Source organism: Nelusetta ayraudi, unplaced genomic scaffold (assembly GCF_046127955.1).
Source record: "Nelusetta ayraudi isolate G7.1 ecotype Tasmania unplaced genomic scaffold, CSIRO-AGI_Nayr_v1 ptg000135l, whole genome shotgun sequence".
NCBI classification, from domain to species: Eukaryota; Metazoa; Chordata; class Actinopteri; order Tetraodontiformes; family Monacanthidae; genus Nelusetta; species Nelusetta ayraudi.
The window spans coordinates 15,017,501-15,077,951 of record NW_027466185.1 but is presented as its reverse complement, the minus strand read 5'-3'; the positions used below and the strand labels follow the sequence as shown (position 1 = coordinate 15,077,951).

Genomic DNA, 60,451 nt, shown 5'->3' with positions numbered 1-60,451 from the left:
ACAGCTCTGAGGAAAATGAACAAGACTTTCAACTGGTTGATGCCCAGGAAGAAGGTCAGGAGCTCAGACCTCCTGTCTCCTGCTCCTCCAGAAGGTCAATAGTCTGAGTGACCAGTAAAGAGCCACGGAGACACTGGAGACACCAGTTGAGGGGCGTTAGAGGTTCCCTCAAGTCTGAAGACAGCAGCAAAATGAGTCGGCGTCACCTGCAGAACCTCAAGGTTCCAGAGGAGGTCCTCCAGAACCTCCATCAGGACCACTAGGAACTCTGGAACCTCCCCCGGAACCTCCAGGACCTCCTGCAGAACCTCAAGGACCTCCTCAAGCACCTGCAGAACCTCCCGGACCTCCTCCAGAACCTCCACCAGGACCTCCAGAACCCCTCCAGGACCTGCAGCTCCCCCGGCCGGCTGGCCTGGCCCCTGCTGGCCGATCAGAAGTTGGGCTTGTGCTTCTTGACCTCCACCATGAGGTGGTGCAGGTTGATGAGCTCCGAGCGGACAGCCAGGCTGCGGAAGGTGGGCTGGTTGAGGACCTTGTGGAAGCTGTGGTAGTACTGGATGAGCTGGGTGAGGGCGCCCTGCAGCAGGAAGTCAGCAGGTAGGTGTGGTGTTAGAGAGAGTCAACACCTCCAGCAAGGGGGCAGCAGAGGCACCAACTAGAGGCCGACTCACCTGGATGATGCTGGTGCCGTTCTTGAAGTTGGTGAAAGACCTCATGACGTCTTGACTCATGGCCTCAACCGACTGCTTCCAGCTGGAGGAGAAGCCTCGGACCAGCTGGGTGATGCGGGCTGTAGACAGACAGGAAGTTAGACAGACAGACAGACAGGAAGTGTGCGGAGCCTGGCTGAGAACCACGGTTGAGAGCGCTGAGGAACCATCTGTGGTTGCTTCAGAGGAACGTGGAACTCCGCCACCAATGAAACCGGCAGAGGCCACATCCTGAAGGGTCACCTTCAGCTCACCTTCCTCATTCTTCAGCCGCTCCAGCTGCCCTTTCTCCTGCAGAGCCTCCGCCTCCTTCACAAAGGCAATCATCCCACCAAACGGGGGCGACAAGATCTCCTCAATGAACTCCTGCAGGGGGCAGGGTGGGGGGAAAGGGTGTATTCACGGTGAGTCACAATACTGTCTTATTCAAATCCTCATTGCTTTTGAAAAATCTTCAAATCTTCAATTCTTCTTCTTGTTCACAGTAAAGACAACACCTCTAACAGATTTCCCAGAATGCCTCAGTGCTGACTGCTCACCTGCGTCCTGGCCAGAAGCAGCTGCTGGAAACCTTCCACCTCTTTACTGTCGTCTGCTGCCCTCTCCTGGACAAAACAAAGGACAGCTCATTCATTCAGCACCATGCAACAGGAAGTGGGGGACAGGAAGTGGGAACAGGGAGTGGGGGACAGGAAGTGGGAGACAGGAAGTGGGAGACAGGAAGTGGGGGACAGGAAGTGGCGGACGCACCATGAGGACGCTGAGCATCATGTCGTAGTTGTTGATGAGGAAGATGAGCTGATCCCTCCTGGAGGGGAACTCTGCTGCCATCTTCAGGACAAAGTTCTCCACCTCCACCTGCACACACACACACACACACACACACACAGTGTCCAGTCAGCTTATGTCACACATACACAAATGCGCGCACTGTGTGTGTGTGTGTGTGGTCAGTGGTCAGGTCAGTGACACACACTGACCTGAAGCTGTCCCAGCAGGGTGTTGGTCCTCTCGTTGGGGAAGGTCTGGTTGATGCTGACGATGGCCGAGGAGAACTCAGCATAGCGCCGTGTGATCTGGGAACACCCACACACACACACAGACAATTACTCGAACTCACACATATACTGTGTGTGTGTGTGTGTGTGTGTGTGTGTGTGTGTGTGTGTGTGTGTGTGTGTGTGTGTGTGAGTGTGTGTGAGTGTGTCCATTCCTACATAGTGTGGTCTGGTGTCCAGCAGGCCCAGCCTCTGAGGGTCAGAGCTCCTGATGCTGTGGATGTTCATCTCCAAGATGAGGTCAAAGCGAGGCCACAGCAGCTCCAGCACCGCCTCCCAGTACCTCATAGAGAGAGGGAGGGGAGACACATACACACACGGTCAGCAGTAGTAGTAGTACCAGTAGCAGTAGTAGTGACAGCAGTATTAGTAGTAGTAGTACTACTAGTAGTAGTGGTGGTGGTAGTAGTAGTAGTAGTAGTAGTAGTAGTAGTAGTAGTGACAGCAGTATTAGTAGTCGTAGTACTACTAGTAGTAGTGGTGGTGGTGGTAGTAGTAGTAGTAGTAGTAGTGACAGCAGTATTAGTAGTAGTAGTGTAGTACTAATTGTAGTAGTGGTGGTGGTAGTTGTAGTAGTAGCTGTATTAGTAGTAATAGTAGCAGTAGCAGTATTAGTAGATGGCAGTAGCAGTTGCAGTAACAGGAGCAGAAGCAGCTCCAGCTCCTCCACTCACTTGTTGAGGGCAGGGATGCTCCTCTTGGCAGTGATGGCTCTGAAGCGCAGGATGATGTGGATGCAGAGGAAGACGGCGATGCTGTCGTAGCAGTCAGACACATAGGTGGACATGCTCTTCTGCAACACACACACACACACACACACACACACACACACACACACACACACACACACACACACACAGTCTCAGCCACCTCCTGACCTCTGACCCCTACGCAGGTCAATAACCCACCACAGCATCCTCACTTGTCAAATGCAGATGTATGGACTGAGTAGGAGCCAGTTTGGATTGATTTTATTCATTTTTTTAGTTTCCAAATCATCACGTTTATGACCCCTGCTGGCAGTTTTTGGTATCACATATAAAAGGTTCCATAATAGTCAACTATAATAGTGTATATAGTTAATGTAAGACTTAAAAAAATGTAGATATTGTCTGAGGTGGCAATTATTTTTAGATGAATTATTTTTCCATTATATATAATATGATATACTGTATAACAAAACACTTACTACTATTCTTATTATTGCTACTATTAATATTATTATACACATTATCAAATAAGAAATGACATTGTGATTGTTGTGGACATCTAGCTGCTTGGGGTCGTATTACAGAGCTTCAGTAGAAGCAATGAGACCCATCTATCTGCTCACTTTCTGTTTGTAACAGTGTTGAGGAGTGGAGAGGAGGAGACAGGAACCCACCAGGAACATGCTGAGGGTCTTGCCCATGATGCTGTTGAAGAGGTCCAGACCAGAGTTCCCAGCCACCATGAAGAAGTCGCAGAGGAAGAGGAACTCCCTGCAGCCGTTGTCCAGCAGGGCGTAGTGCTGGCTGCGGAACAGGGTCTCGTATGGGTACTGGGGGGTGACAGGGGTCAAAGGTCAGTCAGACACAACCTCACTTCATCTCCACCAACCACCAGGCAGCGCTCTTACCCGGCTATCTCCTCGCTGGGCAGTGTGAGGGACCAGGATGGGCCCCTCCAGCTCGGCGGGGCTCAGGATCGCCCCTCGCTGGCCCAGCGTGAAGATGGTGTTCCTGCTCTTCAAGGAGGGTTTGGAGAAGAAGCCTGCAGGGCGTTGTGGTCAAGGAGCCAACAACATCTTCACCAACAACACTACTAATATCTCCACCATCATCTCCACCTCCTGCTGGTCCAGTTGGAAGGATACCCTTCTTGGCCGTGTCCTCCACCCCCATCAGGTCGTCTTTGTCCGCCACCTCCTCGTACTGAGAAGCAGATGCCATGTTAGTCTCCACTCAAACACCTGAGATCTGCACCAGGCTTCATTCACACTCACCTGGACTTTGAGCAGTCTGCTGCTGTACGACTTGAAGTAGCTGTAGTAGATCTTGCTCATGGTGTCCACGTATTCGTCCCGGATCTCCTTGGCCACGGTTCGCTCGTTGGCCAACAGGAACTGGTAGAAAAACCTGCAGCCAGACAGGATGAAGCGAGGGTGCAAAGTGTCTGGCAGGAGCGGACACCATCAGCAGCAGCAGCAGCAAGTGGAGAAACTCACCTATACTTGAGCAGAGTGTTTTGTGGGATCTGGTAGTTGGTCATGGGCTTCCTGAAGGAGTATATCTTCTGCAGGATGAACTCTCGGATCTTGGACACAGCCTGGAGAGAACCAGGAACACATCTTAACACCGTCACACCATTAGTCCTTCAGGCTGTCAGTCCTTCAGTCCTTCAAACCTTGAGTTCTTCAAACCTTGAGGCCTTCAGACATCCAGACCAAAATCTCTAGACCAACATCTGGTAGACAGGGAGAAGAAGCAGTGGCTGACCTTTAGCTTGAGGCGGTCCACGATGTCCTGGATGTCAGAGCAGGCCAGGGTCTCCCTGAAGCTCAGCTCCTTGGCAAAGTTGATCTTGTTGTTGAGCTCGTGCAGCTGCTCCAGGAAGTCCTGCTCTGTCACCGGCGTGTCCAGGATGGTCCTGAGCAGAGCGAGGCCACACTCAGTCATTCAGTCAGAGTCGCACCATCAGCTCCACCTCCATCCAGAAGGTCCACCTACGAGATCATGGCTCCAGGCACCACCAGTTCGTCCACCAGCTGGCTGAGGTGGCTGCGCACCGCCTGACGATTCTTCAGACGAACGTTCATGCTGACCGACTGCTGCTGCAGGGTCTGGATCTCACTGCTGATGGAGGACAAGTCGCTCTGGAAGCCACTCAGCATGCCCTCCATCCGCTGGAGGAGGAGCAGGAGAAGGAGAATGAGGAGGTGGAGAGGAAGAAGGAGGAGCAGGAGGAGCAGGAGGAGGAGGAGGAGGTGGAGGAGAAGAAGTATTGATCCCAGGTTTGAAAATGCTCTGCAGGAGAACTATGGATTGATGAAGATCGACTGGGGTTTGAACTGGATCCAGAACACAGATGAGAGCTCGTGTTCCTGCAGCTCCTGGAGCTCCTGCAGTGCAGTGTGGTGAGATGAAGAGTCTCACCTCCAGAATGGAGTCACAGGCAGTGATCTGGTTGTGCAGCAGGGCAATGTTCTGACTCTCCTTGATGTCTGAACACACGCAGCAGGTCAGGAAAAGCACCAAAGAGTCGTCTGGGGGACATCTGAACATCTCAACACCTTCTCTGGGCTACTAACATCTCCAACAGAAAGATGAGTTTGGAGGATACAGTCTTTGATGGAGACCTGCTCAATCCTCTGCAGCTCCGACTCCACCTGCTTGGAGTACTGACGGAGGTCCACGCCCGTCTTCAGAGCCTCCTTCACCAGGTCGTCCTCCAGGTTGGCTTGGATGTGAACTGCAGAGGAGGAGGAGGAGGAGGAGGAGGGAACAGAACAAACTTGCTGCATTCAACATATAAATAATCATGATGACATCTAACGAAAGCCTGTGGCCCTAGAAGGTCTTCACATGGTCTACAAGAAAAGTAAGACACTCCGTTTGCACCGTCACAAGGATTTATCTTAAGAAGAAGGAGAAGAAGGAGGAGGAGGAGAAGAAGAAGAATGAGAAGCAGGAGGTACTCAGAGGAGAGGAGAAGAAGGAGGTGGAGGAGGAGAAAGACGAGGAAGGAGGAGGAGCAGGAGGTGGAGAAGGAGGAGGAGGACGAGAAGGAGGAGAAGAAGGAAGGGGAGCAAGAGCAGGAGAAGAAGGAAGAGGGAGGATGAGGAGAAGAAGAAGAAGAAGAAGAAGAAGAAGAAGAAGAAGAAGAAGAAGAAGAAGAATGTCCTCACGGTCCACTTCATCCAGGATGAACTCATTGGTCGTGAGATCCAGCTCTCCCAGGTTCAGGTTGGAGATGCTGCCGTCAGTCTTGTGGAGGAAACAGACACTGTAAAAAACACCTGGCAAGTTTCTGCACAGAAAATATGACGACTTCCACTGGCTTCCAAAACTACAGTCGGGCCAAGTTGCATGTAATTTCTGCTGTTGTGGCCCAACTGGTTTCCGATTCAACCGCTTTCATTGCCGAACACCTGCAGATGTGCTGCGCCGTCGGCAGCAGATTCTACACAATTCACAAACGTGCACAACATAGTACCAGCGATTTTAAAGTAGCAGCCCACATCGACCACAGCGAATATGCTTCTGGGAGTGAGCGCTACGGACTAGTGACATTAAAAATTTTTAAATAAAGAAAATATGAAATTAAAAAAAATTGCGTCGAGTTGGACTCGACCTCAAACCAACGAAAATCACTGTCTACCTCTGTGAGCCACCGAGACTCACAGCAAGCACGGCTTTCCTCAGGTATTAGTAACCAGGTAACATTTGGATTTGGGCTGCCTGAGACAACTGGTTACCATCAGTTTGCCTCGAAAATACCCAAACGCATCTGTCGATGTTTCTTGTTCTTTTTCCTCGAGTCAACAAAACATTTTCAACGCTACATTACAGTCTACACAACACTGCACACAGCCTGTCACGTTTTAAAAGGGACGACGTTAACACGGAAAATTATGTTAAAATGCGCTAATAAGACGAAGAGGAAGACCTTTATTGATCCCACGGTGGGGAAATTTGAATAATTACAGCAGCAAAAACAAAAAGCTACCGTGCGAAAAGATCAAGAAATATATTAACTAAGGATATAGCCAAGCATGAAGCCACTGGATCATTACAGAGATGAACAGCCAGAACTTACATTTACTCGTGTCACTGTGGTTTGTGTGCTTGCAGTTTTAAGACTTGAGACTTTCCACATGACACGCACGTAAAATACCAAAACTGTTTTCATATTTTATTTCCATATTTGTCATATAGCGCTCACTTCCAGGTGCATCTTCGCTGTGGTCGATGTGGGCTGCGACTTTAAAATCGCCGGTAATACGTTGTGCACGTTTGTGAATTGTGTCGAATCTGCTGACGGCGGCGCAACTGTTCGGCAAGGAAACCATTAAATCAGAAACCAGTTGGGCCACAACACCGGTAAACCTGCACCAGAACAGAGCCGAGGAACTGTTCTACGGAGGAACTCAGACTCAATATTAGCATTTTTTTTTTTTTTTTTTTAACATAAATGCACCGTTTTACTGTCAACACATCAGCTGTTCGTTTCAGGTGTAAGCTAGCTGGCTAGCTAAACTAAGCTAAGCGCCAGTCAGCTGGAACCTACGGTTTGGATGCCACTAAAAACTGAACAACTAGATCACAGCGGTAATTAAAACTTAAGACATTTTACTGAGGAGCAGACAAGTAAAACATCTAACGCGTCGTCACCTCATCTTGGAGCTCCGCCATGGCTACGTCTCCTCCGGCGCTCCCGGCGATGTTTACACGGTCGTCAGCTGTGACTGCAGCCGCCGCCTCCTCCGCCAACACGGCCGACTGGACGAGCCTCCAACCGGCCCCGAAGTTCCGCCTCGCCGTCCGAAAAATACAACTTTTCCCAGAACAATTATTTAAAATTATTTTTAATATATTTCTATGAAAGACTGTGCTTTAAAATACTTTTTAAATAAATAAAACAAAACTGACAAATATATACGTTAAATGAGAAGAATGATTTTCCTATATCGGATTTCCTCGTCGGATGATTTATAGCGGAGGACTGACTTCCGTTCTCGCGTCTATCAAACGCTCGCGAGAACCTGACGGCTTCCTCTTCGCACGGAACCCGCTTCCAAGATGGTGAGTCTAATTCTGTACCAAGTCGGAAAATATCCAAATCAACCGTCATCCGACGTTATCGATCACTTTTTAAAGACAGTCAGACATTAATTCGACACACCACATCCTACTGTGTCGAAGCGGGGCAGGATTTTTTGCACATTTAGCCGCCGAAACGAACATATTGACGGTGTTTAGTCAGCGCTGACTGAAAGGTGTTGTGACCGGTCGAAGCTAACGAGCCTCGGTGGGTTTAGGATTTATTTGGGTTTTTTTTTTGGTCAGACTCGAGTTTATTCCAGAACCGGTACTGGTTCATGTTTATGGGGGTTTATAATCTATAGCAGCGTGTGGTGGAGTTCTGGTTCTGTTCCCGCACTGCTTAATGTCCAACACAAGAAAAGGCGGCTAGCTGCAAATGCTAACATCATGTTTTCATTGACTTTTAGTAGAGTAAGCTTAATAAATGGTTCCTAGTGTTTCTGCTTTTCTAACAGTAGATAGAATTGTTTAATATCGCTATAGCCATTCTGCAGGGAGTAGTACTTACAGTACAATACAGTTGGAAGTTCATCTCGTGTCAGCTGTACTCGGAGCGGGTTGCCAGGTTCGGACAGAATCCCCGCTTTAAAGGTCCTGCTTGTGGCTGATGTGTGTTGCAGTCTCTGGTCATCCCCGAGAAGTTCCAGCACATTCTTCGTGTTCTCAACACGAACATCGACGGCAGGAGGAAGATCGCCTTCGCCATCACTGCCATCAAGGTGAGATCTTCCGCTTCTTCTTCTTTGTCAGATTAGCCCGCAGGTTGTAGTGACGCTACTGCTACATTCGCAGACCGTATATCTGTAATTTCTGAATGTTGTGTGTTTGATGTCAGGGTGTTGGCAGACGTTACGCCCATGTGGTCCTGAGGAAGGCTGACATTGACCTCAGCAAGAGGGCTGGAGAGCTGACTGAGGAGGAGGTGAGGCGCTGCAGTTTGACACACTGCTGTCTGTCCGTCTGTCTGTTTAGACCAGGGCTGTGGGTCCAACCTTTGGATTGGTGGGGCCACAGTGGGCTCTAAAATGTGACAGAGGAGCCGGAGCAGCACCAGCAGATAAATTGAATGTTTTGTTGACCTACCTTATAGGAGGAAAAAATCTAGTTGGGTTGTTTTGAAATTTCCCCATGTCTGGCCAACATGTTGTGTTAATGTCAACTGAAAATGAAGTGAAGCAAAGTTGCAACCGAATCTCTTTGAAGCCCCACGGTGCACAGTGTTTAGTTCTTTATTGAAATGACTCTGAAAACACTGGAAACATGGAGGAAATGCAGCTATTGTATGACTGACTGACTTGAAGGTTCAATAGAATCTCTATTTGACGTCGGTTTTGTTGAAGATACATTTTTAACGTTAAAATTTAAATTAATGAATTGCAGCTTTTTTGTGTAGGACTAACAGTTACTGCTATTTAAAAGTAATTTAGAATTTAGATTATTCTTCAGGATATCATCACTGTGGCAGCAAATGTGAGAATGCATGGAAACTAAAACATTGATAAGGTTTATTAATACATATATTTATATTTCGAGTTTGGCTTAAGGGCCGGTTTATAAAGCTTTAACGGGCTGCATATGGGTCCCAGGCTGCAGTTTGCCCATGTCTGGCTTAGATGGATACTAAATTTGATTTCCAGGACAGTTGGATTGTAAATGAACCTTGTAGCTTAGTTAAAGTGTTCCCCTGTTTGACCACCAGGTGGAGCGTGTGGTTACCATCATGCAGAACCCTCGGCAATACAAGATCCCAGATTGGTTCCTCAACAGGCAGAAGGACGTGAAGGACGGCAAGTACAGCCAGGTGAGTGAGAGAGAGGGTGAACCAACCAGCTGATGGACACCAGTGAAGGTGTGAGGCTGGAGTCAGACTGAGGACACCCTGGATGAAGACTGCTGGGAGATGAAACAGAAGCCAGAGAAATGATCACCACTAACGGGTCCCACACTGAGATGGAGCGATCTGTGGTGACTTCACCTGCTGCTGAAGAACAGGCCTGAAGCCACCCGGCTGGTTTTATTTTAAAGAGTAAATGAGATGGCAACACTGTCAGATGGTATTAAAGAGGTGCGAGGTCCAGACAGTTGTGGTCCTCCATGCTTGGCAATGAAATTGTTAAAGATTTTTTTCTTTCAGATACACGATAGACGTGTGTGTGCGTGTGCGCGTGTGCGTGTGCGCGTGTGCGCGTGTGTGTGTGCTTTTTCTGATGTCTCGTGTGTGTTGCAGGTGCTGGCCAACGGTCTGGACAACAAGCTGAGAGAGGACCTGGAGAGGCTGAAGAAGATCAGAGCCCACCGGGGTCTCAGGCACTTCTGGGGGTAAGAGACCTGCAGTCGTCCACCACCATGGAGGTCCAACTCAACCATGATTAACCATCATGGATCATTGATTAATCATGTTGGTGTTGTGTCTTGCAGCCTGCGTGTGCGTGGCCAGCACACCAAGACTACGGGCCGCCGCGGCCGCACCGTTGGTGTGTCCAAGAAGAAGTAAAGAGTCTCTGCTGCCCCCTTTTGGTTTCAATAAAAACACACGGTCCACAAAGCTGCGTCTGCCTGGTGCATTTACTGTCAGGAGGGTTAGGGTGGGAATGTCTCAGAATCAGAGAGAATGTTGAGCTGTAATGTGGTGAGGCCACTCAGGACTTTCACACCAACACACTAGTCAAACAAGCTCACCTGACGCACAGGAACACACACTGGTGTAGGATCCCAATTTGGGATCAAGTAAGTACATCTATATATCCGTCACTCCCGTTCCAGAGGAGGAGGGAGGACGAGAGAGCAGTGTTGCCGTCTAGATTAATCTAGTGGCTTCACTCTGAGTCGCTCATCTGTCCAGCAGCAGCAGTTGCTTCAAAACAAGCAGCGCCACCATCAGGCTCAGTGATGCATTTAGTCTCCAGCATCCACATAAAAAGTGCGATCATGAAAGAAATGTATTGTAAAGCAAGATATAGAACATTTCATCTACATGTTGTACTTAATGAACTGACCAAAAACAACCACATGACAATTTTCTTTTTAAAGTAAAATTAATAAATAAGACATTTAGGTGTCATGGTGGTGCAAACACCAATCAATTCTCTGCAGCAGCACCTTTAGTCCTTTTTAAACGGGAAAGTTGAACATTGCCTGTGTCTCAATTCAGCGTCTGCATCGTTCGAGGCCTGCATTTAAAGGCTTCTCTCAATTCACTAAAATTCAAAGGATGGTCCAACGTCATGGTTGGATGGCGAACCGACAGTTAGCTTGATGCTATAAAACCGTCACTTCCGGGGTTGCCCAGCAGTAGGGAACGGCGGTAACACAACCAGGAAACACGCTGAAGGCTCGACCCGCCGACCAACGGAGGACCCAGCCAATAAAGGACTGACTCGTATCTTTGCACATTTTTAGTGGTTGTACGACATATAGCTGTGAATCATGCAGAGAGACGACACACCACTGCGTCAACACCATTCAGGTGCATGTGATAAACAGGTGGACCAGCAGTCTCACACTGTGAGGACACGCACCCTAAACCAGCATAGAGCAGCAGCGGAGCAGCGGCAGCCATCACACCTGTCGGCCAAACGACTAAGGACCCGGAAGTGACACACCTGTGATGACGAGGGCGCGAAAAGGGTGGTGGTAGAGGGAGGGATGGTGCTTATATAAAGGTCCGCCCACCAGTTATGAACACCAGTAACGTTACACGTGCTCGCACATCCCATTCGTCCGACATGCGGAGTAGTAGTAGTTAGCATAAGTCAAAAAACTCTCCATTTACAAATTATGTAAATACATCTGTAATACAAACAGTTTAAAATAATTTAAAATAACAAAATTAATTTGATCCCCCGCCCAGCGGCAGTGGATCCCTTCGCAGGACCTCACCGGCCGGGCGCATTTCCTCCGCGTCGCAACTGGCTCCGGGTCAGATTGAAAGGGTTCAGGGGCGAATGTGGCTCGAGGCTCCGGCTGCAAGCTTTTCAGCGCCCCTCCACCCACGCCCGTCGCCGCTCACTCGAGCCATACATTTCAGTTATTAATGATATGTTCCCAAATGGAGAGACATATCAATGAAAACCCCAACGTCGTATATTTATTTATATAATTTTTCAAATAGGCTTCACCTGTCAAAAATATACACGTGAAAGAAGAGGTACAGTTAATTGTGTTTCACTAGCAAAATTAACGCACTGCTGCGAGTTAGAAACGTTTCTGAGCGCTTGTCAGAAAGTAGCAATGACAGTTCGAACTAATGGGACGTCTCATTGCTCCGACATCCTATTGGTCCGACATGGGGGCGACTTTGTTGGACTAATGGGATGTTGAACTAATAGGACGTCGGACTCATGGGAAGTTCCCGTGTGAACCGAGGTTGTGTGTTTTTTTAGTTGTTAATTTTAGATGGAAACTTCCTGATTGGAACGAGTTGTTGTTGTTTCTATTTTTAAAACTAGTCTCTCGACTTCCTTCTCAGGTTGTGTTGTTTAGTTTTCGGGAAGAAAGTTCTGGATCACCGAAAGGCTCCTTCTTATCAGTTCATCAGGAAAAGTCTAAAAATAGTCTATGAAAACAACGCTGCCAGTCAGATACACACAACAAACACAGCTGACATACAACTGACACACAATAGTGATTAAACTGAGACAGTTAGCTGGTCAATTTTGTAGCCCTTTATCCTGCCAGTTGTAGCCAGGGGAACTTCCCATTAGCCCGACAAAATCGACCACAAGTCGGACCAATAGGATGTCAGACTAATGGGACGTCCTCGCTTCGAACTGTCATCGCTTTCTGACAAGCGCTGACAACAGCCTTGGACAGTTGGACAGCCATTTCTCGCACCTTCTCTGAGATCTTGTGATATGTCTCGCCATTCGGGAACATATCATGCATAATAGAGATGTATGGCTCGAGTGAGTGGCGACTGGTGCGGGCGGAGGGTCGCTGATAAGGTTGCAGCCGCGGAGGAAATGCGCCCAGCTGAGTAGGTCCCGCAAAGGGATCCGCCGCCGCCGGGCTATTGGGACCAATGCCATGCTCCCATTGTACCCAGTTAGTTGACCAGTTTGTGTAGCCAGTTAGCCGTTCAGTTGTAGCTAGTCAGCTGCTCAGTTGTAGCCAGTTAGCTGGTTTAGCTGGAGCCGTGTTTTGACGTTGTTTGGTTTGAATTGTAATGTGCAGAATTTCCACACATTAAAAAACGTGTTGATAGTTTTACAGTTTTATGCTGTTAAACCAGTGCAACCAATCAGCCTCAGTCACCTAGGAAATATCTGGTCCAATCACGGTCCAGGATGTGTTTTTGTTTTTTTCCGGTTTACCTCAAACAAAATTAGCTTTGTTTTTTTTCCCCATGCAAATCAGAGATTTTATAGAGCAGCAGAAACAAACAGAGTGAAACTGGACATTCAGGATACAGTACAAAGACTGAGTGAGTCAGTGATCTGACTCACCCGGGGGTGTGTGTGTGTGTGCATCTGCATATGTATGTTGTTGATGTGCGACCTGCTGCGTTCAGGACGTTCTCCTGCTGCTGCTGCGTCATTCAAACACAGAGTGTCTTTATCAGCAGCAGCAGCTAAACAGCGTGTGTGTGTGTGTGTGTGTGTGTGTGTGTGTGTGTGTGTGTGTGTGTGTGTGTGCGTGTGTGTGTGTGTGTGTGTGTGTGTGTGTGTGTGTGAATGTGTGTGTGTCCGGGACGGCGTAACACACTGTGAATCCCCCCGACCCCCATTTTGAACTGGTCTTCCAAAAAAATAAGAAATACATATTAATTATGATTATGATTAAATATTTATTATAATAGCTATATGATTATTATAACAAAAATAATTAGAAATGAAATAAATATGATGTAAAACAGCAAGTCTGTCAAACATCATCTGACAAACACTTGACAGCTGAATATTAAATATTAAACAAATATTAAAAGGACAGACTATGAATAAATAATGATAATATAATGTAAACATTTATACATATATTTTATTGATAGTATTATTTATTGATACAATAAATTAGAGAACAACACAACAAGAGGAGAAAATAAATTAGAGCAAAGTTCATCCTTCACTGTTTCACACTTATCACTTCATCTTCATTACTTCGTCATCATCCCATCATCTGCATCATCACCACCAGGTTCATCTGAGCAGCTCGGCCAGCAGAATTACGGCTACAGTCAGCAGGCTGGTCCAGGTGGCTGCAGCGGCTGTTGCTGCTGCTGCTACTGTGGTGGTTGCGGCTGTAGTGGCTGCAGTGGCTGTAGCGGCTGTAGTGGCTACAGTGGCTGCAGTGGCTGTAGGGTTGGTTGTGGCTATTGTTGCAGGGGTGGTTGATACGGCTGCTGTGGTTGCGGCTGTGGTGGTAGCTGCTGCTGTTGCAGGGGTGGTTGCTGTGGCTGCTGTGGTTGCGGATGCTGCTGCTGTTGCAGGGGTGGTTGCTGCTGCTGCTGCAGGGGTGGTTGCGGCTGCTGTGGCGTTCTGAGCATCGCTGGCAGCTGTTTGAAACAGGAAGTGGTCAGCGGGACAGGAAGTTTTGTTGTTTCTTCACAGGTTGAAATGATACAAATGGGAGTTAGTTAGTTTAGTAGGTAGTTTGTTTCTCACCAACAAGCAGCAAAAGAAGAACGATGAAGGCCTTCACAACCATCCTGGCGAAGCTCGTAGTTGATGGTCTCAAAATAGTAGTTGGTAGTTTGTCTCTCTGAAGGGTCCTGATGGTCCCAAAAGGTGAAAAAGTCGAGATATATGTAATAACAAACAATCTTCCTATCTTTGGAGGCTGCAGGTGGATCTGATGGTGGCTGAAGGTGTCAAGGTGTCGTTCTGCTACTTTATACTGCAGCCGCCACCCATCTTTGACGTCATCATCACCATAGTGGGAGACGTGAGTCTGAATCAAAGACAATCAGGTGATGAATCACATGCACACCTCAAATGTCTGACGTCTGCTGCTGCTGGTTTGTTTGTTTTTTTGTTTAGCCTTTTGATTTGACGTCAGTGGCATTGTTTCCTCCTGGACCAGTTGCAACAGACTTTTGTTTTCGTGGTTTCTTACGTGCTGCATGACACATATGAACAACCATCACAGCAAAAAAACACTATTTTAAACGTCAGATTTTCCACGATTGGAAATCGCAGACGGATTTTGCCGCCCTCACGATATTCCCAGAGAGATAGCAAGACGATCGGGGGCTCCTTGGTGGTGATAACAGGAGGTGGAGACTGGTGTTGCAGTACTGGAGATTGGTCTTGGTCTCCAGACCACTTTTTAAGGGTCTCGGTCTCGTCTTGGACTGGGAGACATGTTTACTGGGTCTGGTCTCTGTGTGGGACGGGGCCAAATGACTCTGGGTTTTTTAACCAGACCAGTGGAGACTCAGCCAACACTGCAATGACACGATAACAGGAAAGAATCCAGCTGATCCCCTGTTCCACTGCTCATGACACCCAGACTGACAGCCTGCCCCCCTATTTCCAGTTGATTTGTTTTTTAATTTTATGAAGCAAAGTTGTTGTTGTTGGTTTTTTTTTAATGGTTCAAAAGCAGCAAAGATGCTTTTGAACCATCTTTGCTGCTGTTTCGGCCTTTAAACACTGTACACCCTCCCCAGAGGCGGCCAGCGATTCGCAGGCAATGAATGAATGGCAGTCCGAAGAGATGAGACACATGTCATAGCGCGTCCAGCAAGTTTTGATTTGTTTTTTATTTATTTATTTTTAAAAGAAAGATACTATTGTGAAGATGTTTCAAACACAGCTAACAGCTACACGGTATGAATTACTGGCAACGTTTGTTATCATAAAAATCCTAAAGGCAACGGAGAACAGCAACCGCCTCTTTTTTGTTCAGAGACAAAATATTGGCAGGCAGTATAAAACCAAATATAAATAAAATATAAAACAAAAAGAAAATCGAAAATAAGTTTGGCCAATATTAAATTCTTCACAGTCTTTTACTTGTGTCATCGAGACAATTACTTCAGTTTGTTTTGTTTTTTTTACTTTGTTTTTTTCGTGTGATGGCGCCTTTATGGCAATGTCTATGCAGTCGATAGCTCCGATTACGTTTGGAAATCAGCCTCTCGCTGCAAGTTGTGCTTTAATGTCCTGATTAACTGCCGGGAATTTGATCTTCCTGGTTGACACAACAAGGATGATTCCGTGCCACACAGCTGGCTGGTTGGACTGAGGGTCGACTGGTACCGGTGTGTCTCTCTTTGGAAGAAACCCCAGCGTGGTCAGCAGCTGTTGGCACCGCGGCTCCTTGTCGCACGGTGTTCTGAATGGCTGCGGCTCGGAGCAGAGTTCGAAAAGAACTCCCCTTCAGAACCTGTCACGGCTCATGAAGTCCGGATGGTCTCTTAAAATTCTTTGGTGGCGAACTGCTTTATTCACCTCGTCCTCCATAGTGCCCATGCTGCCGTTGTTAGCTTTATTTTCCACACCTCTGTGCGCGCATGCTTTGGTACTGATCGATATAAATGAATGTGTTGTTCGTCAAAGCCTATCGGAAACCGCTTCAGGAATCATTACCCGACATAACCAGTAAGTGTCGCCAACGGACCAACAAGGGTAGGAATGTACGTACGCAAGTTAAAGACTTGACGTGAAGCACCGCACATTTCCACGGTCAAAAAATGTTTTGTACATCTGAACGTGGGCGTGGAATCGTGCGTACGTCGGGTTTTCGTGCGTAAGTATCTTTTGTACATGAGGCCATTGGTCTCCTCACACAAGGACCTGCGGGAGGAACCTCAGAGAAAGCAGAGGACCGGTAGAACACATGAACTGAACATTTATAGCTGCATGTTGTTTTTGTTTTTTGTTTGTTTTGCAAGTTTTTATTTTCATCTTGTTGATGTTTCATTGACATTCTTTCACTTGTACATAGTTGTACTGTGGTGGGTTGTTTTGGTATTTTATATATAACTTATATTTTCTATATTTTTTATTCAATGTTAAATGTATAAATAAAACACATTTAATAGTTTTTATATCTTGAACATTCGTCATTCATTTTAGCACATAATTTAGGAATAAAATAATATAAGCAACAAAAAAATCTCAGGAGCCGCTTGGGAGCCAAAAGGGCCACCGGCTCTTTTTATAGCTTTTTAGTAAGCCCAGCCAAAATAACCGGTTCTCTGAAAAGACCAGTGGACCAGTGTATCGCACGACCAGTATACCACGGTTCTGGTCTCGCCGGTGGTCCATTAGACCAGTGGAACAGTTGAACTAGTCAGAAAGAGTTCTGGTCTCCTCACACCAGGACCTGAGGGAGGAACCTCAGAGAAAGCAGAGGACTGGTAGACCAGTGGACCAGTTGACTCATACACCAGTAGACCACTGATATAAATTATAACAACACTATAATATACAGGTTTATTGGTAGTAGGATTTATTGCTACAATAAATAAGAGAACATCAACATAACAAGAACAGAAAATAAATTAGAGTAAAGTTCATCCTTTACTGTTTCACACTCATTACTTCATCACTTCATCTGCACTATCAAGTTCATCTGAGCAGCTCAGCCAATAGAATCACAGCTACACTCAGCAGGCTGCTCCAGGTGGCTGCAGTGGCTGCTGCTCCTGCAGCTGTGGTTGTGGCTGCTGTGGCTGCTGCTCCTGTGTTTGCAGCTTCTGCGGCTCCTGCTCCTGTGGTTCGAACTGCTGCTCCTGCTGCTGTGGTTGCAGCTGCTGTGGCTCCTGCTCCTGTGTTTCCAGCTTCTGCGGCTCCTGCTCCTGTGTTTCCAGCTGTTGCGGCTCCTGCTCAGTCACCCAGGAAATATCTGGTCCAGTCACGGTCCAGAATGTGTTTTTGTTTTTTTCCAGTTGATCTCAAACAAAATCTGCTTTGTTTTTTTTCATGCAAATCAGAGATTTTATAGAGCAGCAGAAACAAACAGAGTGAAACTGGACATTCAGGATACAGTACAAAGACTGAGTGAGTCAGTGATCTGACTCACCCGGGTGTGTGTGTGTGTGCATCTGCATATGTATGTTGTTGACGTGCGACCTGCTGCGTTCAGGACGTTCTCCTGCTGCTGCTGCGTCATTCAAACACAGAGTGTCTTTATCAGCAGCAGCTAAACAGTGTGTGTGTGTGTGTGTGTGTGTGTGTGTCCGGGACGGCGTAACACACTGTGAATCCCCCCGACCCCCATTTTGAACTGGTCTTCCAAAAAAAATAAGAATTACATATTAATTATGATTATGATTAAATATTTATTATAATATATATATATATGATTATTATAACAAAAATAATTAGAAATGAAATAAATATGATGTAAAACAGCAAGTCTGTCAAACATCATCTGACAAACACTTGACAGCTGAATATTAAATATTAAACAAATATTAAAAGGACAGACTATGAATAAATAATGATAATATAATGTAAACATTTATACATACATTTTATTGATAGTATTATTTATTGATACAATAAATTAGAGAACAACACAACAAGAGGAGAAAATAAATTAGAGCAAAGTTCATCCTTCACTGTTTCACACTTATCACTTCATCTTCATTACTTCGTCATCATCCCATCATCTGCATCATCACCACCAGGTTCATCTGAGCAGCTCGGCCAGCAGAATTACGGCTACAGTCAGCAGGCTGGTCCAGGTGGCTGCAGCGGCTGTTGCTGCTGCTGCTACTGTGGTGGTTGCGGCTGTAGTGGCTGCAGTGGCTGTAGCGGCTGTAGTGGCTACAGTGGCTGCAGTGGCTGTAGGGTTGGTTGTGGCTATTGTTGCAGGGGTGGTTGATACGGCTGCTGTGGTTGCGGCTGTGGTGGTAGCCGCTGCTGTTGCAGGGGTGGTTGCTGCAGATGTTGCTGTTGTGGTCACTGCGGCTGTTGCAGGGCTGGTCACTGCAGACGTTGCTGGTGTGGTCACTGCAGCTGTTGCAGGGCTGGTTGCAGCAGATGCTGCTGGTGTGGTCGCAGATGTTGCTGCAGTGCTGGTTGCAGCAGATGCTGTGGTGCTCTGAGCGTCCCTGGCGGCTGTTTGGACAGGAACAGGAAGTGGTCAGCGGGACAGGAAGTTTTGTTGTTTCTTCACAGGTTAAAATTATCAAAATTGGAGTTGGTTAGTTTAGTAGGTAGTTTGTTTCTCACCAACAAGCAGCAAAAGAAGAACGATGTAGGCCTTCACAACCATCCTGGCGAAGCTCGTAGTTGATGGTCTCAAAATATTAGCTGGTAGTTTGTCTCTCTGAAGGGTCCTGATGGTCCCAAAACGTGAAAAAGTCGAGATATATGTAATAAAAACAATATTTTCTTTCCAGGCTGCAGATCTGATGCTCCTGATGCTCTCACTGAGGTGGAGGTGTCAAGGAGTCGGTGTTGCTGCTGCTGCTTTATACTGCAGCCGCCACCTGATTGTGACTTCATCATCACCATCGTGAGAAACGTGAGTCAAAGACAATCAGGTGATGAATCACATGCACACCTCAAATGTCTGAGAAATGACAGGTCTCAGACGTCTGACGTCTGCTGCTGCTGGTTTGTTTGTTTTTTTGTTTAGCCTTTTGATTTGACGTCAGTGGCATTGTTTTCTCTTGGACCAGTTGCAACAAACTTTTGTTTTCATGGTTTCTTACGTGCTGCACGACACATATGAAAAACCATCACAGCAAAAACCCCCACTATTTTAAACGTCTATAGAGGCTAAGCCTACCGCTTGAAGCCCCTGAGATGCTTGCGTGATGGGCACCTGTTCGACGCGCTTGCTACAAGTCGCATCGTTTATGTCCACAAAGATGACGAGACTTACTTGTTTGCAAAGACGAGTTTATTGCAAATCACCCTGGCTGGCCCAACATGCAACAAACAATTCCTTGGCCACAGCTCGATGATGCAGACACAACGCCTTACGTAGCAACGTGGTCGGAAACTGTTTATGCTCCACCCATCAGGCAACCTCCTGTATTGTTGCTCCAACTTAAATGGGTGTGACACCAATTAAACTGGAGTGCCACCTAGTGGACAAACACATAATGGCAGAGAGTAGCAAAGTTGGGGTATTTTAAATGGTTCAAAAGCAGCAAAGATGCTTTTGAACAATCTTTGCTGCTGTTTCGGCCGTTAAACACTGTATACCCTCCCCAGTGGCGGCCAGCTACAGGATGATCAAACCTGTGCTTGTGTCCCATGCCCAATTAGTAGTTGCTTGTCAGCTGGGGGCCCAACTGGGGCTGTTCCTCTTCAGCCAGAGCCACCGACTGCTCTTCTCTGCCGCCTCTGATGCAGTTTGGATGGCTGCGCAAAGGCACTGGCCTCTGACTCCCATGTCCCTCAGCAGTTTGGTGGTGGATGTTGCCACAAACCCTCTGCATCCGACATCCACTGGACGTACTTCTGTGTTCCAGCCGCGATATTTCGCCTCAGCAGCGATTTCAGTATAGCGCAGGTGTTTTTGCTCATGTATATATATACAGTGGCTTGCAAAAGTATTCATACCCTTTGAATGTTTCCACATTTTGTCACGTTATGACCACAAACATGAATTTATTTTATTGGATTTTGATTGTGAAAGACCAACACAATGTGGTATACAATTGTGAAGTTGAAAGAAAATTATACATGATTTTTTTTTTTTTTTTACAAATAAAAAACTGAAAAGTGTGGTGTGCAAAAGTTTTCAGCCCCTTTTCTCTGAGTGCATCCAATTGCCTTCAGAAGTTGCCTGATGAATGCTGAATGATTGAATGTTGACCTAATGACTAAATAGAGTCTACCTGTGTGTAAATTAATCTCAGGACAAATACAGCTGTTCCGTGATGGCCTCAGTGGTTTGTTAAGAGAATATTGGGGAGCAAACAGCATCATGAAGTCCAAGGAACACACCAGACAGGTCAGGGATAAAGTTGTGGAGAAATTTAAAGCAGGCTTAGGCTATAAAAAGATTTCTCAAGCTTTGAACATCTCACACAGCGCTGTTCAGTCCATCATCCGGAAATGGACAGAGTATGGCACAACTGAAAACCTACCAAGATACGGTCGTCCACCTAAACTTACAGGCCGAACAAGGAGAGCACTGATCAGAGATGCAGCCAAGAGGCCCATGGTGATTCTGGATGAACTGCAGAGATCCCCAGCTCAAGCTGGGGAATCTGTCCATAGGACAACTATTAGTCGTGCACGGCACAAATCTAGCCTTTATGGAAGAGTGGCAAGAAGAAAGCCATTGTTAAAAGAAAACCATAAAAAGTCCTGTTTGCAGTTTGCCAGAAGCCATGTGAGGGACACAGCAAACATGTGGAAGAAGGTGCTCTGGTCAGATGAGACCAAAATTGAACTTTTTGGCCTAAATGCAAAACGCAATGTGTGGCGGGAAACTAACACTGCCCATCACTCTGAACACACCATCCCCACTGTCAAACATGGTGGTGGCAGCATCATGCTCTGGGGTGCTTCTCCTCAGCAGGGACAGGGAAGATGGTCAGAGTTGATGGGAAGATGGATGGAGCCAATTACAGGGCAATCTTGGAAGTAAACCTGTTGGAGTCTGCAAAAGACTTGAGATTCGGAGATTCGCCTTCCAGCAGGACAACGACTCTAAACATAAAGCCAGGGCTACAATGGAATGGTTTAAAACAAAACATATTCATGTATTAGAATGGCCCAGTCAAAGTCCAGACCTAAAATAAATCGAAAATCTGTGGCAAGATCTGAAAACTGCCGTTCACAAACGCTCTCCATCCAATCTGACTGAGCTTAAGCTGTTTTGCAAAGAAGAATGGGAAAAAATCTTAGTCTCCAGATGCATAAAGCTGGTAGAGACGTACCCCGAAAGACTTGCAGCTGTAATTGCAGCAAAAGGTGGTTCCACAAAGTATTAACTTAGGGGGCTGAATACTTTTGCACACCACGCTTTTCAGTTTTTTATTTGTAAAAAAAAAATTAAAATCATGTATAATTTTCTTTCCACTTCACAATTGTATGTCAGTTTGTGTTGGTCTTTCACATAAAATTCCAATAAAATATATTTATGTTTGTGGTCGTAACGTGGAAAAATGTGGAAAAGTTCAAGGGGTATGAATACTTTTGCAAGCCACTGTATATATATACATATGTATGTATATATATGTGTATATATATATATATATATATATAAATATATATATATATATATATATATAAATATATATATATATATATATATATATATATATATATATATATATATACACACTATATTACCAAAAGTATTTGCTCACCCATCCAAATGATCAGAATCAGGTGTCCTAATCACTTGGCCTGGCCACATGTGTATAAAATCAAGCACCTCGGCATGCAGACTGTTTTGACAAACATTTGTGAAAGAATGGGTCGCTCTCAGTAGCTCAGTGAATTCCAGCGTGGAACTGTCATAGGATGCCACCCATGCAACAAATCCAGTCGTGAAATTTCCTCGCTCCTAAATATTCCACAGTCAACTGACAGCTTTACCATAAGAAAATGGAAGAGTTTGGGAACAACAGCAACTCAGCCACGAAGTGGTAGGCCACATAAACTGAGGGAGAGGGGTCAGCGGATGCTCAGGCGCATAGTGCAAAGAGGTCGCCCACTTTCTGCACAGTCAATTGCTGCAGAGCTCCAAACTTCATGTGGCCTTCAGATCAGCCCAAGTACAGTACGCAGAGAGCTTCACGGAATGGGTTTCCATGGCAGAGCAGCTGCATCCAAGCCATACATCACCAAGTGCAATGCGAAGCGCCGGATGCAGTGGTGTAAAGCACGCCGCCACTGGACTATAGAGCAGTGGAGACGCGTTCTCTGGAGTGATGAAGCACGCTTTTCCATCTGGCAATCTGATGGACGAGTCTGGGTTTGGAGATTGCCAGGAGAACGGTACATTTCGGACTGCATTGTGCAAAGTCTGAAATTTGGTGGAGGAGGAATTATGGTGTGGGGTTGTTTTTCAGGAGTCGGGCTTGGCCCCTTAGTTCCAGTGAAAGGAACTTTGAATGCTTCAGGATACCAAAACATTTTGGACAATTCCATGCTCCCAACCTTGTGGGAACAGTTTGGAGCGGGCCTCTTCCTCTTCCAACATGACTGTGCACCAGTGCACAAAGCAAGGTCCATAAAGACATGGATGGCCTGCACAGAGTCCTGACCTGAACCAGATAGAACACCTTTGGGATGAATTAGAGCGGAGACTGAGAGCCAGGCCTTCTCCACCAACATCAGCGTGTGACCTCACCAATGCGCTTTTGAAAGAATGGTCAAACATTCCCATAAACACACTCCTCAACCTTGTGGACAGCCTTCCCAGAAGAGTTGAAGCTGTAATAGCTGCAAAAGGTGGACCGACATCATATTGAACCCTACAGGTTAGGAATGGGATGGCACTTAAGTTCATATGTGAGTCAAGGCAGGTGAGCAAATACTTTTGGTAATATAGCGTATACATATATTTATATATATATATATCTATATATATATATATATACATGTATATATATATATGTAACAGGATAATTTATGTATTAATAACATTTGTGGAAGAAGCCAGATATTATTTTGTGTAATTTTACAAAATTGATTTATTAGTGTTAACACCTGACAATTAAGCCTCCTTCGTTTAACGTGGAACGTTTGTCTCCAAGCTTCAGTCCCCTATGGACACCCCCTATAAAAAAGTTTTCCCGCCTCACCTCTTCCCTTTTGTTCCTGTACTCCATGGGAGAGGTGAGCCTCAGTGAAGTCTACTTTTCATTTCACAATTTGGTTGTATACGTTAATGTCAATTAATTTGTGTAGGGGGCTCCAGATATATTTGTGCAGTTGACGGAGGATTTTGTGTTCCACGTTCTGTTGTCAGAATAAACGGAGACAGCCTTCAGAGTTGAACACGGTGTGGGTCACTCAAACTCAACACAAAGCAAACGACACTATTCAACCGGTTACATATATGTATATATATATATATATGTATATATATATACATATATATGTATATATATATATGTATATACATATATATATATATATATATATATATATATATACATATATATATGTATATGTATATGTACATATATATATATATATATATATATATATATATATATATATATATATACATATATATATATATACATACATATGCATACATATATATATATATGTATGTATGTATACATATATACATATATGTAACCGGTTGAATATGTACATATATATGTGTGTGTGTGTGTGTGTGTGTGTGTGTGTGTGTTAGAAACGGGATAAAAAATAAAAAGAATAATAAATAAATAAATAAATACCTTAATATAACACACACACACACACAAGAACTAAACATTTATTGCTGAATGTTGTTTTTGTTTTTTTGTTTGTTTTGCAAGTTTTTATTTTTATCTTGTTGATGTTTCATTGATATTCTTTCACTTGTACATAGTTGTACTGCGGTGGGTGGTTGTTTTGCTATTTTATATATAATTTGTATTTTTTTATTCATTATTAACTGTATAAATAATACACATTTAATCGTGTTTATATCATGAACATTAGTCATTAATTTTAGCACATAATTTAGAAATAAAATAATATAAGCAAGAAAAAATATCTCAGGAGCCAAGGGCCACAGGCTCTTTTTAGTGAGCCGAGCCAAAATAACCATCCATCCATCCATTTTCCATACCAGCTTAGTCCCGAGTTCAGGGTCACGGGGGTCTGCTGGAGCCTATCCCAGCTGTCTTAGGGCGAAGGCAGGGGACACCCTGGACAAGTCGCCAGTTCATCGCAGGGCCACATAGAAACAAACAACCATTCACACTCACATGCATACCTACGGACAATTTAGAGTGTTCAATTGACCTCACATGCATGTTTTTGGACTGTGGGAGAAAGCCGGAGCCAACTCCACACAGAAAGGTCTCAGGTCCGGGCCACGGAATCGAACCCACACCATTCTTGCTGTGAGGCGGCAGCGCTAACCACTGCGCCACCGTGTCGCCGCAAAAATAACCGTTTCTCTGAAAAGACCAGTGGACCAGTGTATCGCAGGAACAGTACACCACGGTTCTGGTCTCACCGGTGGTCCATTAGACCAGTGGAACAGTTGAACTAGTCAGAAAGAGTTCTGGGGCCTCATGTACAAACACGAACGTGGATTTCATCCTAAAACCTGACGAACGTTCAAATCCAGAAAACTACATTTGACCAAAAAAATCTGGATGTTCAAAATGTTGCGAACGCACAAATCCGCGCATGTTTCCTTTGAACATCCCAATCATCGTGGAACTGTTCGCACATGAGCTCGAGCCCCGCTCCTCCCTCGGAACGCCTCCATATAGATATGCATATTGATCGAAATTAACTTTGTGGATTGGAATTTAATTCATTCTGCAATCGATCTCAGCATGAAAAAGAAACACTTCATTGACTATAAGCCGGAAACACTTGGAAACGAAGTAGAAACTCGGAAAAATATGTAAATATCTCCGCAGACAGAGTAATTAATGGGTTTCTTCATCATATCTCTGTTCTCCGCAGCGCTCCGTCAGTCCGCAGCGTCATCAGCCGCGTCTTCCAAAGGAAACCACAGTCACCCAGGTCGATTAAACAAAAGCATATTAGAATCGACATGATGTGCAAAATGCAAAATGTAGTATTGGTTTCCGTTTCAAATAGGTTTATTCCGTACCACACAGCTGGCTGGTTGGACTGTCGCACGGTGTTCTGAATGGCTGCAGCTCGGAGCAGATGTGGCAAGGCGCAGAGGGCCCGGGCGGGTTTCGAACCCCAGACTCCTGGGTAATAGTCATGCGCGCTTAACCATTCGGCCAAAGGGATATCCCCTTGGCCAAGTGGCCAGGGCGCATGATCAAGACTTGATGTGAAGCACCGCACATTTCCACGGTCAAAAAATGTTTTGTACATCTGAACGTGGGCGTGGAATCGTGCGTACGTCGGGTTTTCGTGCGTAAGTATCTTTTGTACATGAGGCCATTGGTCTCCTCACACCAGGACCTGCGGGAGGAACCTCAGAGAAAGCAGAGGACCGGTAGAACACATGAACTGAACATTTATAGCTGCATGTTGTTTTTGTTTTTTGTTTGTTTTGCAAGTTTTTATTTTCATCTTGTTGATGTTTCATTGACATTCTTTAACTTGTACATAGTTGTACTGTGGTGGGTTGTTTTGGTATTTTATATATAACTTATATTTTCTATATTTTTTATTCAATGTTAAATGTATAAATAAAACACATTTAATAGTTTTTATATCTTGAACATTCGTCATTCATTTTAGCACATAATTTAGGAATAAAATAATATAAGCAACAAAAAAATCTCAGGAGCCGCTTGGGAGCCAAAAGGGCCACCGGCTCTTTTTATAGCTTTTTAGTAAGCCCAGCCAAAATAACCGGTTCTCTGAAAAGACCAGTGGACTAGTGTATCGTCGACCAGTATACCACGGTTCTGGTCTCGCCGGTGGTCCATTAGACCAGTGGAACAGTTGAACTAGTCAGAAAGAGTTCTGGTCTCCTCACACCAGGACCTGAGGGAGGAACCTCAGAGAAAGCAGAGGACTGGTAGACCAGTGGACCAGTTGACTCATACACCAGTAGACCACTGATATAAATTATAACAACACTATAATATACAGGTTTATTGGTAGTAGGATTTATTGCTACAATAAATAAGAGAACATCAACATAACAAGAACAGAAAATAAATTAGAGTAAAGTTCATCCTTTACTGTTTCACACTCATTACTTCATCTTCATCACTTCATCTTCACTATCAAGTTCATCTGAGCAGCTCGGCCAATAGAATCACAGCTACACTCAGCAGGCTGCTCCAGGTGGCTGCAGTGGCTGCTGCTCCTGCAGCTGTGGTTGTGGCTGCTGTGGCTGCTGCTCCTGTGTTTGCAGCTTCTGCGGCTCCTGCTCCTGTGTTTGCAGCTGCTGCGGCTCCTGCTCCTGTGTTTGCAGCTTCTGCGGCTCCTGCTCCTGTGTTTCCAGCTGCTGCGGCTCCTGCTCAGTCACCCAGGAAATATCTGGTCCAGTCACGGTCCAGGATGTGTTTTTGTTTTTTTCCAGTTGATCTCAAACAAAATTAGCTTTGTTTTTTTTTTTCATGCAAATCAGAGATTTTATACAGCAGCAGAAACAAACAGAGTGAAACTGGACATTCAGGATACAGTACAAAGACTGAGTGAGTCAGTGATCTGACTCACCCGGGTGTGTGTGTGTGTGCGTCTGCATATGTATGTTGTTGACGTGCGACCTGCTGCGTTCAGGACGTTCTCCTGCTGCTGCTGCGTCATTCAAACACAGAGTGTCTTTATCAGCAGCAGCTAAACAGTGTGTGTGTGTGTGTGTGTGTGTGTGTGTGTGTGTGTGAATGTGTGTGTGTCCAGGACGGCGTAACACACTGTGAATCCCCCCGACCCCCATTTTGAACTGGTCTTCCAAAAAAATAAGAAATACATATTAATTATGATTATGATTAAATATTTATTATAATAGCTATATGATTATTATAACAAAAATAATTAGAAATGAAATAAATATGATGTAAAACAGCAAGTCTGTCAAACATCATCTGACAAACACTTGACAGCTGAATATTAAATATTAAACAAATATTAAAAGGACAGACTATGAATAAATAATGATAATATAATGTAAACATTTATACATACATTTTATTGATAGTATTATTTATTGATACAATAAATTAGAGAACAACACAACAAGAGGAGAAAATAAATTAGAGCAAAGTTCATCCTTCACTGTTTCACACTTATCACTTCATCTTCATTACTTCGTCATCATCCCATCATCTGCATCATCACCACCAGGTTCATCTGAGCAGCTCGGCCAGCAGAATTACGGCTACAGTCAGCAGGCTGGTCCAGGTGGCTGCAGCGGCTGTTGCTGCTGCTGCTACAGTGGTGGTTGCGGCTGTAGTGGCTGCAGTGGCTGTAGCGGCTGTAGTGGCTACAGTGGCTGCAGTGGCTGTAGCGGCTGCAGTGGCTGTAGTGGCTGCAGTGGCTGCAGTGGCTGTAGCGGCTGTAGTGGCTGTAGCGGCTGTAGCGCCTGCAGTGGCTGTAGCGGCTGTAGTGGCTGCAGCGGCTGTAGCGGGTACAGCCACTGCAGTGGCTATAGTGGCTACAGTGGCTGGAGTGGCTGGAGTGGCTGCAGTGGCTGCAGTGGCTGGAGTGGCTGTAGTGGCTGTAGTGGCTACAGTGGCTGCAGTGGCTATAGTGGCTACAGTGGCTGTAGTGGCTGCAGTGGCTGCAGTGGCTACAGTGGCTACAGTGGCTACAGTGGCTGCAGTGGCTACAGTGGCTGGAGTGGCTATAGTGGCTACAGTGGCTACAGTGGCTGCAGTGGCTGCAGTGGCTACAGTGGCTGGAGTGGCTGGAGTGGCTGCAGTGGCTGCAGTGGCTGTAGTGGCTGCAGTGGCTACAGTGGCTGGAGTGGCTGTAGCGGCTGTAGCGGCTGCAGTGGCTGTAGTGGCTACAGTGGCTACAGTGGCTACAGTGGCTGGAGTGGCTGGAGTGGCTGCAGTGGCTGCAGTGGCTACAGTGGCTGGAGTGGCTATAGTGGCTACAGTGGCTGCAGTGGCTGCAGTGGCTACAGTGGCTGGAGTGGCTGGAGTGGCTGCAGTGGCTACAGTGGCTGGAGTGGCTGCAGTGGCTGCAGTGGCTGTAGTGGCTACAGTGGCTGCAGTGGCTGGAGTGGCTGTAGTGGCTGTAGCGGCTGGAGCGGCTGGAGTGGCTGCAGTGGCTGTAGTGGCTGCAGTGGCTGGAGTGGCTGGAGTGGCTGCAGTGGCTGTAGTGGCTACAGTGGCTGCAGTGGCTGGAGTGGCTGGAGTGGCTACAGTGGCTGCAGTGGCTGGAGTGGCTGGAGTGGCTGGAGTGGCTGGAGTGGCTGGAGTGGCTGCAGTGGCTGGAGTGGCTGGAGTGGCTGTAGTGGCTACAGTGGCTGGAGTGGCTGGAGTGGCTGTAGTGGCTGCAGTGGCTGGAGTGGCTGCAGTGGCTGTAGCGGCTATAGGGGCTACAGTGGCTGCAGTGGCTGCAGTGGCTGGAGTGGCTGGAGTGGCTGTAGTGGCTGCAGTGGCTGCAGTGGCTGTAGCGGCTGGAGCGGCTGTAGCGGCTGGAGTGGCTACAGTGGCTGCAGTGGCTGCGGTGGCTGCGGTGGCTGGAGTGGCTGCAGTGGCTGTAGTGGCTGGAGTGGCTGGAGTGGCTGGAGTGGCTGCAGTGCCTGCAGTGGCTGGAGTGGCTGCAGTGGCTACAGTGGCTACAGTGGCTGGAGTGGCTGCAGTGGCTATAGTGGCTACAGTGGCTGTAGTGACTGTAGTGGCTGGAGTGGCTACAGTGGCTGGAGTGGCTGGAGTGGCTGCAGCGGCTGTAGCGGCTGTAGCGGCTGCAGTGCCTGCAGTGGCTGGATTGGCTGCAGTGGCTGGAGTGGCTGCAGTGGCTGGAGTGGCTGCAGTGGCTGCAGTGCCTGCAGTGGCTGGAGTGGCTGCAGTGGCTGCAGTGGCTGTAGCGGCTGTAGTGGCTATAGTGGCTACAGTGGCTGCAGTGGCTGTAGTGGCTGCAGTGGCTGCAGTGGCTGGAGTGGCTGTAGTGACTGTAGCGGCTGCAGTGGCTGCAGTGGCTGCAGTGGCTGTAGCGGCTGTAGTGGCTGCAGTGGCTGCAGTGCCTGCAGTGGCTGGAGTGGCTGCAGTGGCTGTAGCGGCTGTAGTGGCTGCAGTGGCTATAGTGGCTACAGTGGCTGTAGTGGCTGCAGTGGCTGGAGTGGCTGGAGTGGCTGTAGTGGCTGCAGTGGCTGGAGTGACTGTAGTGGCTGTAGTGGCTGGAGTGTCTGTAGTGGCTGCAGTGGCTGGAGTGGCTGGAGTGGCTATAGTGGCTACAGTGGCTGTAGTGACTGTAGTGGCTGTAGTGGCTGTAGTGGCTGCAGTGGCTATAGTGGCTACAGTGGCTGTAGTGACTGTAGTGGCTGCAGTGGCTGGAGTGGCTGGAGTGGCTGTAGTGGCTGCAGTGGCTGGAGTGGCTGCAGTGGCTGCAGTGGCTGTAGTGGCTGTAGTGGCTGCAGTGGCTGTAGTGGCTGTAGTGGCTGCAGTGGCTGCAGTGGCTGCAGGGTTGGTTGTGGCTATTGTTGCAGGGGTAGTGCTAGCTGCTGCTGTTGCGGGGGTGGTTGCTGTGGCTGCTGTGGTGCTCTGAGCATCGCTGACGGCTGTTTGGAACAGGAAGTGGTCAGCGGGACAGGAAGTTTTGTTGTTTCTTCACAGGTTGAAATGATACAAATGGGAGTTAGTTAGTTTAGTAGGTAGTTTGTTTCTCACCAACAAGCAGCAAAAGAAGAACGATGTAGGCCTTCACAACCATCCTGACGAAGCTCGTAGTTGATGGTCTCAAAATAGTAGTTGGTAGTTTGTCTCTCTGAAGGGTCCTGATGGTCCCGAAAGGTGGAAAAGTTGAGATATATGTAATAACAAACAATCTTTTTCTTGGAGGCTGCAGGTGGATCTGATGGTGGCTGAAGGTGTCAAGGTGTCGTGCTGCTACTTTATACTGCAGCCGCCACCCATCTTTGACATCGTCATTACCATTGTGAGAGACGTGAGTCTCAGTCAAAGACAATCAAATGGTGAATCACATGCAAACCTGAATCCAGGTTACATGACAGTTTGTTTGTTTAGCCTTTTGAATTGACGTCAGTGGCATCGCCTACTCCTGGACCAGCTGGACCAGTGATACCAGGGTTGTTGTCGCATCAGTAGTCCAGTAAACCATCAGACCACTAGACCACTAGACCAGTGGACCACTGGACCAGTTGAACCAGTCAGACCAGGGTTCGGGTCCCACCGCCTGGCAGCAGGAGAAACCGCAGAGGAATCTCAGAAGAACCCTAGCGGAACCAGAGAACCAGTGGAACAGTAGACCAGTGGACCAGTAGAACAGTGGTCCAGAGGACCAGGAGACCTTGGGAAACAGTAGACCACTGGGGCCAGAACATGTAGATCAGAATCAGTACTCCGTTGCTGTGTGTGCGTGCATGCGTGTGTGCGTGTGTGTTTGTGTGTGTGTATTTAAACTTCTGAACTCGCCCCAGGTGTTTTGGGCAGTTATTATTTATCATTATTAATTTTGAATCTTGTATCTTTATTGGAAACTGACGGTCCAACGGTCCAGTCCAACAGAATTAAAGGTCATAATTCAACATAAAATGTCCTTCTATGTGTTTTTCTCCTTGTTCGAGTCCTTGTGGTGAGCACTGGTTAGGATCAAACTTCCTCCTCCTGAAGAGTGTGTGCACCAATCAGACGTCTGGAAATCCTCAGCTGTTCTAAACCTGAACTTGGTCAAATGGGAGTTGAAGCTGCGCTCACGTCCTGGATCATTGACTATCTGACCAGTAGACTAAAATATGTCAGGTTGGGGAGCTGTGTTTCTGGGACCATCAAGTGCAGCACTGGGGCTCCTCAGGGGACTGTGCTGGCACCATACCGGTTCACCCTGTACACATTGGACTTCAGATACAACTCGCAGACCTGTCACATTCGGAAATATTCTGATGACACAGTTATTGTGGCATGTGTGAGGAGGGGGCAGGAGGCGGAGTACAGGGACCTTGTTGGAGCCTTCAGCAGCTAGTGTGTGAGGAATGGCCTTATTTTAAACACCAAGAAGACCAAAGAGATGGGTATTGACTTTGGCAGATCTAAGCCACCACTGCAGCAGGTCAACATCAGAGACAAGGACGTCGACGTAGTGCAGTCCTACAGGTACTTGGGGATGCACCTGGACAGCAAGCTCGACTGGTCTGTGAACACTGATGCAGTTTACAGGAAGGGACAGAGCAGGCTCGTCTTCTTGAGGAGGCTCAGGTCCTTCGATGTCTTTGGGGAGATGCTGCACATGTTCTACTAGTCGGTGGTGGCGAGTGCTATCTTTTATGCAGCTGTTTGTTGGAGAGGCAGTGCGACAGAGAGGAACACCAGAAGATAAGCTCATTCGGAAAGCTGGCTCAATGCTGGGAAGGTGCCTGGACTCACTGAGGGTCCATGGTAGAGAGGCGGATGTTCGCAAAAGCTCACTGGCATTGGTAAAAATCTGTCTTGGTTGATTCTGAGTTGAAAGATCTTAAATATCTCTCATAATATAATAAAATATTAAAATAAAATATAAAATTAAATACTCAAAATCTCTCTCTCTCTCTCTCTCTCTCTCTCTCTCTCTCTCTCTCTCTACACACACACATATATATATATATATATATATATATATATATATATATATATATATATATATATATATATATATATATATATATATATATATATATATATATATATATACATATATATGTATATATATATATATATATATATATATATATACATATATAATCGAGTAACTCTTATTATATGTGTGTATATATATATATACACACATATAATAAGAGTTACTCGATTAGCAGTTTTGGACTGTTTTTAAAGGGAAACCAAACTACGTAAGAATTTAATTTCCAACATTCAAGAGCTTTGTTGCCTGGTGAGTCCACGTCTGTCTGACTGTTTTCTAAAAGCTTCTTTGTGTATCAAAAGATTTTTTGTTTTGTGTTACACAACATTGTGCTTTTGTGCAGGAGCATAAAAGATTGTGGACGTCATTCAATAAAATTCAATAAAGTTGCAGGTCGACAAACAGTCGTCTTTTTGAGAGCGAGCTGAACTGGATCCACTGGTTTACTGCCGTCACTTGCCTGCCTTCTCTCTTTCTCTCTCTCTCTATTTGTCCCTCTCTCCTTATGATGCCATCAGAGCAGCAGAACAACATGTTCACGTTCTCGTCCCCTCAAATTGATTTCATATTATTTGGATTTGTTGTCACACCTGCAAACAGGACACACCTGGGCACTCCCCCATCTGGCTGGGAGGGACTCAAACTACTGGAGCTCATCTGAAAAGTGCTGACCAGATAGATTGTAACAAAAGCAAACAACAACAAACTACAAGAAATTGCACTAACACCCACAACATGGAGGTTTGGGCCAGGCCAGACCAGTTCAGTCCAGTTCAGTTCAGTTCAGTCCAATCCAATCCAAACCAGTTTAGTCCAGTCCAGGAATCTAATGGACTGGACTGGACTTAACTGGACTGTAATAGTTTGGTTTGGGCTCAACTGGTCTGGACTGGACTGGACTGGACTGAGCTGGTCTGGGTTGGTTTGGTTTGGTTTTGGACTCAACTGGTCTGGACTGGACTAGACTGGACTATGCTGGTCTGGTCTGGTCTGCACTAGTCTGGACTGGACTCATTGAGTCCAGACTGATCTGGTCTGGTCTGGTCTGGTCTGGACGGGACTTGACTGGGCTGGTCTGGACTGGACTGTACTCTTCCTGATCTAGTCTGGACTGATCTGAACTGGACTGGTTTGGTCTCACCAATCCAGTCCAGTCTAGTCCAGTCCAGACCAGACTAGTCAGGACCAGCAGGAACCCAGTCTAAGACCTTTGAGAGGAACCCCCTGAAGGCACACACACACAGTACTGTCCTGCCCTGTGCAGCAGTACTTTCTGTGTTGACACCTCAGCCTATCAGCATTCAGATAGTGGCGGCTGACAGAACATCCAGATCTCCACGCGTCACGCCAAGTCACATGACCTCAGGGTCACATTACAGCAGACGGATGATGTCATCCAGCGTCCGTCCATTGTGGTGAAGGCTTCTTCTTCTTCTGCCGCTTATCCGTGGTGAAGGCTGAGAGAAGGAAAAAAACTCAACTTCCTGTCTGCTTGTGGGCCACGCCTCCCACCCCCACACCACACCTCTGTCATCCAATCAGGGAGGAGGCTGATTTGCCACCTAAAGCCTCGGCCTCTGGCCGATGCTGGACTCCCAGGGGCCCCGAGGACACGGAGGAGCATCAGCCGCACTACCAGCAGGACCCCGGAGACACGGAGGAGCATCAGTTAGTAAGTCAGTCAGCTGCTGTTGCTGCTGCTTTATCTTCCCACTGGCAGAAACACTATCACTGTTTGTCTGTTTGCTTTGGTTTCCACAGAACTGCCTGCTGGGAAAAAGAACAAAAAATAAAAAACAAAATTCAATTCTCACTTGTTAGATTAAATAAAGAGAAAGAGAGAGAAATAACAGAGCAAAAGTATTCAAACAATTCTGCAACACCTAATACTAAAAATCTACAATGCTTTGGTTGAAGTAAAAGTACTGATTCAATTTGTTTCTAAAGTAAAATTAACAAAGTTCAGGTTCTGAAATTTACTAAAGTAAAAAGTAATTAATTAGTAACTTTTTTTTTTCATTATTGATTGATTGACAAATTAAATAATGATGAATTATTTATTTCAAATATAAGACATTCATTAAATAATATATTAGTTGATAATTTTGATTGGTTGATAACAGTAAAAAAGATTGGCCTGAAGTAAAACTCTGGACTGACGTGACCAGAGGTCAGAGGTTAAAGGTCTTGTTCTTGAGCATCTGAATCATTTTGAACAGCTTCTCAACCAAATTGTCAATCACTAATAGTTCTGACCAGTGAGACGTTATTATTGTATGTTGACACTGTTAATAACAATAACCACTGTTCTTTTCAACATGTTTCATTGAAACATCAAACATTCAAACTGAACTGTAACCCCTAAAAGCCGAGGTAGCGCTTCTAAAATAATCTGCAGTCTCTGAAATATCATCCACTTTCATATACAAGACTTTCAATGGAACAAAAGTTTTTTTTTTCAACGTAAGCAGTAGAAAGTACACAATATTTCAGTACAAATGTAGGTAGTCAAAGTAAAACATGGTCAGGAAAAAAAAGAAAAACTCAAATAAAATGTATATGGTAAGTACCATACATATGTGTGTGTGTGTGTGTGACACACACACACACACACACATATATATATATATATATATATATATATATACATATATATATATATATATATATATACATATATATATATATATATATATATATGTATATATATATATATATATACATATATATATATATATATATGTATATATATATGTATATGCATTTGTGTGTGTTGTGTGTGTGTGTGTGTGTGTGGCAGACACACACACATATACATATATACATATATATATATATATACATATATATATATATATATATATACACAATATAATTTATTACATTTGTACCGTATAGTATAGTATTTTTACTTGATTACTTCCCACCTTCCCACTTCTGAAGGAGACAAAAAGAAGACAGCAAAGAGAGAGAGGAATAAACGAGTGATGATACGATGTGAGGTGGTTGGAAGTTGAATCTTCTCTGCTGTTGTGTTTCCAGAAGCTGAGTGAAGGTGGCGCCGATGATGGAGGTGGTCGTCAGTGTGCTGCTGCTGGCCGGTGAGTGAAAACAAACTACAACTACAACAATAACACAAAAAAATTGTGAGAATATCATGAAGTATAGTGAAACAGCCGACTCATCGCTTTGACACCAAACAGCTTCCTGCAGACAAACTACAGCAGCAACTACTGAGGCAGCAACAAGCCCATTAGAAGAAACTACAGGTGTTACAACCACTGGAGCTGAAACAACAACCACAGCGACCACAGCAGAAGAAACTACAGGTGTCCAAACTACAGCAGCAACAACTGAGGGAACAACTACCACAACAGGAGCAACTTTCAGTTTCACAACCACTGGACCTGTAACAACCACCAAGCTTGAAGAAACTACCAGTGTCCAAAATACAGTAACAACTTCTGAGACAACAACAACCACACCAGAAGAAACTACCGGTTTCACAAACACTGGAGGAACTACTACAACTACCACAGCAACCACACCAGAAGAAACTCCAGGTGTCCAAACTATAGTAGGAACTACTGAAGCCAGATCCCCCACGACAGGAGCAACCACCAGTGTTGCAACCGATGGAGCTGCAACAACTACAACAACAACGATGAACAAAGCAACTACCACTGTCACAAACACTAGAGCTGAAACAACTACTACATCAGGAGAAACTACCGGTGTCACAACCACTGGAGCTACGACAACAACCACAGCAACCACACCAGAAAAAACTACTCTTGTCCAAAATACAGTAGCAATTACTGAGGGATCAACAACCACGACAGGAGCAACTACTAGTGCCACAACCACTGGAGCTGCAACGACTACCAGAGCAGAAGAAACTACCATCGTCACTACCACTGGAGGTGCTACAACTACCACAGCAACCACACCAGAAGAAACAAATGGTGTCACAACCAAAAGAGGAACAACAACTACTTCAGAAAACACACCAGAAGAAACTGCTGCTGTCCAAAGAACAGCAAGAACTACTGAGGCAACAACAACCTCAATAGGAGCAACTATCAGTGTCACAACCACTGGGGCTGAAACAACTACCACAGCAACCACACCAGAAGAAACTGCTGGTGTCACAACCACTGAAGGAGGAACAACAACTACCACAGAAAACACACTAGAAGAAACTACTGGTGTAACAACAACTGGAGCTGCAACAATTACCACATCAGAAAAAACTAAAAGTATCACAACCACTGGAGGAGTTACAACTACCACAGCAACCACACTAGGAGAAACTACTAGTGGCACAACCACAAGAGGAACGGCAACTACTACAGTAAACACACCAGAAGAAACTACTGGTGTCCAAACTACAGCAACAACTGCTAAGGCAACAACAACCACGACAGGAACAAGTACATGTGTCACAACCACTGGGTCTGAAACAACTACCACAGTAAACACATCGAAAGAAACTGCTGGTGTAACAACCACTGGAGCTGCAACAACTGCCACAGCAACCACACCAGAAGAAACTACTGGTGTTAAAACTACAGCAGCTACTACTGGAGCCACAACAACCACAACGGAGGCTACTACTGGTGTAACAATCACTGGAGCTGCAACAACGACCACAGAAACCAAACTAGAAGAAACTACAGGTGTCCAAACTACAATAGCAAATACTGAGGCAACAACGCCCACGATAGTACTAACTACAGGTGTTGCAACTACTGAAACTGAAACAGAAACCACACACGAAGAAACTATCAGTGTCACAACTGGTGGAGGAGCTACAACAATTACCACACCAACCACACGAGAGGAAATTACTGTTGACCAAACTACAGCAGCAACTACTGAGGATAGAACAACAATGACAGGAGCAACTAACAGTGTCACAACCACTGGAGGAGCTGCAAAAACTACCAATGCAACCACACCAGAAGAAACTACTGGTGTCCAAACTACAACAGAAATTAATGAGGCAACAACAACCCTGACAGGAACAACCACTGGAGGAGCTACAACAATTATCACAGCAACCACACCAGAAGAAACTACCAGTGTCACAACCCCTGGAGCTGCAACAACTACAATAGCAACCACACCAGAACAAATTACCATTGTCCAAACAACAGCAGCAAATAGTGAGGAAAAAACAACCACACCAGAAGAAAATACCAGTGTTCAAACTGCAGGAGCTGCAACAACTGCAGCAACCACACCAGAAGAAACTACCAGTGCCACAACCACTGGAGGAGCTACAACAATTATCACAGCAACTACCAGTGTCAAAACCTCAGGAGCTGCAACAAGCACCACAACAACAACACCAGAAGAAACTACCAGTGTCACAACCCCTGGAGCTGCAACAACTACAATAGCAACCACACCAGAACAAATTACCATTGTCCAAACAATAGCAGCAAATAGTGAGGAAAAAACAACCACACCAGAAGAAAATACCAGTGTTCAAACTGCAGGAGCTGCAACAACTGCAGCAACCACACCAGAAGAAACTACCAGTGCCACAACCACTGGAGGAGCTACAACAATTATCACAGCAACTACCAGTGTCAAAACCTCAGGAGCTGCAACAAGCACCACAACAACAACACCAGAAGAAACTACCAGTGTCACAACCACTGGAGCTGCAACAACTACAATAGCCACCACACCAGAACAAATTACCATTGTCCAAACAACAGCAGCAAATAGTGAGGCAACAACAACCACACTAGAAGAAAATACCAGTGTTCAAACCGCAGGAGTTTTAACAACAACTGCAGCAACCGCACCAGAAGAAACTATCAGTGTTACAACCACTGGAGGAGCTACAACATTTACCACAACAACCATACCAGAAGAAAATACCAGTGTCACAACCACTGGAGCAGTAACAACTACGATAGTCACCACACCAGAACAAGCAACTACACTGGCCGGAGCAACCACGACTAGTACAGTAACTACTGGAGCAACAATTACTAGTACAACAACTATTGGTGCAACAACTACAGAGGTATCCCCTGAAGCACCAGTGACTGAAGCAACTAACGACGCAACCACATCTGAAGCAACAACCGCAGAGCCGTCAACTACTGATGCAATCGCAACCGGAGCCACGACCACAGATGAACTGAATGCAACTGAGGAAACAACTACCGAGCCAACTACACTTGGAATGAGCTCACCGGGACTAGAAGTAACTACAGAAACATCATTGAGAGATACAGGTTTAACTACCACTGGGGAAAGTGCCACTACTGGAACATCAACCACAAATGAGCTAAACACAACTGGGAAAACATCTACCTGGGCAAATACACCTGGAACGAGCTCACCTGGACCAGTAGCAACTACAGAAACCACACTGGCAGAAACTATTAGTGTAACTACCACTGGGGAAAGTGCCACTACTGGAACAACAACCACAAAAGAAGAAACAGCTACTTTTAAAAAAGGAGCAAGAGTCACAACCACAGCCACAACTACCAAACCTGAAGCCGGGGTAGCTGCAACGACCATCACAGCAACCAGCAGCCGGACGCCAACAACTACAACTACAACAACAAGAACTTCAACATCTGCAGCTCCCTCAACCAGCACTGCAGCTGCAACTGCAAGTGATGCAACAACAAAAGCTGCACCAGGAGATCAAGGTGCAACAGCATCAGGAGGACCAGGTGCAACAACATCAAGAGGACCAGGCGCAACAACGACAGATGCAACAGGAGGCCCAGGTGCAACAACGTCAAGAGGTCCAGGTGAAAAGACATTAGGGGGACCAGGTGCAATGACAATAGGTGCACCAGGCGCAACAATATCAGGAGGTCCAGGTGCAACAACATCAGCTGCACCAGGAGGATCAGCTGCAACAACATCAGCTGCATCAAGAGGACCAGGCGCAACAACATCAGGAGGTCCAGGTGAAAAAACATCAGCTGCACCAGGAGGATCAGGTGCAACAACATTAGGAGGTCCAGGTGAAACAACATCAGCTGCACCAGGAGGATCAGCTGCAACAACATCAGCTGCATCAAGAGGACCAGGCGCAACAACATCGGGAGGTCCAGGTGAAACAACATCAGCTGCACCAGGAGGATCAGGTGCAACAACATCAACTGCACCAGGAGGCCCAGGTACAACAACATCAGGAGAACCAGGTGCAACAACATCAGCTGCATCAGGAGGACAAGGTGCAACAACATCGGCTGCATCAGGAGGACCAGGTGCAACAACATCAATAGGGCCAGGTGCAACAACATCAGCTGCACCAGGAGGACCAGGTGCAACAACATTAGATGCATCAGGAGGACCAGGTGCAGCAACAACAGCTGCATCAGGAGGACCAGGTGCAACAACATCAGCTGCATCAAGAGGACCAGGTGCAACAACATTAGATGCATCAGGAGGACCAGGTGCAACAACATTAGATGCATCAGGAGGACCAGGTGCAGCAACGACAGCTGCATCAGGAGGACCAGGTGCAACAACGTCAGCTGCATCAGGAGGTCCAAGTGCAAAAACATCAGCTGCATCAGGAGGAACAGGTGCAACAACATCAGCTGCAACAGGAGGTCCAAGTGCAACGACATCAATAGCACCAGGAGGCCCAGGTGCAACAACATCAGCTGCATCAGGAGTCCCAACTGCAACAACGTCAGCTGCAACAGGAGATCCAAGTGCAAAACCATCAGCTGCATCAGGAGGACCAGGTGCAACAACACCAGGTGCAAAGACATTAGGGGGACCAGGTGCAATGACATCAGGTGCACCAGTTTCAACAATATCAGGAGGTCCAGGTAAAATAACATCAGCTGCACCAGGAGGACCAGGTGCAACAACCTCAGCTGCATCAAGAGGACCTGGTGCAACAACATCAGCTGCACCAGGCGCAACAACATCAGGAGGATCAGATGCAACAACATCAGCTGCACCAGGTGGATCAGATGCAACAACATCAGCTGCATCAGGAGGTCCAGTTGCAACAACGGCCTCGTCTGCTTCTCCATCAACCACAGCTCCTCTAACGACCACTGGAGCTGCAGCATCAGCCATGCTGGTTACTGCAGCAGCAGCAGGCACGTTGTTAACTGCAGCAGGAGCAGCAGCCACAGTTGAACTCTGGAGCAGCAGCGCTGCAGCAACAGAGGCAGTTACAAACACCACTGCAGCTGCAACAGGAGCAGCAACAGGAGCTGCAGCAGGAGTAGCAACAGTTGCGACCTGGAGCAGCAGCGCTGCTGGAACAAACACAACAAATATAGTTGCAGCAAATGCATCTTCTCCTCCAACATCCTTCCCCTCCTCCTTCTCCTTTTCCAATTCCTCTTCCCTCTCCTCCTCCTTCTCCTCCTCTTCCAATTCGTCCTTTTCCTCCTCCTCTTCCAATTCCTCCTTCTCCTCTTCCAATTCCTCCTTCTCCTCATCCTCTTCTCCTTTTTCCTCCTCTTCCAATTCCTCCGCCTTCACCCCCTCTTCCACCTCTCCCTCCCCTTTCTCCTCCTCCTCCTGCACCTCCTTTACCTCTCTCTCTCTACTGGTGACTGCTCTCACTGGTCTGCTCCTCAAGTGAACTTCAGATAGCCTGGCTAGTTCTGCTAGCTCAATTAGTTCTGTTAGCTCAGCTAGCGTAGGTCATTGGTTGTTTAAAGGTCACATGACTGATCCATTTCAGAAAATAAACAATTTTGATCATCTGACACTGAAAGAAATGAAGAAATTAAGCCACAGCTGGAGAAAGAAAATGTGACATCAAAGTGAAAAGTGACATCATGACATTTCATATTTATATTGTTACATTTATTATTTATAGTATTTATATTTAGAGAATTATTCTGTTCTTATTTCATTATGATAATAAATATTTGACAATGACAAATGGGTTGAATTTATTTGACGTGACTGACTTTTTGTTCTTCAGAAAATGTCCCTTTAAAGGGGAACTATTATACTAATTATTGGGCTTTTATATTTGATTTATGGCCCCTCCAGAGCAGCGACGCACGACAACCCGCACTGAAAGCTTTGTAGATCTGCGTCTCTCGCTGCGCCGCTTCCTCGTATTTCCCGCATCCCGCGAAAACGCTCTGTTTTACTTCACTCCACCCCCGGCCTCCTACGTGTACGCCTCCCGCCCAGCCCACTCCGCTGTGATTGGTAACACTCTTGGTCGCTGCTGGTCGCAGTGTTGGTCAAGTTATTTGGAAGTTGTAATTAGTTCCTAATTACTGATTACTTGTCTAAGAAAGCAATCCAGATACTTTTCTGATTACTTATTTTCAAAAGGAATTTATTACTTTACTGATTACTTTACTTCGTTACTTTCCAAAAACATGGTGCAAGCACTACACACCATAAAGCCTAAATACATTCTCTCTGTATATTCATAGAAAATTGAATCAAAAACTTTTTTTATTGGTTTTCAATCTATTAACTTTATGTACATTGCATCAAGCAAAAGTTATATGAATAAATAGATTAAGTGCAACAGTCTGACTTGAAGAAAATTGTAACCTATTTTCTGCACATTCCACCATATTTTGACAACATAAATCAAGGTATGCTGCAAATGACTTTCTCTGCGGCAGCTTGACACCACCACACCACAGTCTACAAAAGAAATGGGCAACATGTCCTCAACAACATAGCCAGCGCCGAGCTTTCCTCAGTTCAGTGGCACGTCGGAGGATGTGGTAGCTGCAGTGGTCATGTCAGTGGGGGGAGCCATGGGTTTATCGGTGAGTTTCACATTCCTGTGCCGGTTTGCCAGGTGTTTGCTCAGATTTGAGGTGGAATTCTTTGTTGTAGATGAAAGTTTTACAGAGTCAAAATTTTATTACAGACTAGCGGTGGTGGCTAATAACAGCTTATCAACATGATTCAGCGGTTGTACTTTGCAAATAGTCTTAAAACTAAAGCTGCTTTATGTCACAATACACTCACAGCCCTCATATATGTTTTCAAATATTGCCGTGGCTGACGATTCTCTCGTTGTTCACCGGCCGAGTCGAGCCCGTCTCCCTCCAGTTGCCCACTGGGCCGGTGTTCGTTCCACTCCGACGGTTGTGGTCCTTGGTGCTTCGGGAGTCGCTTGGTTTTTTGGGTTTTTAAATTTCCCTCACATCGAAAAAACATTTTCTTGGAGCAGCGCACAGTGATATAACTTCCGGGGCAGAGCGGGGGAGGGCGGAACCAGTCCGAGAGTATTCCTTAGCATGGCCATGTAGGAAATCCGGCACGCATTGACGTCAATGCGAACCAAAGGTTAAAAGAAAAAAAAAAATCAGTGAAACAGAGCGTTCAGAACCATGCCCAACAGTTGCAGGGCTCACGTCCAAACGCATGAACCTCATTATTTGATACTTTGGCATCGTTTGACACTAATATTCAACATTGTAACATTGTGTGTGTGTGCGTGTATTTGGCGTCACACAGGTTCCACAGCGTCGTTGTTGCTTTTGTGTGTCTGTGTTCTTTGTGTCGACAACATCGCAAAGCAAACGGCGAGGGACGCAAAACAGGTGAGTGACTCACGAGTCAGGCATCAGGAGGGAGTGGCGCACTTACCTGGGCCTTGAGCGTGAGGGAGGCGCCCCCTGGTGGTGGTGGTGGTTACCTGTATGCATGCCTCAGGTGCGTCCACAGTAAATGTCACGTGACCACAGCACAGCGGAAACAATGATCAAACATCCGGAGGACCAGGAGCTGCTGCAGCAGCATGAGGCATTAAAAAAAAAGATTTTAACATCATTATTATTATTATTATTATTATTATTAGTAGTAGTAGTAGTAGTAGTAGTAGTAGTAGTAGTAGTATTATCAGCAGCAGTTCCTCTCATCTTTATAGAAATGTCTCCTTCTACTGGCCGCTAAGGAAACTACCTGCAGCTCAATTCACTTCCTTCTTACTGGAAACGGGAGGCAGCGTTCCAGTCAGTCACGTGACTCGGAGCGAGTGAGAGAGAGGGAGGAGGAGGGGGTGGGGGGGTCACGTGAGCTCACTCTCTCTCAACCAGACACGTGTCCCCGTCGGTGGTCACATGTCCTCCCAGAAGCTCCGCCTACACCTGCTCCTCCACCACCTGTAGCAGGTGGAGGTGGAGGCTCAACTTATCCCTGATCCGATTGCACTGAATAAAAAGTGTCCAAGAGGGAGGTGGGATATTATGGGATGTTGTGGTCGCAATTACCATGAAGATGTGTTGTGTGCAGTGGAGTTTGACTTCTGACCAGGATCAGTTCTGGATCAGTTTTGTTTCTCTCTCAGTCAACAGTCTCCACCAGTGGAGTAAATAAATTAAATATGAATACCGAAGACATCAATTCCTCTGCCATTGTAGGACTTCCATCCATCGTCCTGCTCTCAGGGTGTGGGGAGGGATCTCCAGCTGCCACTGGATGAAGGCAGGGTGACACACTGAACCATTGGCCACTTTATCAGGGCCACATAGATACACACAACCATTCACACACATTCTCACACACACACACACACACACACACACACACACCTTTGGTCAATGTGAACTGAGGGCGTCCAACTGAACCACTCAGTGGAGTCAAAATGTCATACTGGAACAAAGCCAAGCTTCATATTAGACAATCAATAACTTCATATTGAACAAATGCAAAATCAAATTTCACATTTTTAAAAAAAACTCATCAGAATAAATAAAATGTAAAATGAAAACCATTTGGCTCTTAAACCTTTTTCAAGTTTACAAGTTGATAATACATTTCAAAAATAAAATAACTACATTAAACCAATGAAGTCATAATATTAATATCCTTCAATCGAAGTCCTGTCCTGATTGAGCAGAGAATCCTGGGAGTATTAGCAGCTACATGTTCTGTCTATGACCAGCTGGAAAGCAGCTCCGTTAGTGATAGTGTATTGGCCTTGCGGGCTAAGTATAATGACGGTGCGGGTCACTTTAGGGCCACGGGCCAGAGTTTGACACCTCTTGATTTAGAGTTTCCAATTCACCTTACTGGAATCGAACCCACAACCTTCTTCTAACTGCACTTTAACTTGAAATCAGTGGGTGTTGCCTTGAATGCTATGTTTGCTTTCTAAACCAGCCGACTGCTGACTGACATCATCAGGGGAGACAGCAGGATCGTCCCTGTGTGTGTGCGTGTGTGTGTGTGTGTGTGAGAGAGAGAGAGAGAGAGAGTGAGAGAGACACAGTTTTACTCACATCCACAATCAATTTACCCTATAATTTCAACTCATTTATAATGCGAGTGCGACCACATTTTTCTGATTAACTCATTCATTACAATCCAAGTGATTCATGAATGAATGAATCAACTACGGTAGTTTGAGTGGAGCAGTGAGTGTGTATTGGTGCGCTACTCACTCATTCAGGCGGCAGTGTGAACAAAGTTTGAGTTTGATTGCGGGGGTCTGTTGGAAGGAAGCCGCGCTGGTCCAGCATCAGTTCCACTGCTGTGCTTGTCCTTCTGCTTCCTGGATCCATTAAAGCCTGGATTGGTTGAACTCAACTCACTTATTGATCTCTAAAGTCCGACTGGATGATCCAGTGAAGCCCCACCCCCTTCCATCCTGAGGAGAACTGCAGGGGTTGTCTCCACTCCCGTCAATCAATCACTATCTCAGACGAGAGGAAGGTTCATGTTATAGATAGATAGATAGATAGATAGATAGATAGATAGATAGATGAGATAGATAAGATAGATAGATAGATAGATAGATAGATAGATAGATAGATAGATAGGTAGGTATACAATTAAAAACAGACATATAAAATAACATTAAAAAAAACATTGATTGGGTGAAACTACAAACTAGTCCCGCCTCCACTGACCTGCTGGGAGGAAGTGAGCACTCCCTACAGCCCAGTGATGAGAAGCTGAAACAGCAGCAGCAGCAGTTTGAACCCCAGTGGTGAGAACGAGTGGCCATGTTTGTAGGGTGCAGTGGACCCTTGACATCACTGCCACCTCCAGACAAGAGAAAACAAATAGAAACAGGCTCACAAAATCAGGTCAGAGGGAAGGACTGTGATTGGCTGTAATTAGTCGTGATTAATCGTGATTACTTAGGATTAGTCGTGATTGGTTTTAATTGGTTGTGATTGATGACTGTGACGTCTCCACATTCCAACAACATCATTGCTGAGCCCCTCCCCCCCAGTCAGTGAGGAGGTCAGAGGTCAGAGAACCTAAGCAACCTGCGTTGCTGCGCCGCCATGGAAACGCAGCCTGTTTGTGTGTTTGCGTGTTTGTGTGTTGCTGACTCACGGTGGGGGAGTTGGAGAGGGCGAGGGGAGGGGGGGGGTCACATGACCTTCACTGAATAGAAATAAAATAGAATAGAATGACTGTATTCTCCACACATTAAGGTAAATCTGCATTATTACAGAAACAATACAGTGCAAAGGGAAAAAAAGAAACATGAATTAAAAAGAAATAAAGACATAAAATAAAAATAATTTTGTAAGTATTAAAATATTATATTAAATGTTATATTTTTTAAGTAAGAAAGGAAAAAGAAAGATATTTAATCTATGTGGACAGCTGCATTATTTCCAAATTATTTACATAAAATGGAATATAATTGAAACTGAGGACAATAAACATCAACAGCAGCAACAACCATTGAGAAACTACGGCAAAGTTTCAGTATCCATGGCCTGCCCCAGATGTTGGTGAGTGACAATGCAACGTACTTTACAAGTGCAGATTTTGCAGTTTTCTTGAAGAAAAATGGAATTAAACATGTAACCTCTGCCCCTTTTCATCCATCATCCAACGGATTGGCTGAGCGGGCAGTCCAGACCTTTAAGGAAGGGATGAAAAGAATGCAAGGAGGAAAGGAAAGTTTGAACACCAAAGTATCTCGATTTCTGTTTAGTTATAGAATTACTCCACACTCCACCACAGGTTTGTCTCCAACAGAGATGCTGATGGCCCGGAGTCTGAGATCTACTTTTGACCTGCTCTTTCCAGACCTGAGAGCAAAGGTGGAGCAGAAGCAGTGGACACAGAAAAAAAATCCATAACACACAACAAAAGCTCTGTAGTTTTGTACCAGGAGATACCGTGTTCACAAGAAACTATGGCTACGGACTGAAATAGAAAGAAAGATATTTAATCTATGTGGACAGCTGCATTATTTCCAAATTATTTACATAAAATTGAATATAATTGAAACTGAGGACAATAAACATCAACAGCAGCATCATTAGTTATTATTGGATGCAGCTGCTGTTGCTTCTCATCATCATCATCATCATCATCATCATCATCATCATCATCATCATCATCTTCATCCTCCTCTTTCATCCATGAACCAGCAAGTTAATCTCAGGCTAATTAGGCTAACTGAGATTAACCATTAGTCTAATCCAGCCCCCCAATCAAGTGCATTCCTGCAGGGAGGGGTAACAGTCACAATTTAAGTTTTTAGTGTGACTCAGGGGCCACGCCCACCTCCAATTTTGGAGGGGAAAACAGCAGCAGCCGCAGGCCACGCCCACTCTGAGTCCGCTCTTGTTCCTTGCATTTTTTTCCTCCTCTGTTTTCCTTCCCGTCACACCTTTCCGACCTGCTCCTGCTGCTCGGCTGTCAGGTCACACGTGAGCCTGACAGCTGCCGCTGGTGGTGGCGACCAAGCAGGAAGTGGGTGTCAGGAAAAACGTGCTGCCTGCAGGTGGCATCAGCCAGGTTTGGTGGGGGGGTGGGCAGTGGAGGGATAACAAAGCAGCTGAAGGAGAAAGTAAAGAATAAATCAACAGTTTGAACAGAATCTAAAGTTTCCTCTTGTTGCTAAGAAACATTTTCACTTTCATTTCTTCTCATCTGAGGTGTTAAAAGTACTCAAAGTATTCTGTCCTGAGGTTAAAGTAAAAGTACGGATACTTAATGCGCCATACTGGGTCGCCTTATTTATTCATGAGTACATTATTATTATTATTATTATTATTATCAATATTATTATCATTATATGTACACGCTGGTATGTTTGCATATGGGTATATATGCATTTATATGTACTGTATATATGTATGAGTGTATAGACATGTGTATATGTATGTATATATATATATATATCTATATCTATATATATATATATATATATATATATTTATATATATATATATATATATATGTAGATATAGATATATATATATACTCTTTCTTTTTCTTTCTTCAGATCAATCAGTTTATTATTTGAATAAGCCTGAATTAGCTGTGCAAATTTACTATCTGTTTTTGTTCTCTTTTTTTTTTTTTTTTTTTCCACACAATAGTTGTATATTGTTGCCAGTTGCCTCCTCTATTCCTCCCTCTCCCCCCCTCACTCATTTCCCCCCTTCTACTTTCTTCTAACCCCCCTATCCCTCTCTCAGTCCGGTCATGGCCAGAATGTCACCTTTCCACAAGAATTTAATAAAACCACTCAAGAGGTGGCTCCTGAAACAACCCATGTGGCTCACACTCTCAAGATCTACCTCTGAGAATAAAATCTGTCAGCCATCATAGACATTCAGAGACACTTCTGCCTGTCATTATGGCCAGACAGGACAAGGGTAAAAAAATAAATAAATAAATGAATAAATTACAGATTTCTGAAAAATCTACTTGAAATGCAGTAAACAAAGTATTCCTACTTGCAGTTGCAGTTTTCCATTCAACCGTGACGTCGCACCTCCATCTTCTTAACCCCATTGTGTTGCTGTGTCATTATGTTATTGTGAAATTGTGTTACTGTGTTGTGTTACCTGTTCGTGCAGCCGTAATTGCGACGGATTAAAGTTAAATCTGCAGCTGCAATCAGAGACTTTACTGCACTTGGTGGCAGGATCAGTTTGGGCTCCCGCTGATAGAGAGAGAGAGAGAGAGAGATAGAGGAGGGAGGGAGGGGCCGCCTCCATCATCATCATCATCATTATTATTAATTATCATTGGGGCCGTGACGTCCGGTGGCAACCAGCCACAGGGATATAAGGCAGAGGGTGGCGTCACAGAGCAGAAGGCAGCGAAGCAGCAGCAGCAGAAGAACCTGACGACCCTCATCTCCCTCAACAGGACCCTCAACTCAACCCTGATTTCACCTCGTCTACTTTGGCTGTGACCTTTGACCTGTGACCGGTGAGTGAAGGAGTCTGAGCTCCAAGACATTTTGTCTTTTCTGACAGCTGCTCCTGACCTTTGACCCCCTCATACAGACCATAATAATAATAATAATACTTCTACTCCTACTACTACTACTGTTATTATTACTATGACTACTACTACTATTAAGAATAATAATAATATTAATAATCACAATAATAATAATAATAATGATAATAATCAGCCAGGAAACTCAACTTGTCCAGAATCAAAGTGACTTTATATAGGAAAGAAGTAGAGAGGCAGACTGAAGTTTTCGGACGCCTGCTGCAATTGCTGCAGCTGCTGCTGTTGGTGCTGCTCTAGTCTCAACTGGAGGTTTCAGCAACACATCCAGAGTAGAAGAACTACACAAACTACCAGAGTGTCTGATTGACAACAAAACAACAAAATAGTTTGAAAATTAGTTTGTTTTTGTGGTTGTGTGTCTCTGATTATGACTGATTAGGTTGCTACAGTGTGTTAAATATACAAGGACACAACAAGAGTGTGTGGTGTGTGTGTGTGAGAGAGAGAGAGAGAGAGACGCACGTGTGTGTATGTGTGAGTGTGTAAGGCACGTGTGTGTGTGTGTGTGTGTGTGTGGCTGAGTTCCATGTGTTGCTTGTGGTTAATGTGGTTGATGGCAGCAGCAGCAATAACAGCTGGTCATGTGAACGGAATCGTTGGGTTAATTCCAGGAAGTTCTTCTTCTTCCTGCTGACGACCTGCTGCTCTTCCCTCAGGAGACCATGACGTCCAGCTGGAGGTCGACCTGGAGGTCAACCCCACCCCTCCTGCTGCTCCTACTCAGCCTGGCTGTGACTGGTAAGCGGCCCAATCCTGTGGCAGAGGGGAGGTCATGTTACCATCATCAGCTGACACTCTCTCTCTCTCTCTCTCTCTCTCTCTCTCTCTCTCTCTCTCTCTCTCCTGCAGCTCCAGGGGGCGAGGGAAGCCTGAGGATGAGATGTCCACGGCTCCCCACCAACAGCTCCACCTCCCTGACCACAGTGGCAGCTGCCACGGCGCTGGCCTCGGCGCTGGCGGCCTCCTCCTCGGCTGCCGCCGCTGCTGGCGGCGCCCTGCTGGAGGCCCCGGCCTCCTTGGCAACTGCCGCTGCTGCTGCCGCCCAGCAGGCGGCGCTGGCAGCTGATGGGCTGTTGAGTGGGGCTGCCACACCCACTCAGGCGGCTGCCGCAGCCAGGCAGGCAGCAGATGGAGCGGCAGCTGCTGCCCAGCACAGCAGCAGCACTGCTGCTGCAGCTTCGTCTCCCGTCGGTCAGCTGATCTCTGAGGCATCACGAGTGGCGGCAGTGGCCGCCAGAAGAGCAGCAGACGCTGCAGCAGCAGCAGCAGCAGGAGATTCCGTGGCCGCCGCCGTCCTGGAGGTCCAGGCAGCAGCAGATGCCGTCAGAGCTCTGACTCAACTGCAGGGGATGCTGAGAGCAGTGCAGCAGCCGCTGCCAGGGCAGCACGTAGCCCAGGAGCTGCTGCAGCTGGCCATGGACGCTGCGCAAGGCGCCACCGCCACCACTGCCGAGGCCACCAAGGCGGCCACACGGCAGGCCATTGCTGCCATCGCGGGAGATGCAGCAGGAGCAGCAGATGCCAGCAGGGAAGCGGTGCAGGCAGCATTGAGAGCCGGCACCCAGGGACAGGCAGCAGCGTCAGCCGGCGCCGCTGTGGCACTGTTAGTCTCCAACAAATCATCTCCCATCATCACCACAGCAGCAGCAGCAGCAACCACAGCACCGACACTGGCAAGGACTACAGCAAGCGCCACCACCGCAGCTGCCACTGCGGCTGCAGCAGCTGCCACTGCTGTGGCAGCCACAGGAGCAACAGTCACTTCTGCCATCGCCGCGCAGCCATCAATTTCCACAAGAGAAGCAGCACTAGCCGCTAGTGTAGCTGCGGAGGCCACCAGAGCCGCAGCAGAGGACAGACTTTCTCCATCGGAGGCGGCGCAGGAGGCGGCAGGTGCCGCTCAGGCGGCGACCGACGTGGCTAGAGCCGCATTCCAGGCAGCGGGGGCTGCAGAAGGTCAAAGGTCAGCACTGGCACGCCGGGCCCTGGAAGCAACAGTCAGAGCGGCGACTGCCGCCAACGCCGCAGCAACTGCTGCTAAAGGCGCAGCCACAGCGACCCCGGAGGACACCACGGCTGCCATCAGAGCAGCGGAGGCGGCGGCTCAGCAGGTGGTGCAGGCATCCGAGGAGCTGCAGGCGGTGCTGAGAGACATGCCGGCAGAGCTGCAACAGTTGAGTGCCACCGCCACTACCACCGTCGACCGGGCCAAGGAGGCGGCGGACAGAGCTGCAGCAGCAACGCTGGCGGCGCAGCTCGCCGCCTCAGCAGGAGGTGGGGCCCAGATAGTGGCGCTGTCCAAGCAGACGGCACTGGAGGCGGCGCAGGCAGCTCAGGAGGCAGCGGCCGCCGCCCTCGCCATCGGCAGCCAGCAGCAAATCAGCAGCACGCTACAACCCGAGGTCACTCCCACCACCACCACCAGAGAAGCAGCAGCAGCAGACACCGTCCTGGCAGCGTCAGCCGCCACGGCAGCAGCAGCAGCCGCAGCCGGAGCAGCAGCAGCCACCTCCACGGGACTCGGAGCACTCTCGTCCCCGCTGGCAGAGAGCGCCATGGACGCCGCCGACCATGTGAGTGCCATTGCCGCCGAAGTACTGCGGGGCGACGCTGCTCCGTCACTCCTGGCAGCCGCCGCCACAGACGCTGCCAGGCAGGCCAAAGTAGCAGCGCAGGCTGTGGCAACCCAGGTGGACGGAGCTCCAGCAGAGGCCCAATCGGCTGCAGTGGAGCAGCTTCCCAGAGCGGCGCTGGAGGCAGCGGAGGCAGCAGAGGCAGCAGCAGCAGCAGCAGCAGCAGCAGCAGCAGCAGCGGCCAATCAGACAGCAGCGGCCAATCAGACAGCAGCTGTCAGGGACTTGGCACAGGACGTGGCAGAAAGGTGCCGAGTCACTGCAACCATCGTCCAATCACAGTTGTCCGGAGCCGCAGCACCAGCACCAGCCACTTCAGCGGCTCTGTTGGTGATCTTGAGGGCTGAGATCACGGCGTTGAACGCCGCTGCAGCTGCAGCTCCGCCCACCAACGCCACACTGTCCACAGCTGTCAGATCTGCTGCAGTCGCGGTGGCAGCTGCCCGGTCCTGCTTGCCTCCGCCGCCAGTTGGACAAGCCACACCCACAACTGAAGCACCCGCACGTGCCAATCCGAAAACCATCGCCACCGTCGCCTCCAACACGGCCGCAACAGCCGCAGCAGCAGCACTGGCCGCTTCGGCAGCTGCCACAGCAGGCGCCTCATCCTCGCCAGCCGTGGCAGCAGCAACGCGAGTGGCTCAAGACGCGGCCAGAACAGCAGCAGCAGCAGCAGCAGCAGCAGCAGAGGGGGACCCGTCACCGGCGCTGATCGCGCAGGCCGCAACAGCCGCGGCACATGCAGCAGATGCAGCGGAAGCAGTGGCAGAGGCGGCGGAAGAGGCAGCAGCGGGCGCACCAGTGGAGACGTCAGCTACCGCAGGACGGTTGGCACAAGAAGCCAGAGCAGCTGCGCAGGCGGCAAGAGCAGCGGCAGCAGCAGCCACCCAGCTAGCAGCTGGAGGCTCAACGCCAGAGGGCCTGGCGGCAAGCACGGGGGCCGCCAGGGCAGTCGGAGCAGCAGCAGCCAACGTGCTGGCGTCACTGGAGAACATCCCGGAGGCGCAGCTGCCACCAGCTGGCAGATCTGCAGTCAATGCTACGCTAACAGTGGCGCGCGAGGCTGGCTCCGCCGCCTTGACCGCCGAGAGGGTCCCACAGGCTAACAGCAGCGATGCCGCGTCCAGGGCGGCACAGGCCGCCACGAGAGCAGCAGCCGCCGCAGCCAGAGCGGCGTTGTGGGTGGTGCCCAGTGAGGCTGCGCCCACATCAGTGAGCAGCCAGCATCCCAGAGCAGCAGCAGCTCAAAGGTCGGCTGTGGTCGGCTCAGTGTCATCAGCTGCTGCGGCAGCAGCTGCGGCAGCTGCTGCCGCGGCAGCAGCTGGACCAGAATCCTTTGCGGTGGTGCAGAATGTCTCCAGGGCCGCCAGGGAGGCTGTCACCGCCGCCAGGCAGGTCTCAGAGGGGACGGAGCAGCTGCAAACGGCGGTGACAGCGGCCAAAACAGCAGCCGAGGCGGCAGATGCAGCAGCAGCAGCAGCAGCAGAAGTGGCACAGGCGACAAACACAGAGGGTGCCGCCAGGCTAGCGGTGGCCGCCATGAAGTCGGCTGCGGCCGCCAACAGGGCGGCCGACGCGGCACAGGCAGCAGCAGCAGCCGCTCCAGTGACGCCTGCCGCCATGGCGCTGGCAGCTACCGCCGCCAGGCAGGTAGCAGCTGAGGCTGCAGGTGCCTCGCAGGAAATCCAGCAGCTTCTGTCCAGCACCGCGGCGCCAGAGTTGGCAGTGCAGCATACGGCAGCGGTCACTCAGGCGCAGCAGGTTGCCGATTTAGCCCAGGTGGCAGCGCTGGCGGGCGCAGCAACCGCCGACGCCGCAGCCGAGGCTGTAGCGCCTGCAGCAGGTGGCAGCAGCATCGACCTGCAGGCAGTAATGTCATCCACTGTGCAGGCCGCCGTAGCCGCCGCAGAGGCAGCGGTCGCAACAGCAGAGACAGTGACGAGGAATCCAAGCGGAGGCGCAGCAGCCGATGCAACAACAAGCAGCAGCGCAGCCACCACGATGGGAGCAGGAGCAGGTTCTGGTTCTGGAAGCAGTTCAACAGTTGCAGCTGCAGCTCCAGGCTTTGGCAGCAGCTGCCAATTGGCAGTGGCGGCTGCCACTCTCCTCGCCGTTGTGCTGCTGTAAGTGAGACTAGGACTTCTGCTGCAGCTCCAGCTCCAGCTGCAGTCTGAATTGATTGTCACTGGTCAGCAACACTGTAACCACTGATTCGGATATTTATTTCTCTATTTATTGTGAGTCCGCAGCAGAAAAAGTGTGCGGTCGTAACCAAACTGATCTTGTTGTAACTTGTGATGATTGTGGTGATTAAAGTGGTGATTGAAGCTGATTGGCTGCAGCCACCGGCTGAACGAGTTCCTTTGTTTGCAGAAACCTGAGAGTCGCTGAGCATAAAGACGACAAAGAGCAAAAAAAACTGGCCGCCAAACGCCTACGCGACACTGGATTTATTTTGATGAGCACAATGAGACTAAAACACCTGAGCTCATCGTAATAGTCATCAAAATAATGATAATCATAAAATGTAATAATAATAATAATTATTATTATTATTATTATTATTATTATTATTATTATTATTATTATTAATAATAATAATAATAATAATAATAATAATAATAATAATAATAATAATAATAATAATCACAGTTATTATTTCTTTCTAATAGTTTTTCAAAGATGAAGAGACTCATCAGACTTTTTCCACCAAAAACACTTCAAGCTGTGTACTCGTGTGTGTCTATATACACATATATTCATTCATTCATTCATTTTCTAGACCACGGGGCTCTGCTGGAGCCTATCCCAGCTGTCTTAGGGCGAAGGAAGGGTGGCACCCTGGACAAGTCTCCAGTTCATCGTAGGGCGACATAGAGACAAACAACCATTCAAACTCACATGCACACAAACGGACAATTTAGAGTGTTCAATTGACCTCACATGCATGTTTTTGGAGTGTGACAGGAAGCCGGAGAACCCGGAAAGAACCCACACAGACACAGAGAGAACATGCAACCTCCACACAGAAAGGTCCCAGGCCCGGAATCGAACCAACAACCTTCTTGCTGCCTATATATAGACCTATATAGAAGGTCTATATATATATATATATATATATATATATATATATACATATATATACATATATATGTATATATATGTTTTAAAAAATGTCAAGTACAGATAAGAGTGTTTGAAGAAATGCAATTATACACAATATAATATAACATAAAATTAAAATAATAATAATCATAATAAAAGCTTTTTTATATAACACAAGTCAAAACAAGAGACTCATACAGACAACCACATTAACCGAGAAACAACATTAAAACAATAGAAAAACAATAAAACCAAGGCATTAAAACAGGTTACAAAACTGAGGAGAAAGCCAAACGATAAAAGTGAGTTTTAAGAAGCGATTTAAAAACAGACAATGTAGTTGCCTGCCTGAGATCCCTAGGCAGTGAATTCCAGAGCTGCCGAGCATGGACAGCAAAAGCCATTTCACCTTTTGAGGTGAGGCGTGATTTTGGGACACAGAATAGGGCCCTGCTGGAGGAGCTCAGGCAGAGGTCAGGCTTATTAGGGACTAAAAGTTCTGAACTATAAGCTGGAGCCTGACCATTTAAAGATTTAAAGACAAGCAGTAAAATCTATTCTAAAACTCACAGGTAGCCAGTAAAGGGCTGCAAGGACTGCAGTGATGTGCTCAGATCTTTTGGAGCCTGTTAAAAGCCGGGCAGCAGTATTTTAAATCAGTTGGAGCCTCTGTATATTTCGCTTGCTGATGCCATAATATCACAAATTACAATAATCCAGCCTTGAAGAAATGAAAGCGTGGATGACTTTTTCTAAATCACTGGGAGAAAGAAAGATTTAATCCTTGACAGCTATCTCAGTTGTGCAAAGCATGACTGGATCACTTTGGTCACCTGAGAGTCAAAAGACAGCTCGGAATCGAAAATAACAGTGAGATTCCGAGCTTCTTTCTGGATGTGGAGGGAGAGTACGTCCAGACTGGAAGAGAGGAAATTGGAGTTGCCAGGGTTGTGGACATGGGGGCTAATTCAAATCACTTCTTCTTTGGCAATCAGGTGAAGGAAATTACAAGACATCCAGGTATTAAATTTGGCCTGATAGAACACATGATGGCAAAGTATGACACAATTTAGTATTTTATAAGATTCAGTATGTAAGATTACTATCAACAGTAATAGTTACCAAATAAGTAAAATAATAGTATTAGTAGTAGTCACAATGCAATAGTGCAGTATAATATAATAAATATATTAAACAATATGATGTACTTTGTTACATGATTTTTTAAATGTAATAAATATAAAAGAGAGATTGCAATATAAAAATATGATTAATTATAACACAAAGCTTTGATTTTGAAATGTTTTGAAAATATTGATTGATGGACAGATTGATTGACAGATAAATTGAGTATCAAATTGAGCGACAGATTGATTGACAGATGAACTGATAATCTGATTAAAGGACGGACTGAGGAGGAATCTGAGACCTTGCTGGAGGTGTCTGGTTTCTTTCCTGGTCAAACTGTGACAGTGAGGAGCCATGTGACTTTCTGACACTAGCTGGCAATCATCACCATCACGTGACTGTGTGGGTGAGGCCTGGAGGCTCTGATGTGGTTTGGTTGCCTGGTTGGTCATCTGATCTAGATCAGGGAGGAGATAGGACTTTCCACAGGGGGAAAAGTCGTGCAGCAGCACGAAGCAGAACGTCTGGATCTCCAGCCAACATTCCTCCTGCATGCATGCGTGCATGTGTGTTCTCTCCTGGTCTGAAATGAGGTGATGGTTCTGAAGGTTCTGATGGTTCTGATGGTTCTGAAGGTCCTGAAGGTCCTGAAGGTTCTGGTGGTTCAACTGTTTCTGGTGGTTCTGGTGGTCCGGATGGTCCTAACTGTCGTGACGGTCCTGGTGGTTCTTGTGGTTCTTGTGGTTCTGAAGGTCATGAAGGTTCAGATGATTCTGAAGGTTCTGAAGGCCCTCAAGGTTCTGGTGGTGCTGATGGTTCCAGTTATAAGTCACCATCACTGCCGACTGGTGTTCTGGGCAGGTTGCACCATGAGAACTGGACTGAACCAGATCACTGCAGACGAAGGTAGGAGCATGGCGCCACCTGGTGGCCTCCAGCTGTCACTGCTCCACTGAGCAGTGACTGAGCAATGTCTCTCCCTCAGATGAATTATTGTAAAAATAATTCACTCGTCCTGATATATAATCCAGCAGATGTGCTTTCCCAGAATGCACATTGATGAAACAGATGATGAGTTGTTTCCTTTTCACTGCCACAAAACTTACAACTTCCTTGAACTTCCTCTTCAGCTTCAGACCACTTCCTGTTCCCCTGTGGACCACTTCCTGTTCTGATCAAGCAGAGGTTTTCTTCAGCTTTAAAATTGATTTTTCTCTGAACTCTTTGGAGCCGCTGGTGGATCTCAGATGGTTGCAGTGATCATGGTGTCCAGCAGAGGGCGGCAGTGCACTAAACTGCTTCTCAATCTGTTCGTGAGGACAATCACTCACTTCCTCGTTCTTCTCTTCTTTTCTCTTCTCTCATTAGCTGCTGCTCCAAATGCACCAATAGGGAGAGTCCCCATAATGCATCAGCACCACCTCCAGTGGTCCAACCCCTCAGCACATTCCTGCTGTGAATCATCTGCAGAGGAACCTGCAACACTTGAAGGTTACTGAGCTCTCTCTCTGTCTCTCTCTCTCTGTCTCTGTCTCTGTCTCTCTCTCTCTATCTCTCTCTGTCTCTGTCTCTCTCTCTCTCTCTGTCTCTGTCTCTCTCTCTCTGTCTCTCTCTCTCTCTCTGTCTCTCTCTCTGTCTCTGTCTCTCTCTCTCTCTCTCTTTTCTCTCTCTCTGTCTCTCTCTCTCTCTCTCTCTCTCTCTCTCCCTCTCTCTCACACACACACACACACACACACACACACACACACACACACACATTGCTAGCTGACCAAAACGCTGAAGGACCATCTGCTTGATGAACAGTGCCTCATGCTCAGCCACAGGGGGGCGCTGACGGCTTGCTCGGGGACGACTGGAGGTCCAGATGGACTACTGGACTGAAGAGAAGATCAGTGCCGAGCAGCAGCAGAAGAAGAACCTCCTGAAGCTTCCTGAGCAGCAGATGCAGCAGCAGCAGCAGCAACAGCTCACGGTCTCCAGGAGAAACCGGCCATCCTCCAACTGCAAGATCTTCCACTCTGGTTGGTCCAAGTCCACCACTGGATCTCCACCACAGCACCTCCACCACCTTCACCACACCACGTAGATCTCCTGGCTGCTGGATAAACCTGGATTAGTTGACGCTAATCTTGCTCCCACTGGATGAAGGTGTGTTTTTTTGAGAGCAGCTAAAGCTCCTGATGGAAGCAGCATCAGGTCCATGATGGATTGAATGAAGTCTGCAGCTGTCAATCACCACCTGCCAGCCTCGAGGCTTCTGATTGGATCTTACCAGCTGCAGCAGGAGCCTCACGCCCGGTTCACACTGGACCGCGAAGCGCGGCGGAGCGCTTCAGTTCGGCGCCCATGTTAATCAATGTAGTGGTTCACACCAGACGCAAACGGGCTCGCGCCATGCATTTGTCGTTTCGGCGTCTGCTCTATTTTGTGCGCGAGCCGCAAGCGATCCTCTTCAAAAGTACAGGAAGTCGCTCAAAAAAAATGAAAAAACAGATATAACATATGATCGAATTTGTCATTTGGATTTTATTTTGAAATTAGTTTATTTTGAAAATTCACCGGTTTTTCTTGTTTTTTTTTGTTTTTTTGCGATTTCCTGTACTATTTACAAGGATCGCTCGCGCACAACATAGAGCAGACGCCGAAATGACAACTGCATGGCGCGAGCCGCACGCCTGTTCGCGTCTGGTGTGAACCACCACATTGATTAACATGGGCGCGGAATGGAAGATAACTGTGTGTGTGTGTGTGTGTGTGTGTGTGTGTGTGTGTGTGTGTGTGTGTTGACAGCGGAGGAACGGTTTTAATAAAGTTTTCTATAAAAAAAAATATGAAACGCTCACACACACACATACACACTCATATTCTCTCTTACACACACACTTAGATAAACATGAGCGTGCACACACACACACGGCAACACAGACACACACAGCAACACAGACACAGTCTTTGTTACAGGAACATAAATCCATTGTGCCTGCTGTCATGTCGTCACTTCATAATAGCGTCATGAATACTGAAGCTGTTCTGACGCTGGCTCAGTGGAGCCCCCTCATGGAGGATCCAAAAAAACACCTCCGGCCTGCAGCAGCAGCAGCACTTCCTGCTTTTCACATGTATTCAGTGTGTTTACTCTCCTGGCCACTAGATGGCAGCCCTCAAAACAAGGTGTTTGGTCCTCAGGCTGGTGACCTCAGTGACAGCCAGGAAACAGGAAGTGACATCACTTTCTCTAGGCTCCGTCAGTCATGTGTAACCAGTCGTGTGACACGTGCTGTGTCTCAATTCAGGGTCTGCACCCTTCAGACCGAGTGTCCTCCGTCTGAAGGAAGCGTTCTTCGAGGACCCAGCCTAGAAGGACGGACCAAACCCCGCCTCCCCGGTCACCACTCGGGACGGTCTAGCCTTCGGCGTATTTCCTCGTTTCGTCACCACCGTTTTTCATAGCATCAAGCTAACCATTTGTTCTCCATCTAACGATGCCATTGGATGATCAAATAAGTAAAATCCTACGTTAAAAACTGGATACTTTATGTGAGCACGCAAAGCATCGTGGGATACACAAGTATGCGAAGGATAGTAGCGGTGCATCCTTGGAATCGGCTAAAACGAGGGCGCATTTCCGAGTACGCATTTTGAGCGTCCTAAGCACCCTTGGGAATTGGGACGAGCCTTTGCGCAGTGCTATGACGCAACTTCCTTTCAAAATGCGCACTTCAAGGACGCAGACCCTGAGACACAGCACCATGTGGTGTGACCGGCTCTTTACCACCGCCACCTACTGGCCTCTTTATCACCCCCCCCCCCCGCTGGCCGAAGGCCACTAACACATATCCAAGCATCCATACAGTAGTCTGCTGCTGGACATATGGTCGACACTTGCTTCAATACACACACACACACACACACACACACAGTGTGTTAATGAGGTGTGTGTTTCACACACCTCATTGTGGGCCCTGACGACTTCATTAGCAGATAAGAGGAGGAGGATCAGGTGTGTGTGGCTAATCAATGACCTCTGTGGCCTTCAGCGTGACCTTCACACACACACACACACACACACACAGCCTGGTTGGTGTGTGTGGTTGCACCCAAACAGTAAAAAAGCGTTTTAAACAGGCGGAGCTTCTGTGAGGGGGTGAAGCCTGGGTGTGTGTGTGGGCGGGGCTTGTGTGTAGGGGCGTATCTGCGGTGTGGGCGGTGCTTATGTGTAGGGGGCGCGGCCTGCTGCTCAGGAGAACCCCTGACTGGGTAAAAGTGGAGAGAACAAATGGATGGTGAAGGGCTGCAGAGATGAGCTGCAGCACCTCCTCCGCCCTGCAGAGGGCGCTGTGACTCAGTGTGTGTGTGTGTGTGTGTGTGTGTATGCGTGTGTGTGTGCGTGCTGTAGTCATGTTGGTAAACTGAATCCTCTGCAGCCTTAAAAGCAGTAAAACTCCTTCATAATAAAATCATCAGCCGGGGGTCCCAGAGGTCAGAGGTCAGAGGTCACGACCGACGCACTCCTTCCTCTTCCTCCTCCTCCTCCTCCTCCTCCTCCTCTACCTGCTCTCCTCTGCTGTCCTTTCATCTTTCCTTCCAGCCTACTTCTACTGCTGTCGATGCCGCAGCTTGACTTTCTGACAGAAACCCATGTGACCACAGCAGGAAGTAGAACCACTAGCCTGTTAGCTTGTTAGCCTGCTAGTAGCAGCTAGCTGAGGCTAGATGTGCTGAGACTCTACTCCTCCCTACCAGACAAAAGAGCAGTGTGGCCACGACCCTGGGAGAGCTATCAGTGCCCTTGATGACATCACAGAGGGCTGACAGCTGCCAACTTCTCTCCAGGATGAAAAAGTTATTTTTTTTTTAGAAACTCTAACTTTGTTTCTATGCAAAAAAAATGTCATTTTAGTTTTACCCACAAAGCCTTTCTGCTTTCTTGCATTTCTGCTTATTTCTTTTGCTATTGTTGTGCTATTTTTAGCCCCCCACTTTCACCCCCCATCTCCTCCCCCTCTGCCTCCCCCTCCCATTACTCACCTTGTTGACTGCAGCCTCACCGTCACCCTCCCACCCCTCCCTCTCTCACTCTCGTCTCTCTCCCCCTTTCCTCCCTCTCTTTCTCCACCACCTCTCTCTCTCCACCACCGCTCTCTCTCCCCTCTCTGTGTCTCTCCTTCTCTCTCTCCCTCTCCCCCATCCTCCATCTCTATCTCCCCGTCTCTCTCTCTCTCTCTCTGATGGTGGTGGTGATGTGACCAGAATGTCGAACAGCTACTCGTTATTCCGGCAGCGAGCAGCAACTCTCGCCGCCGCCGCCTCTCCCTCTCTCACCTCTCTATCGCTCCCTTGCTCCCTCCCTCACTCACTCACTCGCCCGCTCGCTCACTCACTCACCGACCGCCATGTTGTCAGCAGCGTCTTTTTCTCCTTCATCTCTGAGCTGACCAGGCAGCAGGCTAACTGGCTAACTGGCTCGAAGCTAGCAGACCGCCTTGG

At 47.0% G+C, this 60,451-nt stretch overlaps 4 protein-coding genes and 1 long non-coding RNA gene across 10 annotated transcripts in view; 3 read left to right on the top strand and 2 right to left on the bottom strand.

Moving 5' to 3' along the window:
- Window positions 1–7,298, bottom strand: part of vps52 (VPS52 subunit of GARP complex) — a 7,627-nt gene extending 329 nt beyond the window's left edge. Inside the window, exons 1-20 of one of the 5 annotated variants that reach the window (XR_012929502.1) lie at window positions 7,144–7,216; window positions 5,658–5,779; window positions 5,093–5,221; window positions 4,906–4,973; window positions 4,480–4,655; window positions 4,249–4,399; window positions 3,978–4,078; window positions 3,756–3,888; window positions 3,627–3,684; window positions 3,390–3,523; window positions 3,156–3,311; window positions 2,446–2,564; window positions 1,931–2,054; window positions 1,694–1,789; window positions 1,464–1,571; window positions 1,253–1,318; window positions 968–1,079; window positions 675–793; window positions 339–580; window positions 1–308 (exon numbers count right to left, since the gene is read on the bottom strand). The exon at window positions 1–308 is cut by the window's left edge and continues 329 nt beyond it. Coding sequence is in view for 2 of the 5 variants with exons in the window: in XM_076051664.1 (XP_075907779.1) it covers window positions 434–580; window positions 675–793; window positions 968–1,079; window positions 1,253–1,318; window positions 1,464–1,571; window positions 1,694–1,789; window positions 1,931–2,054; window positions 2,446–2,564; window positions 3,156–3,311; window positions 3,390–3,523; window positions 3,627–3,684; window positions 3,756–3,888; window positions 3,978–4,078; window positions 4,249–4,399; window positions 4,480–4,655; window positions 4,906–4,973; window positions 5,093–5,221; window positions 5,658–5,779; window positions 7,144–7,148 (2,124 nt within the window). In the remaining 3 variants the exon portion in view is untranslated. Of the gene's footprint in view, window positions 581–674; window positions 794–967; window positions 1,080–1,252; window positions 1,319–1,463; window positions 1,572–1,693; window positions 1,790–1,930; window positions 2,055–2,445; window positions 2,565–3,155; window positions 3,312–3,389; window positions 3,524–3,626; window positions 3,685–3,755; window positions 3,889–3,977; window positions 4,079–4,248; window positions 4,400–4,479; window positions 4,656–4,905; window positions 4,974–5,092; window positions 5,222–5,657; window positions 5,780–7,143 lie in introns of all 5 variants that reach the window. The other 4 variants (XR_012929503.1, XR_012929501.1, XM_076051665.1 and 1 more) reach the window with 4 other exon arrangements.
- Window positions 7,299–7,415: 117 nt separating this feature from the next.
- On the top strand, window positions 7,416–10,120 carry rps18 (ribosomal protein S18). Its single transcript, XM_076051666.1, has 6 exons — window positions 7,416–7,554; window positions 8,196–8,294; window positions 8,411–8,497; window positions 9,275–9,376; window positions 9,803–9,894; window positions 9,994–10,120. Exons 1-6 carry the CDS (start codon window positions 7,552–7,554, stop codon window positions 10,067–10,069), a joined length of 459 nt encoding a protein of 152 aa, XP_075907781.1. The 5' UTR covers window positions 7,416–7,551; the 3' UTR covers window positions 10,070–10,120.
- Window positions 10,121–17,786: 7,666 nt separating this feature from the next.
- LOC142876961 (uncharacterized) lies at window positions 17,787–18,883 on the bottom strand. Its single transcript, XR_012923759.1, has 2 exons — window positions 18,699–18,883; window positions 17,787–18,584 (listed from the first exon to the last, which is right to left on the bottom strand). It is a non-coding gene; the product is annotated as an uncharacterized LOC142876961 (long non-coding RNA).
- A 17,869-nt stretch (window positions 18,884–36,752) lies between these two features.
- LOC142877261 (uncharacterized) lies at window positions 36,753–40,793 on the top strand. 2 transcript variants are annotated; one of them, XM_076011728.1, is made up of 4 exons: window positions 36,753–38,566; window positions 38,720–38,989; window positions 39,047–39,613; window positions 39,857–40,793. In XM_076011728.1, the coding sequence occupies exons 1-4, from the start codon at window positions 36,754–36,756 to the stop codon at window positions 40,456–40,458; spliced, it is 3,252 nt and encodes a 1,083-aa protein (XP_075867843.1). In that variant the 5' UTR covers window position 36,753; the 3' UTR covers window positions 40,459–40,793. The 2 variants fall into 2 exon arrangements, with proteins under 2 accessions (XP_075867843.1, XP_075867842.1); XM_076011727.1 differs by having other exon boundaries at window positions 38,720–39,613.
- Window positions 40,794–48,973: 8,180 nt separating this feature from the next.
- LOC142905133 (uncharacterized) lies at window positions 48,974–55,920 on the top strand. Its single transcript, XM_076051643.1, has 3 exons — window positions 48,974–51,943; window positions 52,082–52,600; window positions 55,558–55,920. The coding sequence occupies exons 1-3, from the start codon at window positions 48,974–48,976 to the stop codon at window positions 55,918–55,920; spliced, it is 3,852 nt and encodes a 1,283-aa protein (XP_075907758.1).
- Window positions 55,921–60,451: the final 4,531 nt, after the last annotated feature.

Bases quoted from the DNA above. Each gene is read 5' to 3' on its own strand.
- rps18 (XM_076051666.1), top strand. The intron at 9,377-9,802 runs GTGAGTGAGAGA...TGTGTGTTGCAG, and splicing joins AGGACGGCAAGTACAGCCAG to GTGCTGGCCAACGGTCTGGA. The intron at 9,895-9,993 runs GTAAGAGACCTG...TGTGTCTTGCAG, and splicing joins GGTCTCAGGCACTTCTGGGG to CCTGCGTGTGCGTGGCCAGC.
- LOC142877261 (XM_076011727.1), top strand. From the start codon at position 36,754: ATGACAGGAGCAACTAACAGTGTCACAACCACTGGAGGAGCTGCAAAA. The intron at 38,567-38,719 runs GTGCAACAACAT...CAGGAGGTCCAG, and splicing joins AACAGCATCAGGAGGACCAG to GTGCAACAACATCAGCTGCA. The intron at 39,614-39,856 runs GTGCAAAGACAT...CAGCTGCATCAG, and splicing joins ACCAGGTGCAACAACACCAG to GAGGTCCAGTTGCAACAACG.
- LOC142905133 (XM_076051643.1), top strand. From the start codon at position 48,974: ATGAGATGTCCACGGCTCCCCACCAACAGCTCCACCTCCCTGACCACA. The intron at 51,944-52,081 runs GTGAGCAGCCAG...GCGGTGGTGCAG, and splicing joins GTGAGGCTGCGCCCACATCA to AATGTCTCCAGGGCCGCCAG. The intron at 52,601-55,557 runs GTAATGTCATCC...GTCTGAAATGAG, and splicing joins GCAGCATCGACCTGCAGGCA to GTGATGGTTCTGAAGGTTCT.